Source organism: Myotis nattereri (assembly GCF_964212035.1).
Source record: "Myotis nattereri genome assembly, chromosome: 12".
Classification (NCBI taxonomy): Eukaryota; Metazoa; Chordata; class Mammalia; order Chiroptera; family Vespertilionidae; genus Myotis; species Myotis nattereri.
This window is the reverse complement of record NC_138087.1, coordinates 52508333-52579355: the sequence shown is the minus strand read 5'-3', so window position 1 is coordinate 52579355 and position 71023 is coordinate 52508333. Positions and strand designations below refer to the sequence as shown.

The following is a 71023-nucleotide window of genomic DNA, read 5'->3' as shown; positions in this document are numbered from 1 at the left end:
TTCCTTTTCAGATATCTCCAGTGAGATGAAGATGAACAGTGACATTTTTTATTCCAGTTTCACACCACATTGGATCAATCACTTTCCACAGGGTCCTCAGACTTTGGATCTTCCCAGGAGGAATTGTCTGGGCTCCTCCCTCATAGCCCTACACCTTGCTCTCTTTCCTTCTGTAGTGAACAGGCAACATAGCAACATAGGAAGATATAGGGTCTGGAGCTAGTGTGAATGGATTTCTTTTATTTTTACTTTAAAATATTTTTAGGGAGAGGGAGAGAGAGAGAGAGAGAGAGAGAGAGAGAGAGAGAGAGAGAGAGAGAGAGAGAGAACGATTTGTTGTTAGACTTATTTATACACTCGTTGGTTGTCTTATGTATGTGCCCTGACCGGAGATGACGCTCCAAGCAGCTGAGCTACCCGACCAGGGCCGAGCGAGTAGATTTAAATCCCAGCTCCATCTCTGGCTGTGTGACTTATGGCAATTATCCTTTTTGTGCCTTGGTTTCCAAAAATAACAGTTCCCCAAGGGTAATAGTGACTACAGTAGTCACACCTACCAGGTTGTGAGGAATAGTTCCTTTGTGCAAAAGATCTGGCGGGATTATTACTGCAGGCTCTGCTCTGGGAGCTGCTCCTGTTCCCTCCCAGCCGTGAGGGTTTTGTGGAAGCTTTTCTCCTCTTATGTGACTCTGCTTCCGTTGGGCCCGGCATTTAGTCCTGCAATGCCTGCTCCAGGGCAGGCTCCTGACACAGCGGAGCCAGAGGCCTTTCCTGGGATCTCTGACCTCGGGACCTGAGAAAGGAAGCCTGCAGGGCCTCTCTGGTGGGGAAGCTCTCAGATGGGAGCCCCCAGGCTACTGGCAGCCTTGTTTCCAGCCTATGGAGAGAAGCAGACATTCGAGATAGAAAGAGCCCAACATTGTTGGAACCCTTGGTCCCATTTTCCCTAAGCTCACTTGCAACCACAATAGTTTTAATACACCTCCTAAGGTACCTTAGGACCATACAGATTGTAAGGTCTCCTGTCTGTCTGTCCACCTCTCTCTGGAAAGCCAAGAACTCTTGTAAGCCCCTGCCAAAGACAAACACACACACACACACACACACACACACACACACACACACACACACAGAATCAAGGCAATTCCCAGCTTCCCGTGGCTCATTCCCTGCCTGCACTGCCTGCACACGCCTCGACTTCTCCACACACACGAAGAGACAGCTGCGCCAATGCCCAGTCCTTAGCAACTGCACTTGCTAAACAGGATGTTATCCCAGCAAGCTGTGCCCGCCCTTCTCTGAATGGCCCTTGTCCCTTTCTCACTGCCCCTATTCAGCAACTTCACAAGTACACAAGGAGCACCTGCCAAGAACCACGTCAGGCCTGGGGCCCCAGAGGGGCAGCAAACAGTTCCTGCTGTCAAGGAACCCGCAGGCTTGCGGGACCATCAGGCTGTCAAAAGGCAACTCCAAGAGACAGTGGGACGAGTGTTGAACAGATGCTATCACCAAGTGCTGCAGCAGCTCACAGGAGGCTCTGTCACTGGTTGCCTAGGACGGTCCGGCTGGCCTCCCCGCTCCAGCATCTCCTCGCCCAGGGCCACCCTGCCCACTGCTGACAGAATGCCTTCTGAACACAGCTCAGCTGCTCCTTCCTGCACAGCCTTAGCACACATTCCCGAGCCTGGCGGGATCCTAATCCAGGTAGTGATTGCCTCAACCTACTTTCTCTGTCACATTGCCCACTGTTTCCCATTCATAAACCTTACCCGCCCACTCACTTTCGTCATTCATACATTCATTCATACGTCTTCAGCGTTTTCACACCACTGTGCCACTCCTCCCCCTGTTCCTTCTGTCTCCCATCCCTGCGTGTGTCCATTGTATCCAAGGTGTGGCAACTGTGCTCATCTCTCATGTGCCTGCTCTGATCATCTGGCTGGGGTGCTGTGTAGAGAAGGATTCTGTGGCCGCAGCTGGGCTCAGTGAAAGAGAAAAGGGATCAGGTAGCAAACTCTTCCATGGACACCAAATTGAGTGTGTGTTGGATGAGTGTGTGCTTGAGGGAGGGGGGTTGAGGGGACGGGCACAGACTACACATTTGGGGTGCATTTGCAGACTTTGCTCCAGGTCTAGGTCTAATATCACTTCCTTGAACCTCCAAGTGAAATTAACCTTTTTTCTGAACTTTTATAACCTTCTCTGTACACCTCTATTAGAGCACAGGTTGCTCCTTCCTTTTTATGGATGTGTCTTTTTTTCCCTATTTGAAGGTACAGACATTTCATCCTATGGAGCATGGTACAAGGACAAAGTTGGGATCAAAGCACATGAACTGAACAGATGGAACCATGTGGAGCACCACTGCCATTCAGCAGGAGGGGTACAGCCACTGAAGAGCCTCAGGGGCCTGTCCTGTGGAGCGGGCTTTCCCTACAGGCTGCTGCCTAGGGCAGACTCGGAGGCTGGTGTTATTGTGGCCATGTCCTCACTCCCGAATCCACGTCCTGTGTTGTTACCTCTGTCTGACCTGTCATTTGCTATCTTGTGAGTCTGTGAACACTGACATCTGAGAGCTCTCTCTCTCTCTCTCTCTCTCTCTCTCTCTCTCTCTCTCTCCCTCTTTCATTCTTTCACTAAGTGAACCATCACTGATACCTCTTCGGTGGTCAGTTCTGTGTTTGCTGTTTGGGGTACAGGGAAGATGTCCTGCTGTCAACCCAATCACTGGCTGGGGAGTGTGGGATAGAGATGAGGAAAGTCTGAGACCTAAGGACTAGGAGATAAGCAGTGACCTGGGCCCTAAGAAAGAAGCAGTGGGCGTGGGAAGTGAGAACAGCAGAAGGCTCTGGGGCGGGGAGTGGATGTTGTTGACATGCCCACACACACCAATTCCCTTCCCCTCTACACTCCTCAGCACCTCATACCTGCGTCGCCTGATTGCCACCGCTGCCAGCTCTGTCCTCCCCAGTCCAGGGACTTACATAGATGGAGTCAGGGAACATTTAAACAGCTTCAATACATCGTACCACCCAGACCCCACCCACACAAACATGCAAACCTCAAAAGCCCAGCACCAGTTACCCCCCCCCCATACTTGGGGCCCTCGGGCTACCCACTGGACGCCCTTGAATCTCTTTTACTGAGTTCACACCTGGGACTCTGAGCTGCATGGGGCCCTGTTTGTTCTGTTCCCAGGTCTAGGTGACCACCGTGATGTCCCTAAATGATTATAGAAGCTCCAGAACGATTGGCAGTTTCGCTAAGGCTGCTCCACCCCTCTGTCCCTCTGGGTTTCTGGTCCCACAGCAAGCACCCCCCCTCCTCCTCCCCTCTCCCCCCTTTCACTGCACAGACATGTTTGGGCTGCAGGCCCAGCTGCAGAGCTGTATAGCCCCGTTGGCAGGAGACGGGCTGGCTCCAAAGAGCTGGCCGAGGGGAATACAGCAGATCACATTTCTTCAGCTCGTGCCAAATATTATTCAGACACAGCTTTTCAGACAGACACAAATTGCTCATCCAATAAACACAGAAGGGCTAATCCCTGGACGTTTATCAGAGTGGGGAAAGACAAGAGAAAGGGACAGTCACAAGGGGCCTTTGAGAGCTGGCCTGGGGTGGCTGGCCCAAGGCCTCTCGGCACTCCTGGGGTTTTCTCCTGAGAGGGCCTGAAACCCAGCACCAGGGCTTTGGGATTTGCTTTCATCGTGACACACAAAGCCTGTGTTGGTACATGCACTTCCTGCAGTGAACAGCGAGGAGGAAATCTACATGGGCCAGGGTGCCTTTGTGGGCCCACAGGCCTCACCTCCAGTTTTCAGTCTGGGTCAGGAGACAGCTGGCTGCAGAGACGTCATAGCTTTCCCCAGCGTGCACACACACAGTGACCCCTGGTCAATCTGTGTTGGTTTGCAGAGTTCTCAGGAGACATCCCTCCTGGCCTGGGATCTCTCCCTTCTGGCTGACAGGTGTGAGGGCATGAGTGCTGAGACAGCAGGGACTAGGCCAGTGAGGGCGAACCTTTTGAGCTCGGCGTGTCAGCATTTTGAAAAACCCTAACTTAACTCTGGTGCCGTGTCACATATAGAAATGTTTTGATATTTGCAACCATAGTAAAACAAAGACTTATATGTTTGATATTTATTTTATATATTTAAATGCCATTTAACAAAGAAAAATCAACCAAAAAAATGAGTTCGCGTGTCACCTCTGACACGAGTGTCATAGGTTCGCCATCACTGGACTAGGCTGCCCATATGGCAGGGGACCAGAGACACAGGGCTCCTCCGTACACACCCGAGGGCTGGGTAAGCCACCGAGTCTTTGGCCAGCCCCTTGTTGCTAGGCCCTTCTAATGGGCTCCACAAACTTTCCCTTTGAGGGACTTGGCCCAGAAATGAGAGAAGCCAGGCCCTGCTCTGAGGCCCAACCTCAGGGCCCAGGGAGAGGAAGACCCGGTAAGGCCTCTGGAGACAGCCTGGCCCCCCATTGCCTAGGCCAGCCTCTGCCCTAGGCTCTGTGCCACCCGGGGACTCTGAAGGCTGCCCGGTGGAGAGGGCACCCCACTGTTGAGAGCAGGCAATGGCTGGCTCAGGGTAAGGGCATGAAAATGATTGCTGACTTTTATATAGCCAGGCACTGTTCTCACAACACCGTGGAGTCACTATAGTAATTAAATCGGTTCCATCCAATTAGTGAATGGGAGGCTTCAGAATCTGTGCTCTTAACCTGACTCTGCCCTATTTGCCCACAGGCCGATGAGAGATGCCTTGGTTTTAGACATTCCAATTGTGGGGGAATCCTTAGGAGGGTCTGGAACCCCCAGACCTGGAATGCCACCTTCGCAGCACAATGCTAAGGCAGGCTCCCATTGAGGACCCGGGGCTCTATAATAAGGGTGACTAACTTTCCCAGTGTTTTCAGAACTGAGAGGATTCTTGGGATGTGGTACTTTCCGTTTTTAAAACTGAGACGGTCCTGGGCAAACAGGGATAAGTTGCTCATCCTACCTGTAACCAAAGGGCTGGGCAAGAACAAGTGCCCTGGACTTCAGGACTTCAGGACCCACCTGCGGGCCACCCTCCTCCTCACACCTCTCAGGACAGAGCCTCACAGACTGGCGTGCTGATTGGGAAGAGGGCAAAGTACCAACCAGCCGGCAGCAGCTCTTCCCAGACGTTGGGAGAGGCAGACGGTAATGTCAGGTGGCAATAGCGCAGCGACACTGTGGTCCCTGAGCTTAGTGGGAACAGGGTGCCTTCTGGTGTGACCAATCCGAACACAACAGGAAGACTAAGGAGAATTCTCAGGCCAGGACTGGCAGGCAGGTAAGGACGCATGAACCTGGTGACCTCACAGGAGGCCAGAGGCAGGGCCTAACCCACTCTGACGACAGGGAGGAAGTTTCTTTTCTGGTTCTTGAAACTTAATTCCTGCCAGGAATGGCCTCACTTCTACCCACCTGCCGTCTGGATTCACACCGACTGCATTCCTAGCCCAGCAGCCCTAACCCGTTTTCCTCCCCGACCTGCTCACCACTTGTGTCTTTTTGTTAGTCTCTTCGGTTGGGAAGATCTGAAACTCAGTGAAGCAGCACCCGCACGATTTCAATATAAGGAGCTTGGGTTCTGAAGCACCGAATCCAAGGGCAGAAGTGTTGCTGGGCCTTGGGAGGGGCAGGCCTGGGGCCAAGAAGCCTCAGGATCACAGGCAACGATTGCTTTCTTCATTTCCAGCCCCACTTCCCTCTGGTCTGTTCCATTCCTTCAGACTTTTTGCATCTCTGTGTATTGGCAGAAGACGGGATGTTTACGTAATTTCAATTCCAGCCACACCCAGGGACTGACGGATTGTCTTGAATCTCAAATCCAAATTCTCTCTCTCTCCATCTCCCTTCCTCTCTCATATTTTAAAAACCCCAAATATTAAAATAAATAAATAGATAAAACCTGGACCCTAGGAAGTTTGTCAAACATACTTGACAAGAAAAGATTATATATCATTATGAAACAGTATTGAATTATTCATTTATCCAGAGTAATCATAGAAGATATCAAAGACAAATATAGGTTACTTATTGTTAGCTTAGCAAAACTTTAGTTCTTAGGATTGAAAAGACTGTTTTCGTAAGTAATCAAGGACTTGGTTAAGACAATATAAATCACAGAGCTATTTTAATAATGCGTAGACTCTTTGCTTTCTAGGCAGAAAACTTTTCATAATAGCTTATCTAGAGTAGAACAATAAATACAGGAAAAACTGTCTTCAACAGAGCAAAAAAGAACTAAAGTCTAATTCTGTATTGGCTTACTTTTGATATTTAAATTCATTTACTTAAATTTATTCCAGTCTGATTCAGCTTAACAACCAATCGATGTGTCTCTTTCACATTGATGCTTCTCTCTCTCCCTCTCCCCTCCTCTCTTCCACTCTAAAAAAATCAATGGAGTCTAGCTGGTTTGGCTCAGTGAATAGAGCACTGGCCTGCGGACTAAAGGGTCCCAGGTTTGATTCCGGTCAAGGGCACATGCCTGGGGTTGCGGGCTCGATCCTTAGTAGGGGGCATGCAGGAGGCAGCCAATCAATGATTCTCTCTCATCATTGATGTTTCTTTTTTTTCTTTTTTAATAATTAGCTTTATTAATTTTGAATTCGAGCACATATCTTTTTTAATATTTTTTAAAATATATTTTATTGATTTTTTACAGAGAGGAAGGGAAAGGAATAGAGAGTTAGAAACATCAATCAGCTGCCTCCTGCACACTCCCTACTGGGGATGTGCCTGCAACCAAGATACATGCCCTTGACCAGAATCGAACCTGGGACCCTTCAGTCCAAAGGCCAATGCTCTATCCACTGAGCCAAACCGATTAGGGCTCATCATTGATGTTTCTATCTCTCTCTCCCTCTCCCTTCCTCTCCGAAATCAATAAAAATGTATTTTAAAAAAAATCAATGGAAAATATATCCTCGCGTGAGGATTAACAACAACAAAAAAGTACGTAATCAGCATTCTTTAGATGGCAAATTTATGAATACATTTCACAACCTTTGGAAACATAAGCTCTTTCATTGGCAAATATATTTACAATTTTTTTAAGAAACATGCATTTTAATATAAAGTATATGACATATTCATTAACGGATCCAAATTTATCTTCCCGTTTCTCTGTAATAAGAAGTCAAAAGTAGATAAATTTAGACCACTCTAACAATATTTTAGTATATTTCATGTTACTTGAGATATCTAGATATTCAATAAAAAGAATTTGTGAAACTATGTTTAACATATAATTATTATTGAAAGGTTTTGTCTTTTAAAAAAATGTTGTATTGTCCTGGCTGGGTAGCTTAGTTGGTTAGAGCTTCATCTCTGATATACCAAGGTTAAGGGTTCATTCCAGGTTAGAGCTGTGGACGAAAGGGGCCACAGGCTAACCTGTCAAGCTCAGGGAAGGCCTGCATGGTGGTCTTGCAAACTCAGAGACCTAAAGTAACCACAAAGGATGGTCTGAAATTAAACTTTAACTAAAAGCAGTTATGGTGGGCAGTTACGTCCTAGGCCGGTATCTTCATTGACAAGGTCAACCTTTACCTTCACTGAGCCCATCTGTCTTTTTGCATTTATGATAACACATCCTTGAAATGTCTGGGTAACTCCCCTTTTTACGGACCCCTTGGGGCACAACCAATGTGCCTGCGTGCCATGACAGATACCACAAGTTCCTTCATTGTTATTGTTATCATGTTAATTGTGGACTGTTAACTATCCTGCACCTGCACCCGCTTAAGTATGTGTCTGTCACTTATTTTTCTGTGTCTGTCATTTTGCTTTTAATCCAATCCTAGAGTCCCCCCCACCCCGCCCCCGCCTCCCACCTTTGCTTTCTTCTGCCTCTCTAGTGTATCACCAAAGGATTTCATGTAACCCACCTACGTCCCCTCCTTTGATTCCAATGTATAAAAATAGATGAAAGACCACCATTCTCTGGAGCACTATCCCAATCCATTGAGATACTACTTCCCAGCAATTGTTGACAGTTGGCTCAAATAAACTCACAAAAATTCTTTACAGGTTTGAATGCTTTTACGTTAACAGGGGACATACAAGGATCAACAAATGGCTCAGCCGGTGTCACTCAGTGATTGAGTGTCGGCCCATAAACCAAGAGGTCGCTGGTTTGATTCCTGGTCAGGGCACATGCCCAGGTTGCGGGCTCCATCCCTAGAAGGGGGCGTGTGGCAGGCAGCCGATTGATGATATTTCTCAATCATTGGTGTTTCTATCTCTCTATCCCTCTCCCTTCCTCTCTTTCTAAAAATCAATAAAAACATTTTTTTAAAAAGAATCAACCTATGAGTGCCTAAATAAGTGAAACAACAAATCAATGTTTCTCCCTTCCTCTCTCTCTAAAAATAAAAAAAGTTTTTATTTATATCTATTTATTAGTTAACTCTGAGATATTACAGTCAATGATTATCCAAGATATTTTCTTAAGAAATATTTACGAGATAACATGAACTTATATCTGTAAATTAGTTTCGTTCTTTGTTTTGCTTAATCTTCTGTGATTTTTATTATGCCATAAAAGTTGATAAGAGAGCATTTGAGATCTTGCTTCTTGGCATTTGTCCTCAGTTTGGCTCAAATAAACTCTTATAAAAAAATCAAAAAAGAAAGAAAAGAGAACAGCAATCAAGATTAGTTTCTTTATATATTCAATATATATAAGTATTTAATTATTTTAAGGCATTTAAATATTACAAATTAGGAATACTATCTGGAGGTAGAAAATACCATATACATACTAATAAAGCATACAGATCAATACAAACATGTCACAAACAGATCAAAACATAAACAGAATGACTAATAGTTGTATGGAAGGCACAATTTTTCTCATTTGCCCTTTACAATTTAAAAAAAAATTTTTTTTTTATTGATATCAGACAGAAGGGAAGGGGAAGAGAGAGAGAAACATCAATGATGAGAGAGAATCATTGATTGGCTGTCTCCTGCACACCCCTTACTGGGGATCAAGCCCGCAACCCAGGCATATGCCCTTGACCAGAATCAAACCCCGGACCCATGAGTCCACAGGCCAACGCTCTATCCTCTGAGCCAAACCGGCTAGTGCTGCCCTTTACAATGTTTAAGTAGGCTGGGGAAAAGGGGATGGGGAGGGTGGGGTGTCCAGGCATGAGAGATTTCAGCCACTTTTGTTTTGTAAGTGATCCTTTCCCAACTATTTTCCCTTAGGCTTCCCAGCCTCAGGTAGTTGTGGGCTGTGTTGGCATTTCCAATTACCCAGCAGGAAAATCATATGAGACTTTCAAAATATTCCTATCAGACTTTGAAAAATTAACTTCCAATTCTGCCAAATTTCTGATCAATTATTAAACCCTTCAAATCTTATTCAAATATACCATTTTTTAAATCATCTTATATCTCAATAACCTTTTTTTTTTTAAATATATTTTATTGATTTTTTACAGAGAGGAAGGGAGAGAGATAGAGAGTTAGAAACATCGATGAGAGAGAAACATCGATCAGCCGCCTCCTGCACATCTCCCACAGGGGATATGCCCGCAACCCAGGTACATGCCCTTGACCAGAATCGAACCTGGGACCCTTCAGTCCGCAGGCCGACGCTCTATCCACTGAGCCAAACCGGTTTCGGCTCTCAATAACCTTTTTAAAATTTCCACCTTGTTGGGAAATTTCTGCTGGCCAGTGGTCTGATGTCCATGGTCTCTTGTCTGTAGCAGCCTGGGGAGCTAGCGTGTTCCAGCCATGGAAAGTCTGTTTAGAAAGTCGCAGAGGTAGAAGAAATGGGCTCAAGAAACAAGTTACCGAAGCGAAAGAAGGGCCCTGGGAGCTCAGGAGAAAGAGAGAGGGAAGGAAGAAGGGTTTGGGAGCAAGGGGGTGGGGAGAGGTGCTGGCAGCTCCTTCGAGAGAGCTGCCCAGGAATGGATTCTTAAAGATATCAAGGAACCAAAACCGGTTTGGCTCAGTGGATAGAGCGTCGGCCTGCGGACTGAAAGGTTCCAGGTTTGATTCCGGTCAAGAGCATGTACCTGGGTTGCAGGCATATCCCTAGTAGGAGATGTGCAGGAGGCAGCTGATCGATGTTTCTCTCTCATCGATGTTTCTAACTCTCTATCTCTCTCCCTTCCTCTCTGTAAAAAATCAATAAAATATATTTAAAAAAAAAAAAGATATCAAGGAAGTGGAGATTTCTCAGAACAAGTCAGAGCCAGGACAATCAAATTTCCTTTCTTGACAGGTTCCTGAACTGACAGATCACAGAGCTGCACTCGTTGGCAAATTGGGCCTTCAGCCAGACCTTTAACAATCTCCTCCTCCTCCTCCTCCTCCTCCTCCTCCTCCTCCTCCTCCTTTTACTTTTCCATTGATTTTTAGGGAGAGTGGAAGAGAGAGGGAAAGACAGAGAGAAACATTGATGTGAGAGAAACACATCATTTGGTTGCCTCCTGCATGCCCCACACTGCGGATGGAGCCTGCAACTGGTCATATGCTATGACTGGGAATCGAACTGTGACCTCCTGGTTCATACGTTGACCCTCAACCACTGAGCCGTAGTTTGGATATTTCTTATGTTGACATAGTAAACATTTCAGGCAAGATGGTCTGTTGCGCTACTCAACACTGCCATTGTAGCATGAAAACAAACTGACAATAGGTAAACCTATATGCATGGCTGAGTTCTAATAAAATTTCTTTACAAAACAGGTGGTGGGCTGGATTTGACCTATGGAACCTATTTGCCAAGCCCTGCAATGGGTCATTGAAACAGAATTTGATACCTGGAAGTGGGGTGCTTCCAAAAACCTAAAACACAGCATTGACTTTGGAAGCAGAAACCTTGTAGAGTCCTGAATAGTAGCAAGGAGATTGCAAGTGCAATAAGAAAATTGTTACTGGAAAATTGTTAGAGACCTAAATACATACAGGCAACACGCAGTTAGTAAGGATGATACAAAATGTACCCAATGAACTTGTGGTCTTGCTCTGGAGCAGTGATTGCTAACCAGTGTTCTGTGGATTTTCACACTGTCAATGCTGTTTGGACTCCTCCTACCTATTGGCTTTTGGATCGAATTGCTCAGAGAGTAAGAGGAAGAAGATAATTTGTTTTATGTTTTATAGTTCCCTGGAACCTGAGGAACCACACCTAGGCCTGATTCACCATATGTGCTGCCAAAGCGAGCACATAGGCCTGATTCAAATGATGAGATAGATTCTGGACCTGGAGCCTGAGGCAGAAGTCCTAATGGGATGTCCCTTTGGGGAGTCTTTGGAGGAGATGAATGTATGTTACACGTGGAAGGAATATAGATAATTTGTGACCACTGGCCTACTACTGTGGATTACAAAAGATGCCTGCCAACCCCTTCTCCCAAGGAGAGGTGGAGTCTATTTCTGCTCCCCTTGAACCTGGACTTCCCTATAACTAAAATGCCCACATAAGTGATGGTTAGGACCGGGCCTTAAGGAATTTACGTTGTTGTTGAAATGCCCCTTCTTGGGATACACCCTCCAGTTTGTGAGAAAACCCAAGCAACCATGTGGATGGGTTTTTGTGGAGAGATCCAGGTGAAGAAGAACCAAGGCCCCTGATCCACGACCCCTTCTGACCCAGCCCCCAGCCAGCACCAGCTGCCAACCATGTGAGGCCACTTGGGAATTTCCAGCTGTGCCAGTGCCCCAGCTGACACCACGTGGAGCAGAACAGCCCAGGAAACAATTGTGATAAAGTGTTAGTTTTAAGACATTAAGTTTTGGGGTTATGTGTTATTCAGCCATAGACAACTGAAATAATTGTCTACCAAGTGCCAGGCACTATTCTATGACCTTCTGACCCACTAGGGCAGTGGTCGGCAAACTGCGGCTCGCGAGCCACATGCGGCTCTCTGGCCCCTTGAGTGAGGCTCTTCCACAAAATACCACGTGTGGGCGCGCATGTACAGTGCGATTGAAACTTTGTGGCCCATGCGCAGAAGTCGGTATTTTGTGGAAGAGCCACACTCAAGGAGCCAAAGAGCCGCATGTGGCTTGCGAGCCGCAGTCTGCCGACCACTGCACTAGGGTTAAACAGAAATGTAAATTGACAGGTGCAGACGAGGGTACTGTGTAAGGACAGAGGAAATGCTACTACCCAGTTGAAGGCAGTCTGCAGAGAGAAGCAGAGGGCTGTGTGAGTCTGGGCAGATCTGGGCAAATCCAGATCCCAACTTTTGGCCAGTCAGCACAGCACCTTCCTCCTCCAAGCACCTCCCCGAATGGATTGTTTCACCTGACAGAGGTGAGAGTGGGAAGAGCTGGAGAAGGTTGCCTGGGGTCTGCCTGGCTCTCTAAATCTAGTGCACGTTGGACAGCTGCACAATGTTGTCCTGACGGTTTCTGACCTTCTGGAGCTTTCTGACGCAAGGAATGTACTGATTCTAGGTACCTCTAGGCAAGAGGTGGTGAGGCTGGTGTTCATGCCTCAGTGGACTCTGCATGTTCCTGAGGGATGGAGCAAGTGTCTGTCCCTTTCCTCACTTCCTGGCCACAGAAAGAGACAAGTCTGTGACCCTTACCTCCTCTCAAACCCATCTCCTGGCCAGTACCTAGACGCATGGAAGAAACATCTCCATTTTCCCCTCCCCTCATTTTTCTGATGGGGGCCAGTCTGACCCATCCTCACTCATTGGCCAGGCATTTTCCTCTAATACATAGGCTGTTAGGGTCAGCTTCATCCTCACCAACTTCCTGGTGAACAACTCTTGACGTTGGTGTTCTAAAATAACAATAGTTCTTCCCTTCTCCCCTCCCCCCATTAGCAAGACAATCATAAACATTCATTTAACAGGTATTTTTACCAATATTCATTCTGTGCCAACTATGTGCCTGGTTCAGTTCTAGGAACTGAGGATACAGTGTGAACAAGGAAGTTCCTGCACCCACAGAGCTGATCTTCTGAGGGAGAGGAGCAGCAATAAATAAACATCTAATGTTGGGTGGTGATATCTGCTCTAAAAGAAAATCAAGCTGTTTAAGCGGATTTGGGGGCGGGGGGGGGGGGGAGACTATTCCCCAAGGTGGTCTAAGAAGACCTCTTGAGTGATCTGAATGGCATATGGGGGAAGAGTACTTCAGGCTAAGTGAACAGCCAAAGGCCTTGAGGCAAGAAGAGATGGGGCAAGTTCAAGGAATAGCAACTAGGCAAGTGTGGCTAAAGCAGGTAGAGAGTGAGAAAGGTGGGGAAGAGAAATAAGAACCAGAACTTTCTTCTGAATAAAATGGCATGATGTGATTTATGCTGGCAAAGATCTTCCTGGATACTGTTTGGAGAACAGACTGGGGAGGGGCATGGAGGAGACAGAAGCAGGGTGATCAGTTAGGAGGCTGCTATATAACCCAGGCCAAGATGATGGTGGTAGCTTGGTTTGGAATGGTTAAAACAGAGTTAGTAAGTGACAAAGTCTTATGACTTGGAGGTGGCACTGATAAGACTTGCTGAGGGCTTGGAAATGGCATCTATATATATAAAAGCCTAAGCGACTGTCCAACCATTTGACCGTTCAAACATTCAACCAGTAGCTATGATGTGCACTGACCACCAGGGGGCAGACGCTCAATGCACAGTCATGGAAATATGGAACAGACTGATGAATCTCAGAGGGAGAGAGGGATGGGGGAGGGTGGGAAGAGATTAACCAAAGATCTTATATGCATACTAGAGGCCCGGTGCACAGATTCATGCATTGGTGGGGTCCCTTGGCCTGGCCTGTGGGGATCGGGTCAAAACCAGCAGTCCGACATCAACCTGAGGGGTCCCAGATTGCAAAGGGTGCAGGCCAGGCCGAGAAACCCCATCAGTGCACAATTCTGTGCACCGGGCCTCTAGTTTAAGAGTAAGAGAGACACACTGATGACACCTTTTAGGTTTGGGGCGTGGGGAACTGGGTGAACAATGGTACCATTCTCTGAGGTAGGTAAGAGTGGGAGTGGAGTGTAGGTAGTAAGTTGTTGGGGGCAAGATGTGCTGAGTTTGAGATGCCAGTATGATAGGCAGTTGCGTATTAGTCTGGGGGTGGGGGTCTTGGCTAGAGACAGAAACTTTGTAGTCATCGGCATGCAGACATTATAAATCAGCCCTAAGGAGTATAGACAGAAAAGAGCATCATGGACATGGCCTGGGGCCTTCCACAAGGGGAGGAGGAGGAGAAGCCCATCAAAGAGAAGGAGTGCCAGTGAAGTGAGGAAGACCAGGAAAGTCAGGTGTTCCCATAGCCAAGTGAAGAAAGTGGATTCTGTGGGATCACAATGGAAGGTCAACTCCTGAGCGTTGTTTTTTTCCATCTGTGCAATGGAGGCAGTCATAGTTCCTTGACAGGGCAGCTGGAATTAAATGAGATAAATTGTGTAAAGCGGTTAGGCTTGTGTTTGACTGGCATATAACAAACTTTCAATCTGTTATTCCCAGCACTGCAGAGTGGCTATCAGAGCCCTCAGCTCCTCCATCCACATAAATGATAGCCCCTCCATGGGTCCTTCTCAGAGCTGAGGTTTCCCTGCTCACTTAGGCACTAGGTGGGCCTGAGGAGTGGCCTCTGGGTCAGATTTGAACCCACAAAATCTCCAGCCCTTACTTGCAAATGAACAAGGACTAAACATGTGTTGTTTTGTTTTTTTTTTAATATCTTTATTGATTTCAGAGAGGAAGGGAGAGGAAAAGAGAGATAGAAACATCAATGATGAGAGAGAATCATTGATTGGCTGACTCCTGCACGTCCCCTAATGGGGATCGAGCCCGCAACCCAGGCATGTGCCCTTGACCGGAATTGAACCTGGGACCCTTCAGTCTGCAGGCTGACGCTCTATCCACTGAGCCAAACCAGCTAGGGCAACATGTGGTGTTTTTTTTTTGTTTGTTTGTTTTTTTAAGTTTTGGAGCCAGAATTCTGCACCTGCCTCTCAACAGCTGTGGGAGCTTAACCTTCCTGAGCCTTGAACTCATTATCTGTAAAATGGGGGCAATCCCTACTTCAAACGATGGGGTCCAGACCTGTGTAGATTGTAAATAAAGCCGGCTGCTCTCCTCCTGCTTGCCGGCGTGGGATTGACCGAGGCTCCTTGCTTTGCTCCCAAAGCGTGTATCCCCCGCAACACTAAACCGCGGTGGGCAGGCCTCTTGAGTCCCGTAGTCTGGGCCATTCAAGAGAAGCGAACTCGTCCACTTCTTTTCCGCAGGGCTGCGGGGGGGGGGGGGGGGGAGCCCCATCTTCAAGCTGGGTCTCCCAGCCGCAGCCTCGCGGGCCTAACCGAGAGGGTTCAGGTCGCCCCAGAGAAATCCTCTGCAGCTGCCCCACCTCCCGCCCTGCACCTCTCTCCCAGGCTCCGCACCCCTCTCCCAGACCCGCACCCCTCTCTCAGGCCCCGCACCCCTCCCCAGGCCCCGCACCCCTCTCCCAGGCCCCGCACCCCTCTCCAAAGGCCCCGCACCACTCTCCCAGGCCCGCACCCCTCTCCCAGGCCCGCACCCCTCAACCCCTCTCCCAGACCCCGCACCCCTCTCCCATGCCCGCACCCCTCTCCCAGGCCCCGCACCTCTCTCCCAGGCCCCGCACCCCTCTCCCAGACCCCGCACCCCTCTCCCAGGCCCGCACCCCTCTCCCAGGCCCCGCACCCCTCTCCCAGGCCCGCACCCCTCTCCCAGGCCCCGCACCCCTCTCCCAGGCCCCGCACCCCTCTCCCAGACCCCGCACCCCCCTCCCAGGCCCCGAACCTCTCTCCCAGGCCCCGCACCCCTCTCCCAGGCCCGCACCCCTCTCCCAGGCCCCGCACCCCTCTCCCCGGCCCCGCACCCCTCTCCCCGGCCCCGCACCCCTCTCCCCGGCCCCGCACCCCTCTCCCAGGCCCCGCACCCCTCTCCCAGGCCCCGCACCTCTCTCCCAGGCCCCGCACCCCTCTCCCAGGCCCCGCACCCCTCTCCCAGGCCCCGCACCCCTCTCCCAGGCCCCGCACCCCTCTCCCAGGCCCCGCACCCCTCTCCCAGACCCGCACCCCTCTCCCCGACCCCGCACCCCTCTCCCCGACCCCGCACCCCTCTCCCAGGCCCCGCACCCCTCTCCCAGGCCCCGCACCCCTCTCCCAGGCCCCGCACCCCTCTCCCAGGCCCCGCACCTCTCTCCCAGGCCCCGCACCCCTCTCCCAGGCCCGCACCCCTCTCCCAGGCCCCGCACCCCTCTCCCAGACCCGCACCCCTCTCCCCGACCCCGCACCCCTCTCCCAGGCCCCGCACCCCTCTCCCAGGCCCCGCACCTCTCTCCCAGGCCCCGCACCCCTCTCCCAGACCCCGCACCCCCCTCCCAGGCCCCGAACCTCTCTCCCAGGCCCCGCACCCCTCTCCCAGGCCCGCACCCCTCTCCCAGGCCCCGCACCCCTCTCCCAGACCCGCACCCCTCTCCCCGACCCCGCACCCCTCTCCCAGGCCCCGCACCCCTCTCCCAGGCCCCGCACCCCTCTCCCAGACCCCGCACCCCTCTCCCCGACCCCGCACCCCTCTCCCAGGCCCCGCACCCCTCTCCCAGGCCCCGCACCTCTCTCCCAGGCCCCGCACCTCTCTCCCAGGCCCCGCACCTCTCTCCCAGGCCCCGCACCCCTCTCCCAGACCCCGCACCCCCCTCCCAGGCCCCGAACCTCTCTCCCAGGCCCCGCACCCCTCTCCCAGGCCCGCACCCCTCTCCCAGGCCCCGCACCCCTCTCCCAGACCCGCACCCCTCTCCCCGACCCCGCACCCCTCTCCCAGGCCCCGCACCCCTCTCCCAGGCCCCGCACCCCTCTCCCAGACCCGCACCCCTCTCCCCGACCCCGCACCCCTCTCCCAGGCCCCGCACCCCTCTCCCAGGCCCCGCACCTCTCTCCCAGGCCCCGCACCTCTCTCCCAGATCCCGCAGGTCCACCGGCCGGAACGCCGCCGCGGTCCCCAATCCCCCAAAACAGCAACCCGCTTGCTCTCTTCTCCACCCTCTTCTTTGCCCCCACGCCGGAGGCACGCCCACATCCGAGCCCGGACACCCCAGGAAGTGGCGGCGGCTCCCAAGGGCGGGTCGGAGGAGAAGGCGCGGCTGCGCCCCCAGCTCGGGAGGCCGGCGCTCGGGGCTGTCACGGGAGCCCCAACCTCGCCTGGCGCGCCGGGGGTGCCCGCCGCCTGGCCCAGCAGCCCTGCCCCCCGCCCCCCGTTCGGCCCCGCCCTCCACCCGCGCCCCCGAGACCCCGCCCCGCGCTCACCCTGAACACTCCGCTCCGGCCCCGCCCCGCCCCGGCGGCCCCGCCCCGCCCCGCCCCCGCCCGCGCCCCGGGCGCCCTGCTCCGCGCTCGGCGGCCGGGCCGGCGCGAGTCTCGGCGGCCGCTGTGTGCTCGCGGCGCTCGCTCCGGCCTCGGTCCGCCCCTCCCCCGGCCCCGTGGCCTGGCAGCGCCTGGCCGGCGGCCCGCGGGCGGGCCGCCCTACCCGTCGGAGCCCACCCGCCCCTTAAAGCGGCGGCGGGAAGATGAGGTTCCGGGAGCCGCTCCTGGGCGGCAGCGCCGCGATGCCGGGCGCGTCCCTGCAGCGGGCCTGCCGCCTGCTCGTGGCCGTCTGCGCGCTGCACCTCGGCGTCACGCTCGTCTATTACCTAAGCGGCCGCGACCTGAGCCGCCTGCCCTACCTGGTCGGCGTCCCCCCGCCGCTCCAAGCCGGCTCGAACGGCGCCGCCGCCATCGGGCAGCCCTCCGGGGAGCCGCGGGGGCCGCCGCCGCCCGGGGACGCCACTGCCCCGCCGCGTCGGGGTAGCGATGCCAGCCCCGACGCGGCTTCTTTCCTTGGCCTCGCCAGCAACCGGACTTCGGCCCCAGCGTCCTCCATCACAGCACGGCCGCTGCCCGCCTGCCCCGAGGAGTCCCCGCTGCTCGGTAAGGACTCGGGTGGGCGCCAGCCCGAGGACCGGGGCTCCCCCGGATTTCCCCGACAAGCCCTCCCCCCCCCCCCAGCCTGTCCCGGACGTGCGCCCGCGCCCTCCTCCAGGACAGCCCGCCTGCCTGTTCCGGATCAGTCCCTAATCCCAAAAGCGGTTCCGGGCTGGATGGGGTGAGAGGTTGGGAGGGGCGTCCCTTTGGGTTCAAGTTGGAAGCCGGGGCGGGGGCCGGCTGGGGAAGCCGCAGGGCCCTCTGGCCCTGGAACCAGAGAGAAGGCTTGGAGACGTCCCTGCTCTGGCCCAAGCCTCAGGGAGTTTGGGATGTTGAGTGCTTAGGGCTCGGGACAGCCGTCGCCCTGCTGACTCTGGTTGGGACCACAAGGCGGCTCAGAGTCACCCACTCCAGTTTGGGGGACAGGGAGCTGATCTGCCAGTTCACTTGTCTTCCTCAGAACCACTCTCAGCTAGTGGCTTAACCTCTTTTCCTGAGCATTCAGGCAAGTGACTTCTCCCTAAACTTCTGGTTTCTCGCCTGTTTAATGGGAATAATAAATGGTACCTATTCTTGGAAGTCATTTTGGAAGATTAGCTAAAGCAGTGTAAACAAAGGTTTGTATTCAGGAGGGTAAACCCGCAGTAAATTGTCATCGTTGTGTTCAGGACCCTTCTCGCCGGCTTCTTGCCCTTGTAGGTTCCCCAAACCTCCATGAGGGAGGTCCTTCCAGGGGCGGGTGGTGTTTGTGGGAATGTAAATGTGAGCCTGGAGGCTGGAGGGCTGACGGATAACCAGTTAGCACCCAGTTGTCCCTCCCAGGAGCAGCCTGGAGTCGAAGTGATCTCGCCCAGAAGTTGCGAACCTTAATCACCAGCCTCTCTTTCAACTAGACTGGGAGCTTGGGCGGATGGGATCCAGTTCCCTGTGTCAGGAGGAGGCTGAGCCTCCTCTGGGACTTTTCTTGACCTGTATGCACAGGCAGTCAAGCCCCACTCGGCCACAGGTTTGCTTCCAAGATGACCAGACAGGTGGCTGCTCATTTCTCATGCCAGGGTTGAGAGAATGCTGCTCCCTGTGAGGGGCCCTGGCAGGCAGGCAGGCATCCTGCCAATAGGAACTCTTACACTTTTCCGCAGAGTCCTGGCAGAGCAGGCCTCTTACATGCTCTTGCTCAACTTCTCCGATAATTACTTCAACATTTTTATATCCAGTTTGGGAGGAAGCTCTAGCAGTTGGTCGGACATGAATTGTGGTCATGGGGGGGGGGGGGGCGCGGGGGACTTTTCTTAAAGCAGAAAATGGAATTCTTTTGGACTTGACGATGGTCTCTGGGAAGCAGACGGGTCCCGTAGAATGAAGTCGAACCTTTGCCCCACCGCTAAGTGCCTGAGATACGGTTCCTCCCAGTCTCATGTATAAAGTGAGGTTGTGGATGTTTAACTCACCAGGTTATTTTTAGAACGAGACGAGATTGTGTATGTTAAGTATGTGACAACTAGGACTTGGGACTTGAAGTTTTATTTCTCAGACTCCCATGCAGAGTTTGAGAAAAAGAAGGAAGAGTGGGTTCCCTTACTCCAGAGCGGCCAGTGTCCCCCATCACAGCACTGTCGCTCGGTCCTTTTGTTTTTGTAATAGTTGCCTGGCCTTTGAGCAGAAAGAAAGAGAAATTAATTAAAATGAAAGTACCCCGAAGTTCATTTGATTGATGTTTGAAGTGTCCGGATGAATCACAGAGGCTGTGGTAGCGCACCCTGCATTGTTTTAGGATAGTGTTCCTAGTCACCAGAGCGGTTACTGGCGTCTCTGAGTGAACTCCGAATTGGTGGCTCGAAGGGACTTTCTGAGAGACAAGCTTTGGGAGGGCGAGGAGAGAGGCCCTGGGTGTTCTCCAGCTTGGCCGTCATTGTGTGGCAGCCATGAAAGTGAAGGCGGAGGGTTTTTCTCCATTTTAATTGAGCCCTAAGGTTTGCGTGGTTGGGTGCAGCTCTCAGAGGGGAAGTTCCTGGCTGGGAGGTTCCTTAAGAGAGCTGAAAGTCTTCCTTGGGAGAGTGTGTGTGTGTGTTGCGGGGTGGGATGGCCCATCTGTTCAGCTGGGCAGGTGTCTGCCAAAGCCCTTGTGGGGTGGTTTTGAGGTTGGTGGGAGAAAGCATCCGTGGGGTTTAGAGCTGTGGCCTTTTCACTACTTGCAGTTCCTTTCTACAATGTGGCTCTCCTTTCTGGTGTCCAGGGGTCTGGAGCAGATGCTTCGATCCCTCCCGCCGGGTAGGTGGTGGGTAACCGCCATGCCCTTCCATGGGGGAGCCATGCTTGGCTGCTGATGGGTCACTATTAGATCTGTTGTGGGTTGTCAGAGCTTTGAGATTGACTTCAGATAGACTTGGTTTGAATCCCGTCTCCGTCTACACTCTGTGTAACGTAGGGTAGGGTATAGCATTTGGAGCCATAGTAGGCCCTGGCCCTGGCCCCCCCATGAGCTAGTGTGAGGCTCCTGAGTTCTCCCAGGGTGATGGGGCCTGTGGGTGGTATCCTCCCCGCCCACCCGAGGGTGGAGCAGCATACACTCCACTGAACTGTGGTGGTGAGGCCCCTTTCCTGGCTGCCTGGGTGTTTGCCTTCAATGTAGTCAGCCTGGGAGGAGCAGTGACCTTGCATTGTTATCTCTGCTCAGGTTTGGCGGCAGCTCAATGTGACGACTGGCGCTGGCACTGGCATCCCAGAGAGGGGCTGGGTAGGGAGGGGGCAGTACCTCAGGTTGGACTGGTTAGGGGAGGTAGGGCTGACCTGAGGACTCCACTGGGGCCTGGGGCTTTTGGCACAGTCCCCTCAAGGGTACATGGGGGCAGTGGGTGGTGGTGAGTAGGAGACTACTTAAACCCCAGAGGCCCCTCTTGCCCAGCTGTGCCATGAGGAAGACGCTGATCTACAGGTGGGCACCAGAAAGTCATGGGCACCTGGACCAGCAAATAGCAGCTGCAGGTAGCCAGGGCTCTGGGAGCCATTTATTCATAAACCAGTTTCCCTGGCTTTTGTGGGGGCTGTCAGCCGGCCTCTGCCTCAGTTTGTGCCCACGGGAAGACAACGCATTTGCTGAATCTCTGCAGAGCTCTCAGCTCTCAGGTGTTTTTCTACCAGCGTGCCGTCCTCGCCCCCCCCCCCCCCCCCCCATGAGCACACATGGGGACGCAAGCCCAGGACAGTGTGTACTTTGAGGACATCTGTCTTGGCCTCTGCTCGGGAAAGGGCTCTCTCCCCACTTTGGGGTTGAGTCTTGGGACCTCATCACCTTCCAGTTTGGGGTGGAGCCTCATCCTAAGGGTTAGGGGACGCACAAGGAGCCTCTCTTGTGTGCAGATCGTCAAGCTTTGGGAGGTTATGTAACGAGTTTTGTAAACCAGTATTGTCCTGTTGCTTTTCTAGGAAAATATTTATTGACGTACACACAGACATGCCTTCTAGTCCAACAAGCTGAGATTGAGAAATACCCGCCGTGGCTGTCTGGCTTTCTGATGGGGGCAGGCCCGATCCCCGCCTGCTGTCATTCCTCCCAGACTCTGAGCAAGTGTGGGAGCCTTCCCCTGATGAGCCCGGTGGAAACTCCTTGGGGCACAGGGATCGAGAGCCAAATGTCGGATTGGACGGGAACTGCAGTGTCTCGGAAACATGGCGTCCCAGGACGGGACTCTCTAGTCCCCCGGCCCCCAGCCCTCATTGTGCTTGAGGGGAGCGGCTTGCTGGGGCTGGAACCCAGTCTCCTGCTTCCCCGCCCAGGGCTCTTTCCTTTTCCTTAATTTACTTTTTATTTCGAGAGTGTGTTTATTAAAGCTGGGGACAGTGACACAGAGGAAGGGTGGGAGGCTTAGGGTGGAAGAAGCAACAGGAGAGAGAGCCTGCGGGGTCCTCTGCTTTGGCTCTCCAGAAGCATCCTAAAGACACGTGCCATGCTGGGCTGCTGTTAGTCACTGGAAAGTCAGAGAAAAGGGGGCCTTGGAGACAGATTCACGGGGTAGGCCTGGGAGGAGCTGCTGCTCCCCAGTGCTCTTGTTTGGACCCTTAGCGTTTAGGAGAGAAAAGTAAAGATACACCCTGAGAGGGAAGAAAGGCGTGGGCGTGCTCCCGAGAGAGCCTGCCTACCCCGTGCTCTTCCTTGAGGTTAATGCTCAGTAGGTACCTAGTGCAGAGGCTCAGGGCAGCCTGGTGTGGCATGGAGATCCTGGGAAGATCTTGTGAGCTGTGTTTTTGGGTCCCTTGGTGAGATTTTACACGATGGCAGCTTGCCTGGATGTCCTTGATGGCTAAAGCATCTGGTAACTTCATTCATTAAATTCCAACAATATGCCTGACCTGTGCTGGGCACCAAAGCTAGAAAGAGGAAGATGACAGTCTTTAGGAACTCACAGTTTAGGCAGAGGAGGCACAATTAACTGTGCTGATGTGTGTGTGTGTGTGTGTGTGTGTGTTTAGTCTCTCCCTTGCCTTAGCCACCCTCCTTTCCTTCTTTTCTTCCTTATTTCTTTCTCTTATTCAGACTTCCAGAGTTGGTATCAAAGTTCTTCAGTCCTGGTTTTATTTGATTGTGTGAAAAAATGTTCCTCTAATTTCTGAAGCCTCATATTAGCTCTGCTGGGTCATCTTTAACTTGCTGCTTTATAATGACTGTGATGAGACATTAGCAGCCATACATATGGCTGGGTGTTACGGTCTTTGGGTAACAAGCAGGGTAGGAATGCCCAGCCTGGGATTGGCTAATGTATGGGTTGTGAATGGCCAGACAGTTAATGCCAAGGCAGCCCCAACTTTTCCATTGGATTCTGTCCTAGGGGCCTTCCAGACTTTGGGGGCTCAGCTGGGTTCTGGGTGTGTGTGTGGGGGGAGGGGGATGAGCCCGATCATCCTGTGGTCAAGTCAAACCTGGTGATTTCTCCAGCCGCTTACCCAGTGGCTCCTACCCGTTGTTCCATGCACATTCGCAAGACGCAGAGACTGGAATTCTGCTTGAATCCACATCCACCTGGAAATTCCAGTTTTTCTTACCCCTTTAAGCACCAATACAGCTGTCTTTTCAGACAAATGGTCCCCCCTTTCTGCCTAAATCCCTTGAGGCCTGGCACTGTGGCTGTTTTCAGCTCTGACGCTGCCCAGTGTGGTCTTGGGACAGTGAGGTCACTGTGAAGCCTCGCCAGGCAGACCCTGGCTCCTGCGGGAGTGAACGAGGCGTGGGATGGGCTTCTGTGGCCACCACAGGGCCCCTCCTGCCCCTTCACTTGCTGGGGGGTCCTGGGAACCAGACCGCGGCTGTGCTTGTAAAGGCCTCAGTGGCAGGGGCCTCTCTGTTTACCGGGGCCCACGCCGGTCACCAGCTTGGGGAGAGATCTCAAATCCTGTTCTAAAGGTCAGAGGTCTTCAGGCTGGAAGGTTGTGGTGGCTTGGGGGTCGGGGACAGGGTCTGGCAGGGAGCTGGTTGTAGGCGAACGTGGCCTAAAGGGATTTGTCCTTAGACGGCAGAAGGGCTGACTCACACCCTCAGTGTTTCAGGTTCTGCTTTCCAGCCTGGCCTCAGCCACGAGGGCCAGTGGCTATATCACTGGCTCTTGCCGAGTTGTTTGGCAGTGATTTTAATCTCTGGTCTGGGTGTGTGGGGTAGCTGCTTCTTGATCCCCAGCCGCCTCTCCAAAGCCCCTCACCAAGCCCAGAGAGGAGGAGGAGGATTGAGGCTAGGGCTGTAGTTGTTGCTTGTTCCTGGTTTTTGTTTTGTTTTGTTTTTGTTCTTTTTTAGGAGCCGATAATCTCTTTGTGTGAGATTTTACACAAAAAAAAATCTCACTACTTTTTCTGTAAAAGGTAATGCAGGCTCATTGAAAATAATTCGAAAAGTTAGGAGGTAAAAAAGCATGCCTGTATTCCTGTCACCCAGACAAAATACGTTGGCATGTTGTCTGCTAGTCCTTTTTCCTTGTACATATTTAAGAATATAGATGCTATCTTTATTAGAAGGACAGACAGATTAGTATAGATAGAGAGAGCTCGGTGCCTAGTATTTTTCATTTGCGATCCTATCACAAGCTTGGTTCTACACCTTTAAAAGTCACAAAGGCCATATTATTCTGTCAGCTGAATATGTATAACTTTCATCATTCAACAGCTGTTGAACACATACACACAGTTTTGTTTTTTGTTTTTTTGTGGGGTTTTTTTTTGGTGATCTTGTGAGGCTTGTGCACAAAACTTTATGTACTTTTTTGGATTGTTTCCGTAGTAGAGTTTTCTTAAAAAAAGGAAATAAAGGAGTGAGCGCTTTTTGAGAAGGGCTAGGTTTTTAAACCAGTTTTACTAAAGGGTAGGCCCAACGAAAATTACATGTTTGCTTATTGCAGGCAGATGAGTATTGTCTATTGCTGAATGAAAGATGTGTCTAGAATTCTGATTAAAAAGGAAACCAGGTGCAGGAAGTGCTTGGGGCAGGGGCAGAGGGCCAGGGTGCAGGCCAGGCACTTAGGATAAAGCTGAGCAGAAGTCAGCTGTCAATAGAAGTAGGGGGGCGAGGGCGGGGAGACTCGGGGGTTGATTCCCCATGAGTCAGCTTTCTAAGTAACTTTTCCATGTGTCTCCTTGGCTAGGCTAGGCTTATGGGGCCTGGGGCTATGGTGCTGGGTGAAGAACCAGCTAGCTAACCCCGTGCTGTTGGCATGACCGACTTGCCTGTTTCCATAGAAGGTGTGGGAACAAGCTCGCAAATCAGACTCTGAAATACACAGCCGGCTCTCCCACTGCCAGGAGGTCCTGAGATCTGGGGAGGGGTCATGCAGTCAGAAACCTGTAGGTTTCCAGGAATCCTTTCTGTGGGGGAAAAGCCTCAGAGACCAGGAGAGTCTGGCATGAAGTAGGTGCTGGTTCAGGCGGGTTAGAGCAGTTAAGGTCAGTGTACCAGACTCTTCCCAAGGTGTCTGTTTTGAGGTTATTCCACGTCGAGTGTCTTCACTGGAGCTAAATTCTCCTCTTCTGAGGGACACTCTGGGTTTGGGAATATGCCAGGGGTCGTTTGGCACAGAGCCTGCGGATCAGGGGGAGGCTGCAGTGAGGGAAGGGGCAAGGTTATGTCATACCAGCGTGACCAGTACTGTATGAGATCTGGCTGCTTCCTGCCCCACCACTTGGGTCATAGGGAGGGGCCCTGGCAAGGGGTTCAGTCATTGCCTGGCTTGATGACAGGATACATTCTAAAAAATGCCTTAAAATTTTTCTTTAAAAAGTTTCTTCCTGTTTTGCATAACGTCCTTTTGCCTTTGGCATCCTGAAACTGCAGAGCCGTTCGTTGTTGGCGTTCTAGGAGCCACCAACTTAAAAAAACAGGAAAGGACTCCGAGGTAAAGGTACACTAAGGAAACTGGTATTTGCATTGTCGGAGGTATTAGGTAGTTCCTGGCATTCAAATGAGCTTTTCAGGCAGCTTGGGTAGGGTCTCCGCCTGTCCAGTAGGTAGATTTGAGTCCTCACCCCAGAATTACGAGGGGCCCCAAGGAAGAGGCTGAGTGGGGACTCATTTGTTCATTCAGCAAACTTGTATTGGTAACTATACTCTATGAAGCATGGGAGTTGGATGTAAACAAGAGCTGACCCCATTCTCTGGGATCCCCTCAGCAGTGGACGGACTCTGGCAATACCGTGGGTTAGAGAGCGGAGAGGAAATGTGGTGCTCCCAGGGCCAGAGTCAAAATGTGGGGCCTCTCTCCCTGCCTCAGGCTGTTTGAACAGTCTCCCTGGTTGGGAGGGGCAGGATTCTACTGCTGAACACAGCCTGTAATTTCCTGGAGTTGCTGCGCAGTGAGAAGACGTCATAGCTGAAGCCTGGCTGTTGCATTCAGTTACCCGCAGGGTAGGAGAAGACAGGAAGTAGAGGCAGAGTGAACAAAAGATGATAAAAGAGAGAGCTGGTGTAGTTGGGACCATGCTGGGCAAGGGAAGGCTGAGGATAGCTTAGACCAGCGGTTCTCAAACTGTGGGTCGCGACTCCTTTGGCGGTCGAACGACCCTTTCACAGGGGTCGCCTAAGACCATCCTGCATATCAGATATTTACATTACGATCCATAACAGTAGCAACATTACAGTTATGAAGTAGCAACGAAAATAATTTTATGGTTGGGTCACAACAGGAGGAACTGTATTTAAAGGGCCAGAAGGTTGAGAACCACTGGCTTAGCCTGAGGGACGGAAGGAAGGAAGGTGACAGGAAGGGGAGGTACAGAAGGAGGGGTTTCATGGTCTGCAGAGGGTAAGAGCAAGCCTTGAATGCCACTGGAGTGAGGACTCTGAGTTCTGGTTCTTCTAACTTGTTAAGTCATTTTGGGCAAGTCCCAGTTTCTCTTCCTCCTCCAGTCTAGGTTGTTGTGGGGAGAAATCCTGGTTATATCTGCAACATGAAAGGCTTCTGGCACCCACTACCCATTTCAAGAGCTCTTGTAGTGAGGCTTCTGGTCTCTGACTAATAGGCATAAAGATTTTGGTTGTCGGATGACCTCTAAAATGTCACGGGGAAGGTTTCTTTCTGTCACTCTGGCTAGCCATGTGATATGGGAAAGATACTGTCCTCTCTGCTCTCACCGGTAGATGTGAAGTTTAGGTAATAGGCATAAAAGGGCCTGAAACAGTGCCTGACGTAGAATAAGCTCTCAATCTATGTTATCCGTTATTGGTAGTACTGATAGTTCTTATTTGCGAAGATTTTGGCGTTTGCTTTGTAGGATTTCTTCCTTTCTTTTTTTTTTAAATTGAAATGTCATTATATTAAATGTTTAAAAATGTAATTCTTCTGTCTACCATTGTAACAAAACATTGCCTAACACTGTAGCAAAACTCCATTTACCTTCCGGAATGGATACCTATTTTACTCTGTTGCAATTGTAGTGTGAAACTATTTTGCATTCTATTTTCATTCAGCTGTTACGTTGTTTATAATTATCCTAATTATCTGACATAGCAGCTCTCTGTATTCTTATAGATGTTCTCTTAGCATTCAACATTCCGGATTTCACCATCACAGATAATCTTGCACATTTTTGCTGTGTGCCACTCATTGCTTCAGTTGAATTATTTCCTTGGGATAAGTAGCTAAAGAGGAAATTCTAGGCCAGAGGATATGGCTACTTTGTTTTCCAGGCCCTGAATTGTAAATTCCTGGGCCAGGGATATTGGCTTTTAAGGAGTGTGGATTCCGGGAGTCAGGTCTGTCTGGAGTCTCACACTTACACTCCCAGCCCTTGGGCCTTGTATGTGTGTTAAGGTCCCTGTGTAGGGCCTGCGGACACTCTGGACTTGAAGCTTTTTCTTTAAGCCGTTGCCTCTGGTTCCTGCTGAGGTTTCTCAGTATGCAAAAAGCCTTACTGGTGGCTCTTTCAATTGCCTTTGCCAACTAGTTCATTTATACAAGACAAGAACTTTTCATTTTTCCTTTATTTATGGAGCCAAACCTATAGAATGAGGGCAGAGCTATTTAAAAGTCTGACTTTAGCCAAAACCGGTTTGGCTCAGTGGATAGAGCATCGGTCTGCGGACTGAAGGGTCCCAGGTTCGATTCCGGTCAAGGGCGTGTACCTTGGTTGCGGGCATATCCCCAGTGGGAGATGTGCAGGAGGCAGCCGATCGCTGTTTCTCTCTCATTGATGTTTCTAACTCTCTATCTCTCTCCCTTCCTCTCTGTAAAATAATCAATAAAATATATTTAAAAAAAAAATAAAAGTCTGATTTTAAAATGGTGTTGATCTAAAACTTTGCAGATTGATGGCTAGAAATACTGCATTCAGCCATCCACAGAAACTATGTTAGGTTCTGATGGGCTAGCCGGGATGGCTGACCATTTAACCCAAATGGATGAACTCTGACCTGACAGCCCTGGTTTATGGAATCCAGGAAGGGGCCCAAGCAAAGAAAGATTTTTTTGGCGGGGGGGGGGGGGGGGGGGGGGAGGGAGGTGGTGTGTTAAAGTGATCAATAGTCCAAGGTCTGCAAATATGAATTGCCAGTTCTGTCCCTGTAGCCACCCCCCATGCACATGCCCTTTTCATAGATAAGACAGGAGCCTGCTGACTTGCATAAATGGTAGAATGACTTTAGAACTAGTGATTTTGTTACAGGAGAGGAGAGGAGCTTGTCTTCCCTGGCTGCTTGTGAGAGTGGGGTTCTTGGGGGTACTGCTGGGGGAAGCATTTCCAGAGGCTCCCAGTGGAGGATGTGATATGGTAGAAAGCTTTATTTCTGTGGAATTACACCCCTGGGTTTCCAAAGTCCCATTTCCTTTAGTCCAGTCATTAGAAGTGTAGCAGGGGTTTCAGTAGAGCAAAAATCAGAGCCAGTATCCAGAGTTTCCTTTCCATGGTGGAGCCAGGTCCAGCCCCGCATCAGGCCAGCTTGTGTTTCCCTGCTGTAGTCCATTGCCTGTGGGGTCCACATGGCCGTGGGTGGATGCAAGAGAAACAAGAGAGCACGCCCTAAGCAACAAGAGTCCAAGAGAGTGAAATTCTTTGTTTAGGGGATTACATATTCCCAAATGTTGTTCTGCATCTGTCTTCCCTTTGTTGGACACCCCCTCCAGTGATCTTCAGGGACTGGCCTGGTATTCCTGGTGAAGTTGCCCAAATGACATGCTTATAATGTCTGGCTTCCATTTTTGCTCCTTTCCTACTAATAACTAGCTAATTACAATGGTATCAGTTTCAGTGACCAAAGGTTTACAAATCCAGCAGACAGGGTGGATTCAACCTGGGACAGCTGCTCCCTTCATCTTGTAGCCACTCCTTATGTCCTGTCTTCTGCATTCCGCAGCAGTCAGCTGTGATTTATTAACACGGTGCTTTCTCTGGGTCCAGTTGGAATCAGGCCAGAGCTGCTGTCCAGCACATTGTTCCTGGGGACCCAGGGCAAGACTTTCTTCCTCTGTAAAATGGGGAGATACTGGGTTGATAAAGGATTGAATGAGATGAGGTTTGTGGCAATATCAGTACTCTGTATTTTGATCAGTGCCTCACCCATCCATCCAGAAGACATCCATTCAACACAGTGGGCTGCAGAGTATAATTTCCTCCAAATGCAGTTTTTTGGGGTGTGTGTGTGTGTGTGTGTGTGTGTGTGTGTGTGATCTGCCCTAGGGCAGAGTTAACAGGGAGAAGGAAAGGTGAGGCTGTAACCACAGGTTAGGGACAGGATTTAGCAGGGAACCAGGGTTTAGTGGAGACTGTGGCCTGGCTTATACATGAACATACCTGCCCCAGGCTACAGGGAGAAGGCCTCCCAATTTGCTGAACCCACAGTGCTGGGAACTTGGAGTATGTGTTGCCATGTGTCAGTTGGGCCAGGATTCTGTGGTGACCCATAGTCTTCCCTTCTCTGGGTGGCTGTTGTTTATCAGTGTCTTGGGGAGATACCGTCATAGGTTACAGATAGCTGAGTGGTAAGGCAGGGGAGCTGGAAGGAGCATTGGATATTTGGTGGAATCTCAGGAAGTGAGAAGGGATGTTAAAAAATGAGACTGGATGTAAATGGGCTTAACCTGGGGTGCCCAGTGGCCTGTGTATTGTTAGAAAAACTTAGGCCTGGGCTGTAGGCAGCCTGTCTTTGCTTAGGAGCTGGTATTGGAAGTCAGGATGGCAAGCCTTTCACTCCAGCTCTGGGGCCAACCTACAGAGTAATCTGAGAGAAATCTTCTCACTAAGGCCTCGGTTTACCCATCCATAACATGAGATGAGGGGTTGACTGGGATGCTCTCTGGAGTCCCCGCCTGCCTGGGAATTCTGATGTAGCCATGCACTCTACATGGCAGGACGGTAGAGTGCTGTCCCCTTGAGGGCCGGTCATGTAGAACTGGGGTGATTCTCAAGGGTGCTGGGAGCCAGAAGTGAGTCTTTCTGGACAAATCCACACCCACCTGATCCTCCAGCAATTTCAGTGTCTAGGCACAGAATCAAAACTTGGGATGAATGAATAAGTTGGTCGGTTTGAAAACCCAGTCAGTGGGAGCCACTGTGAGTCTAGGGCCCTGGGCTCCAGCAACGACCAGCCAGCCACTCTCATAGTAGACTTGCTAATGCAGCACTGGCCAGGCACAGGGAAAGTTCTTCATACGCATTACTTTCACTCACTCTCACAGCAGCTCTTTTTCTTGCCTGATTGTCTTGGTGAGAACTTTTAGCACAATGATGAAGAGATGTGATAAGAGAGGACATCCTTTTCTTGTTCTTGATCTTAGGGGAAAAACATTCAGTCTTTCGCTATTAAGTATAATGATAGCAGTGGGATTTTCATAGCAGTGTGGGTACCCCCTGTTCCTCTTTATCAGGTGAAGAAAGATTGTAGTTGAGTGTTTTTTATCATGAATAGGTGATGTGTTTTGTCAAATGCTTTTCTGTGGGCCGACCACTGAACCACACCAGCAGAGATGATTAATTTTTTTAAAAAAAGATAAGTTAATCTTGAATTCTTGGGTAAGTTTTACTTGGTCATGGTGTATAATCCTTTTTATATGTTGGATTCAGTTAACTAGTTTTTTTGTTAAGGGTTATTTATGAGATATTGATCTGTATGGTTTTTTTTTTTCCAGCTTTATTGAGGTATAATTGACAGAAAAATTATCTGTAGTCTTCTTTCTCATGATGTCTCTATGTGATTTTGGTACCAAGGTAATACTAACTCCTAAATGAGGAGGGAAATATTCTCCCGTCACTTTTAGGGAGAGTGTGTGAAGGATTTTGATTCTTTAACTGTCTAGTAGAATTCACTAGTGAGGCCATCTGGGCCTGGGCTTTTCTTTGTTGGAAGCTTTTTGTTTGCCAATTCAATTTTTTTTACTTGTTATGGGTCTATTCAAATTTTCTACTTATTCTTGAGTCCATTTGGTAGTTTGTGTCTTTCTAAAACTTTGTCCACTTAACCTAAGTCATTTAATATGTTGGCATACATTTGTTCATAATATGCCCTTAAATTCCTTTTTATTTCTATAAGGTTGGTAGGGATGTTCCCTCTTTCATTCCTGATTTTGAGTTTTTTGGGGTTTTTTTTTTAATCCCTTTCTGGTCAGTCCATGCCTTTTTTTTTTTTTTTTTTTTTTTTCAAAGAACCAACTTTTGGTTCATTGATTTCCCCCTTCCCTGTTGTTCCTCCATTCTCCTTTTTCACTAATTTCTGCTCTCATCTTTATTTTGTTCCTTCTGCTTGCTTTCGACTTAGTTTGCTCTTCGTTTTCCAGTGTTTCAAGGTGGGAGATCAGGTTATGATTTGAAGTCTGTAGATCATGCATTTGTACCATTTTGATAGATACTGTCAAATTGCCCTCCAATTTGTGCTCATCAGCTGTGAATGAGAAGCGCCTGTTTCCCACATGCATGCCGGCACTGGGTGCTAGCAGTCTTTTTACGTTTGTCAATATGATGATCAAATATGGTATCTTGTTTGAATTTGTTTCTCTAATTAGTGATGATGTTGAGCAAACTGTCATGTGTTTGTTGGCTATTTGTATTTCTTTTGTAAATTACTTGTTCATATTTTTCTATTTTAAAAATATGTTTGCAGGAGTTTTTAATACTATGACTATTATTCCTTTAGTATATATTGTTTGCAAATATGGTCTCTACATCTGTCACCTGTCTTTTTTGTTTGTTTGTTTGTTTAATCTTCACCTGAGGATATTTTTATTAATTTTAGAAAGAGGAAGGGGTAGAGAGGATGGGGAGGGGGAGAGAGCCTCCTCTATGCACCCCTGTCTGGGGATTGAACCTACAACCTGTTTGGTGTATAGGATTACACTCAACCAACTGAGCCACCCAGCCAGGCACATGTCTTTTTTACTTTATCTCTGGTAGCTTTGACCATACAGCCAAGTTTTGAATTTTTATGTATTTAAGTTTGTGTTTTTCTGTATTACTTTAGGTTTTTTCCCCCCCCACTTAGGAGGGTCTATATCATTCCAAGATTATAAAATTTTTCTTCTGTATTCTTTTCTAAGCTGGTTCTTTAACATTTAATACTTGTCTCTGACAGTAAAAGATGAGCAGAATCGCTGTTCAACCCTTATGTTTTGTAGGAAGGTTATGTCATGCCCCCCAAACCGCTTGAGGTCCCAAGCTCTTCTTCCAAGTCTGTCGCTGTTGCTGGTGTTCAGAGTAGAAAAGTGGAATTTTAGTCTCTTGTGATTGTAGAGCTGTAATAACCCTGTTGGCTTTGAAGTTCTAGGGAGTCGGTGAGAAGGCACAGTAATATTTATTGATATTAGTGTCAAGTACTGTGATAAATATGTGTATGTGTTATCTCATTTACCACCTGAAAAGAACACATTGTTTTATACCTACTCCGTAGAGAAGGAAATTGGAGGGAGCTGGCTACATTTAAAGTGGTCCTGATACCCCAGAGGTATTGCCGGGAGTGCATGGTTGGCAGACTGCCCAGATGGCCCGTAGAGAAGCAGGCTCTCTACAGCCCAAAGCCTGGTTCTGGATGGAGAGAGAAGAGGATGTGCGTGACACCAGCATTACTGGTCCAGAAATCCAGTCAGGGCTCCAGAATATCGGAGGAGCAACTTACTCAGTAATAAAACTCCCAGGAGGCTTACTTACCTGCTGGACCGCTAAACTTCTGATTTACTGGCAAGGTTAGAACTGTTGTCAAGTGCCTTAGAGTTCTCTGGCTGCAGCACTAGGCGGGAAGGCGGGTCGTCCACAGCCAGTGAGTCAGAAGTCAGAGCAGGGAAGTGAGTCCTCCAATGGGGGGTGGTGTCAGGCTGTTGTGGCTGATGAATCTGACCCCACAGGATCGCAGACCTGCTCGGGGACTTTGGTCTGTCCAGAGGTCAGGGCTCCTTTCTCCCCTGAACAGCGCTGGGAGGATACATCCGGCGCCGTCCTCCTCCGCTCCCCTGCTCGTTCCCTTTGTGCTTTCCTCCTGCTTTCCTTTCTTTCCGTCCAGCCGTCACACTGTTTCATGCCCGTTATCATCATGGACTGACTCCCTTTTATGCTCCTTCCCCTTCCACTTCTCCACCCCTCCTCCGGCAACCGTTCTAATGTGTGACTGTTTAATGTGTGAATGTTTTTGTTCTTGCCAAATGGGAGCTGCTGTTTTACATATATTCATTTTTTTAAAAAATATTTTTTTATTGATTTCAGAGAGGAAGAGAGAGGGAGAGAGAAATAGAAACATCAGTGATGAGAATCATTGATCAGCTGCCTCCTTCATTGTCCCCCACTGGGGATCGAGCCTGCAACCCAGGCCTATGCCCTGACCGGGAATCGAACCGTGACCTCCTGGTTCATAGGTCGAAGCTCAACCACTGAGCCACGCCAGCCGGGCTATATTCATTTTTTAATTTTATTTTTTAGATGAGCATATAGTAAAAAAAAGTTTTTTGGTGTATAGGTCTGTATAATACAAGTATATATTTGTGTGGCCACCACAACAATCAGGATACAGAACTTTTCTATCACTGCAAAAGTCCCCCGTATAGTCCCATTCTCCTCCAGCCCTTCACCCCTGGCAACCCCTGCCTGATCTGTTCTCCATTACTATTATTTTGTCTTTTTGAGAATGTCATATAAACAGGTCATACAGTATATGTACATGTATTTTTAACTTATGTAAAGAGTATTCTTTTGTAGCTCATTCTGATTCTAATTTATTTCACCCAGCTGTTTAAAAATATTTTTAATTTATGTATTTTAAGAGTGGGAGGAAGGGAGAAAGAGGGAAACGTCATTGTGAAAGAGATGCATTGCTCAGTTGCCTCCGGTACACACCCCAGCTGATCGAACCCGCCACCTTCTGGTGCATAGAACGATGTTCCAACCAACTGAGTCATACCGGCCCGGTTCCTCTTGCTCAGTCCCTAGTTCTTTTTCGTAGAGAATGGTATTTAGAAACCAAGAACTGGGCTCCAGATGCACACCCTTGTTTTTTTAAGGTCCATTCACACCGCTGTGTGTGCACCCCGTGTCCATGGTGTTCATCCCAGTTTTCCTCCTCCCTTCCTTCATGATAGACTCCCACGCTAATTCACAAATACCGCTGTAAGGAACAGCCACCCAGCCAGGGCGAGTAGAGGCACAGGGATTTGAACCCAGGTTTGTGACCTTTTCCTACCACGCTGCTTCCTGTGGAAATTGCATTTGCTTCCTGTAGAACTGTGTGTTGAATTTCTACATCTTTTCTAAAAAATAAACAAAGAAAGTGCAGAGCGAAGTGTTCTCCCCCAGCATCCTGGGGAGGAGAAAGTAATCAAGAGGAATGGAAGTAAATGTGGCTTCTGCCATCGTGGGCCTGGAGTTCTCAAGTGGCAGGCCCTGGGCTTACCTGTAGGTGACTGTCTCCAGGCCGAGTGTGGAGGCCTCAGAGGACGCGGGGTGGGGGGACTGCCTCAGTAGGGAGGGGAAAGTCTTAAAATAAAAAACACCAGATTGTTGCCCAGCCGGCGTGGCTCAGTGGTTGAGTGTCGATCTATGAACCAAAAGGTCATGGTTTGATTCCCGGTCAGGACACGTACCCAGGTTGTGAGCTCGATCCCTAGTGTGGAGTGTGCAGGAAGCTGCCCATCAATGGTTCTCTCTCTCTCCTTCTCCCTTCCTCTCTGAAATCAATAAAAATATTTTTTTTTTAAATGCCAGACTGTTATTCTAATCCTTTCTGAGAAGTTCAAATCATTTCTTCCAGAAGTGCTCAAGTTCTAAGAGGAGAGGGGTGCCACAAGCCCTTCCTGGGCTCACAGAATTTCCAGGCAGGTTGGCCTCCTGAGCCTTTCCTGGTAGTGATAACTGATAACCGTGGGCAGGCACGCAGTTTCCAGCAGAGAGGTGGAGGGAGGGAGAAGGGCTGGGTGAGGAGGAAATCTGTTTTTGGGCCAGGACCAAGCAGAGCAGAAATTCCTCCTGGGACAGTTTTCCCCGGTGGACAAACACTGGGAGGCCTGTGTACTGAGCTTTGAAAGCCTGTGATCCCCAACACTGCTTCTTGACCTCAGGGCCTTGTATTTCTGTGGTTGCACTTCAGGTGAAAACCGTTTTGCGGGGAGGTAGAAGAGGGAAAGGGGGGCATAAATGACGATGGAGAGAGACTTGACTTTGGATGGTGAGCACATAATACAGTATAAAGATGATGTCTTACAGAATTGTACACTTGAAACCTATCTATATATATAAAAGCCCATGCAACCTTGACAACCGGACAACCAGTTGGTAGCTGTGATGCGCACTGACCATCAGGGGGCAGACGCTTAATGCAGGAACTGCCTTCTGGTGGTCAGTGTGTTCCCACAGCCCATCTCCTGCAGCTGGCCACTCCCCTCCCCCCGGCTGGCCGGCCAACCTCCCACAGTCCCTCCCCCCTGCCAGCCGGCCCCAATTGGCCCGGATTGAGACGGCAAGATGGCCCTGATCGGCCCTGATCGCTGGCCAGGCCGAGGACCCCACCCATGCATGAATTCGTGCACCGGGCCTCTAGTATAATTATACTAACCAATGTCACTCCAGTACATTCAATAAAATTTTTAAAAAGAAAAAGAAAAGAAAAAACCTCTTTGGGTCGCTCTAGGACAGAAGTGTACTGTCATGCTCCCAGTTCTGGGATCTCCAGAGGCTTCTCAGCATTCTCTCCTTGATTCCTCTGCTTTAGAAGTCAGGAATTGTGACCTTGTGTGGTACAGAAATGTGCTTGAGGAGGGTTAGGTCAGTGATGTCAAATAAGATTCATTTTTATGCCACCTGGGATCAGTTGGTAGCTCCTGGAGCCCTAGGTTGAGAAGGATTCTGAGACAGAATCCCCATGGGCACAGTGTAGGGAGAGTAGAGGGGCCTGTGTACCTTGATTTGCTGTCCACTCTGTAGATGCATCCACGAACATGAGAACCCTAAAAGATTAATAAGGGGAAGATAAGGATGGCTTTTGTTGTTGTTGTTGGAGGAGCGGGGTGGAGGGTGGGGGGCAATCCAAGAATGTCCTTGAGGAAATCTGTCAATCTCTGGCCTTCAGTTTCAAACTCTCATGTGTAACGTGGGGCTGAAACATAATTCTCAAAGTCCTTCCAGCCCTGGTCTGCCAGGATTCTTCCATGTTCAAGTTCAGCGATGGCAAACCTATGACGCGCGTGTCAGAGGTGACACGCGAACTCATTTTTTTGGTTGATTTTTCTTTGTTAAATGGCATTTAAATATATAAAATAAATATCAAACATATAAGTCTTTGTTTTACTATGGTTGCAAATATCAAAAAATTTCTATATGTGACACGGCACCAGAGTTAAGTTAGGGTTTTTCAAAATGCTGACACGCCGAGCTCAAAAGGTTCGCCATCACTGTTCTAGCTCAAAGAGGATCCAGATCCTTGAAAGTGATGGAACCTGACCATGGCTTTGCACCCTTAGGTGAGGCCTTGATACCATTGGTGACAGGATCCTGGACTGAGTGACCACATAAGGTTTTTCTGATGATCTCACAATCCACACCAGACTTTGAACTTTGGGATTATTCTCTTAAGGAACAAGTGGTATTTAGTGAAGTGCCTGTTTGATGTGGTAGTGTGAGGTTCAGCTAAGGAAATGCAACATTTTCATTAGGCTGTCCACTGCCACAAAGTTTTGAATTATAGGCCTAGAACCTGCAGGAAACTTATTTTAACACTAGAGGCCCGGTGCACGAAATTTGTGCATGGGGGGGGGGCGGGTGTCCCTCAGCCCGGCCTGCACCCTCTCACAGTCCAGGACCCCTCACTCCTTATCTCGCTGCTCCTTACGGGCTTGGCTCACTGCTCCTTAGTGCTGCCGCGGAGGTGGGAGAGGCTCCCACCACTGCCACTGCACTTGCCAGCCGTGAGCCTGGCTTCTGGCTGAGTGGTGCTCCCTGTGGGAGTGCACTGACCACCAGGGGACAACTCTTGTGTTGAGCATCTGCCCCCGGTGATCAGTGTGAGCCATAGTGACCTGTCATTCAGCTGTTGGGTCGATTTGCATATTAGGCTTTTATTATATAGGATTGAGGGGATGCGCCCATCAATCACAGATCAGGTGCTATGCCTGGAACCAAAGGCATCTTACGAACCCAGAATGGGGAGTGTTTTTGCCCTTGGTTGCCTTGGTTGTACATGTGTATTAGGATACTCTGCATTCTCAAACATTAAAGGCAAAATGGTTCCCTGCTCTGTTAGCTCTGCTTCTTAACTTGTAGTTGAACTTGTGCTGTGTGGATAAACACGTTTGTGCATGCTGCTCTGCCAGTAACTGTCCCAAGTATAAAAAGGAATGGCATGGCATACAACCCCTGCCCTCACAGAGATGAGGGAGCAAAGCAGGGAGCTCTCATCCTGCAGGGCTCAATGTGGTGTCAAGGGTATTTTGGGCATCTGGAGCAGGGGCTGATTGGTCTGAGGAGCTTGAGGAACTCTAGTGGTTCAGCGAACGTGAAAGTGAGGCAAGGAGTCTACGCTGGGCTGGCTCTCGATTAGCAGGGCTTGCTGTGCCGAGCAAGGGAGCAGTGGAATTTGTCAGAGTTGAGCTCACACATTGAAGTTATTGAGTGACTTACACGCAAGGCCATGACCCGGACTCCCAACTGGGAAGCCCACGTGGCAGGGCTGTAGCTGGGGGAGCCGAGGACAGGCTCACATCTGCTCGTCTGCTGACGTAACCCTGCCTCCCAGCTCCCAGAGCCAAGAAAACACACAAGCCAGCCCAGCGGGGCCGAGGGCCTGTGGTAGCATACGCCGTGCGCCTCACAGCAAGGGAGCCTTGGCTTAGCATGAGGACTGTCATGAAGCCTTCAGCCCTTGGTTTCTTCCCCTCGCCTCTCCCTGAGGCCTCCAGCCGTGGCTCTGAGGCCCGGCCCCAGGTCTGCAAGGGTCTGGGCAGAGCTGGTCGCTGCCCCCCTGGAGTCTGAGCTCTATGAATTTTCTCACTGGGACTGAGCCAGGGGTGCAGCAGAGGACAGCTCCTGTGGGCGGCAGGAGATGTGCCGGACATTACCGGAGGCCTCCTGGCTGGCACTGGACCCAAGGTCTGGGGCTGCCACTGACTGCCAAGTGCTATCCACTCTCAGAGGTGAGATCTGCGGGATTCTCAGAGCTGTGGAGGCTTCACAGAGAGAAGGTGGGGAAAGAATTGCCAGATTGGGCAGGGAAGGCAGGATCCGGGGGTCAGTGTGCCTTCAGTGTGTTAGAGACGATGGGGGTTGTGAGAAGGGTGCAAAGAGTGAGAAGAGGCTGTTCAGTGATACAGCTCCACATGAGCCCTTGGAGGAGCCAGTGGGAGTGGAGTCTTCTGGAGCAGGTTGAGTTCTGGTCCCTGCAATTTACAAAGGGGAAGCCAGTATCCTGAGTGCAGACCTACTTGCCCAAAGATAGGTCATCCAGCAAGTCACTGATGGAGCTACGCCAGGGCCCAGGCGTCCTCTCCCCTCTCCGGGAAACCACAGGACCACCTTTCTGGAACTCCTGAAGGGGCAAAACTAAGACCAGCCTGCAGGTGTCTGCTTTAGGGGGCTGGGCAGACCAAGTGTGGATTCCTGTCTTCTGGGCTGGTTTCCGAAAGTGTGAGTAAGGTGGTAGGTGACAGTCCAGATGCACTTGGGTTCCTGAAAATGGGGTTATGTTTAGTAGCATCTTGAGAAGGAAAGGTGCAAAGGCTTTGCAGATGTTGTGGGGCCCTCTGAAGTGAGAAGAGCCCGGTGACAGATCTTTTTCATGTTTTTCACAAGTGCAGTGTGCAGCAGGGCCTCCCAGAAGGCTTTGCCCGGGGCCGGGGAGTCAAGCAGTTGAGGCCTCTGGACCCCGTTGGGAAGGGCTGCCTCTATGACCTGTGAGTTGTAGGAGACCCTGAGGACCCTCCTTGCCTGCAAGCCCCAAGACTTGTGAAGATGGGAGGTTCCTCTCCCCATTGCCCAGCTTGCCCAGACAGAGTCACCTAGGCTCTGCCCTAGCTGGTTGGCTCAGTGGATAGAGCACTGGCCCGCAGACTGAAGGGTCCCGAGTTCGTTTCTAGTGAGGGGCATGTACCTGGGTTGTGGGAGGCAACCAGTCCATGTGTCTCTCTCACATCAGTGTTTCTCTCCCTCTCTCTCTCTCTCTCTCTCTCTCTCTCTCTCTCTCTCTCTCTCTCTCTCTCTCTTCTCCTCCTTCCATTCTCTCTAAAAAGCAATGGAAAAGTATCCTTGGGTGAGGATTAACAAAAAAAAAAAAAAACAGGACCAGAATCACCTAGACGCGTGGTCGGCAAACTGCGGCTCACGAACCACATGCGGCTCTTTGGCCCCTTGAGTGTGGCTCTTCCTAAGCCTTAGGAGTACCCTAATTAAGTTAATAACAATGTACCTACCTATATAGTTTAAGTTTAAAAAATTTGGCTCTCAAAAGAAATTTCAGTCGTTGTACTGTTGATATTTGGCTCTGCTGACTAATGAGTTTGCCGACCACTGACCTAGGCTCCTTGTTAATTATTCACCTAGGTCCTTCCCAAGATCTCCCCAGTTCAGGCTCTCTAGGGGAAGGGCCTGAGAGTCCATATTTTTTACAGATTGCCTCAGGTGATCCTGATGATAGGTTTGGGGAAAACTGGTCCAGGCACCCCCTTACTTAGTCCTAAAGTATAAAGCCAATACTCCCCTGAGGGCACCCTAGGATATGGAAGCTGGGTCAGCCAACAGCCCAGTGAGGGACTGATCTGTGAGGCCCCCGCCCCTCCAGAGAGGGAGGTACATGGCCCAGGAGGCAACAGGGCTTTGGAACCCTGAGGGTCCCCTTCCTCACCCCCCGGGGATCTGCTCTCTGAGCTCTGTGGTAATGAAGAAAGGGAAAGGACAAGGCAAGATTAGGCAAGATTGGGACTTTGCTTTTAAGATTCTGGCCTGTCTCTCCATGCAAAGTTTGCCATTAGAGGAAAGAGGGAAGGGCATTTCTGGCAAAGAGAAAGTGCAGTCATAGGCCTGGTTTATAAGAATGGGAAGGGAGGTAGAGCTGAGACTGAAGGGCCTTACTGCCAAGCCTTGCCTGGTCCAAGGCAACACGTCCTTAGAACCATGGGAGGTTTTTAGTGGGAAGGTAATGATCAGAGCTGTGTCTCAAGAAAATGAATGGGAACAGGTCCGGCGGTGATGGAGCTGGGTCAGCACTGGAGGGAGGGAACGCGAGTGGTGTACTGGAGGTGCGGGGGAGGGGAGAAGGAGAGGAGATGGCGAGTTCGCACCTGTGAACAGGCAGGAGGAGCAAGAGTCACAGCTTGCTTTTCTCCGGTTGTCTCATTTCAGGAGGGTAGTGATCTCTGGGGACGGGTGCTCAGAGAGCCACATACTATTGATAAACAAAGTGGCAGAGGGTGCACACTGGTTCTCACTGGCATGTTTCAGATGAGCTTGCTCTGAGTTTGTGGTCAGCGTTCTCACCTCTGTTCCTTTGTGCTTATGACTAGTTTGCTTCACAGGGGAAGCTGGTTACACTAGAGCAGGGGTCCTCAAACTACGGCCCGCGCGGGCCACATGCGGCCCGCCGAAAACATTTATCTGGCCCGCCGGATGTTTTTGCAGCCGCTGCCTGTCCTGCTTAGCAGCCGACTCGTCCCAGGCCCGCAGTGCGCATGTGTGGAATGTCTGAGGGACAGTGAACTGGCCCCCTGTTTAAAAAGTTTGAGGACCTCTGCACTAGAGTATCAGTTCTCAAACTGTGTCCCCCGGTAAAATGATTCTGTGGCCCAGTACATTTGGGAGATGGTGAGTTAAATAAAGTGAAGAAGGTTTTTTGATTGCACACCTTCTCAGAGCCTTTGGTGTACGTCCAGACTTTCCAGAGCAGGATTTAGTGGGTAGGGCTCCTGCCCTCATTTAACCAGGGAACATGTTCTTCTGTTAAGCATCCTGCTAGGATTAGTGTTTCGTGGAACCTCTTTGAGAAAGTTTGTCCTACAGAGAATACTGGGGGCCTGGGTTCAAGTCATGACTCAGTCCCCAATTCCCTATGTGTCCCTGGGCCAGTCACCTTTCTTCTGCCCTCACTGTCCGTGCTGCGTGAGGGACAGTTCCCAGCAGCCCTCCGGTAGCGCCACCTGTTTGTGTTCAGGAGACACGAGCTGCCATGCCTGTATCTGGATCTTGGCCTTGGCCTTTCCCTCTGCTCCTAACTTACCACTAACTACAAACCCACCATCCATACACATCGCATCCGATTTTCACCTGAGCCAAAGAGCTCTCCTACTAACTTATTTCTCTTATCTGGAGCCACGTTCTTCTAGGCCAGAACCTTTGCGGTCATCCCTGACTGGATTCCCTCCCTTCTACTAAGCATTCTTCTTTGATGTTCTTTCCAGCTGTTTTCTTCTCCCTTGCCCCTCAGTCTCCTCTGGGGTCTCCTTTCCTCCAGTCCTTCCCGTCAAGTTTGTTTCATCTGTGCATCGACCCATGAGACATGGGTTACTCATGCCACTCGTTGTTACCTTCTGCTTTCTCAACACTGACCTCTACACACACACACACACACACACACACACACACAACACACAACACATACACACACACAACACATGCACACACACACAACACATACACACACACAACACATACACACACACATACACACAACACACACACAACACACACAACACATACACACACACAACACATACACACACACAACACATACACACACAACACATACACACACACACAACACATACACACAACACACACACAACACACACACACAACACATACACACACAACACACACACACAACACATACACACACAACACACACACACAACACACACACACACACACCACACACACACAACACATACACACACACACAACACACACACACACAACACATACACACACAACACACACACAACACATACACACACACAACACACACACACAACACACACACAACACATACACACACACACAACACATACACACACACACACACACACACACACACGTTTCCTCAACTAGGCTAAGTTCAGAGAGAACCTGTCCAAAGCCACACTGACTGGGAGGTGGCAGAGCCAGGTCTCAACCTCGGGATTTCTGAGAAAGTGCTTCCTCCTCCCTGCTCTCTGATCCGCGCGGCAGCCTGCCTGGAGGTCCGGGCAGAAATGGCCCCGCTTCCACTTTACAGTTGAGAAACACGGAGTCCGAAGGGAGTGTGGCCTGCATAGGCGAGTGCTTCTCAGGGTGGCCCGCCGTCCAGGTTTGCCTGGGACTACGAGTTTCCTGGGATGGTTGGTCACTCTTGTGCTGGGCACGGTACCTAGTGCTGGGCATGAATGCCTTTTCCATGGCCGCACTGCCTCTCGGGAAGAGCTGTCTCCTGCGGCCTGGCCACCTGGCACCCCCTGTGAAGCAGCGAGTCCCACAGCCTGCTAACTTATCCGTCCTCCACCCCTTTAGTCGGCCCCATGCTGATCGAGTTCAACGTACCCGTGGACCTGACGCTTCTGGCGAAGCAGAACCCCGAGGTGAAGGTGGGTGGTCGCTACGCCCCCAAGGACTGCATCTCTCCTCACAAGGTGGCCATCATTATTCCATTCCGCAACCGGCAGGAGCACCTCAAGTACTGGCTGTATTACTTGCACCCAATCCTGCAGCGTCAGCAGTTGGACTACGGCATCTATGTTATCAATCAGGTGAGGTGTCTGGGAAGGGGGAGCCAGGGAGGAAGTATGTGTGTGTGTGCGCGCACTCTAAATATGAGAGTAAAGAGGTGGGCAAGGAAAGGATATAATTTCCTTGGTATCTGATTTTTACAGCTCGATCACTATCACCCTCTTTATTTCCATTAGTGTAAATAGGCCAAATGCCATACAGTGGGCTTGCTTGTTGCTGTAACTCTTTAGGCAAGGAAATTGCTGGGATGCTTTGTTTGTGTGTTTGGGGTTTTTTTGGAAGTCCCCTTCCAACAAAATGGAGAGAAAAATAACAACTCTTATTCTCTCCAAATAAAGCAATGACTATTTTCTGTCTCTGGGTAGCTGTGTGTTTTCCTTTTAAAAAATAGAAATACCCATTTGGAGTCAGACCTTTAGTTAACTTCAGATTTACCCAGTTGAACTGCTGTTTCTGAGGTACTCACAAGAGACAATGCTTTTAGTTCAGGCCTGAATGCCAGGCCCCAGCAAAAGTTGGGGGAAGTTTTATTTGTGGTCCCCTGAAGATAATGTGGCCTGGACTGAGTCTGAGAAAAGAGCTTCTCTCTGTGTCTCTGATCCATGTGTGTATTGAGCTTAAAGAAGCTGTTGGAGGCATGTCAGCCTGCAGCACCATGACCTGGAGAAATCAGATTAATCATCGAGGCAGTTTTGTGTGTGTTTTTTTCTTTTCTTTTAAAAAATATTTTTATTGATTTCAGAAAGGGAGAGAGAGAGAGATAGAAACATCAATGATGAGAGTGAATCATGGACCAGCTGCCTCCTGCACACCCCACACTGGGGAGTGAGCCCGTAATCTGGGCATGTGCCCTGACTGGGAATCGAACCGTGACCTCCTGGTTCATAGGTTGACGCTCAACCACTGAGCCACACCGGCTGAGCAAGAACACAGACATGTTAAAGGAAGAAGGAAGGATAGAAGTATAACTTTGGTATATCAAGTTTATTTTGAAGACTTAATTCACCTCTTTAGACTGTAACCTTCTAGGTGCAATAACACATCTAAGTTATCTGTATACCAAATTTCATTGACATTCATCTGAAGAGACAGAGTATGCCCATTTCCTAAAGGCCGAATGTCCATTTCAAGATAAATTCTGAATCTGCTTGAGGTAGTAAGTTGACAGCTTCTATCAAAGTTGAGGGACTGTGTGGCTCCCCTTGGACCAGAAGGGAAGCTGAAACCAGCAGTGTGTCCTCAAGCATTTCTGAGGCCCACTGTGCATAGTCCTGGACCAGTTGCTGCAGAGAGATTCTAAAGAAGTGTAAGGCCCCAGTTCCGCCTGTCCCAAAGCTTCCATTCCCCCTTCTGGCAAGTGGACCCTTCCAGAAACCATTTGTTAACAATCCCAAATAGCACGTGATTGGATGGTGGCTCCCAAATGCTCTGGAAGCTCAGGAAGGAGAGCAATGGTCTGGAAGAACCAGGATAAAAACTGGGTTCTAAAGGCTGGAGGGAGACATGGTCATCTTAGCTGGGGCCAGAGAATGGGGACTCTAAGGGAGAAAGCAGCCTTGCATGTTCATGGAGAGCGAGATGACTGTTGGGTAGGAAGGCAGCAGAGGTTCCAGGGCCCGATGTTGGAGCTGAGTCTGTCAGGCAGGAAGGAGCAGATACCTGCTTTTCAAGGGAACTGAGGCTCAAGATTGGGAGACAGGTTGTGGGCAAACCCCTCAGGGCTCTTTGAGTCCCTTGGCCAAGTGAGGCATGGACCAGGGCCCTGAGAAAATCTATCAGTGAGATAGCTGTGGGTCAGTTACCGTAGAAGAATGTTGGAGGATGTAAGCGAGAGCAAGTAAATGCCAGGCCACTTCAATCCAAGTATTTGTTTAAGAAACAAATGTGAGAGAAACATCAATCAGTTGCCTCCTGCACCCATCCCTACCGGGGATTGAACCCTCAACCTGAGCATATGCCCTGACCGGGAATCGAACCAGCAACCTTTCGGTGCACGGGAAGATGCTCAACCAACTGAGCCACACTGACCAGGGAAGCCTCTACATCTTTTACATCTTTTCCTTCTCTTCCAAGGGTTAACTTTCCTCTCCCTCTCCCTCTCCCTCTTGCTAATTGTTTTCTTCTGCTCCAGCTCCACCCTAGTTATTTCTTTGGAAAAATACAATCTGATTTTGAGATAACCAAGTCTAAAGAGAAATTTAATTTCCCCCTGCCTTTCTAGGAGAGAGAGAGAGAGACAGACAAACAGACAGACAGAGACATCTTCAGTTGCCTCTCATACGCACCCTAACTGGGAATCTAACCTGCAACCTTTTAGTGTACTGGATGATGCTACAAAGAACTGAACCACACCAGTCAGGGGAGAAACCTAAGCCTTTTGAAAGAAAGAGGCCAAGGAGAAACACTGCATCATTCCCCCTCTCTCCCCAGTTTAACCTAGAAACTTCTTGTGTTCTCTGTTTTATAGTTGTTTTAGAGGAAGAAAGGGAGTTCAGAAAGGAGTTTGTAGCATCAGCTTCAACCTTTATGTACTCTTGAGCAGAGAGGCGTCATTTGAGCCTCTCAGTGTCTTCCTGTCTCAGACACCCCACTGTCATTTTGACCATTTATCCCCAACCCCAATTAAGATTAGAGAGAAAGAAAAAAAGAAAAAAAAAATTAGAAAAAAGATAAAGAAGAAAAAAACACCAAAAGATTAGAGAAACAGAAGGCTTAAAATAGGAGGTGGCTCTGAGACATCTAGTCCAGTGGTTCTTAAGTTTTTAAGAATAGAACCTCAAAAAAAAAGAGAATAGAACCTCCACCCCCTAAGTTACCCTTCAGTCTTTGCTGGGATTTGCCTGAACCGCTGAGGCCAGATAGTGTGAAATTGTCTGCTCTGTTTCACGGATGAAGCAACTGAGGCTCAGAGAAGGGAAGTAAAAGTCACATAAGTAACTGTAGGGCTGCAGCTCAAGACCCTGTCCCGGTTCCTAGTGCCCTCATGGCACGGCAGCAACTCTCTCCTCGAGGCCACTCAGCCCCTCCCTAAGGAGCTTCTTCTCCAAGCCGGGTCTCCAGGGCTGGGAGTGAGCTCCAGCTCAGACTGCCTGGGTTCTGGCTCTGCCACTGGCCAGCTAGTGCCCTTCAGCAGGAGTTCTTAAAAAAATTTCTTTTAAACATTTTTATTGATTTCAGAGAGAAGGGGGGGGGGGGAGAGAGAGAGAGAGAGAAACATCAATGATGAGAGAGAATCACTGACTGGCTGCCTCCTGCATGCCCCTACTGGGGTTCAAGCCCACAACCTGGACATATGCCCTTGACCGGAATCAAACCTGGGACACTTCAGTCCGCAGGCCAATGCTCTATCCACTGAGCCGGCCCGGCTAGGGCGAGTATTTCAATTTGAGTTCAGCACAGTTCCTCCGTTTCCTGGTTGGTGGGAGGGCAAGGTTTTAGTACTTCCCACTCGGGCTGTGAAGCACCTGGCACCTGGTGAACCCTCAGTAACACTGGTTATTACTGCGATGACTATGACGATGATGATGACGATGACGATGATGAGTTTCTCCTCCTCACCCTCCCTTCTTCCTGCCTTTTTTCTCTAATCAGTACCGAGGTGATAAACTCTTTACTGCTCTCCCTCTTCCTGCTTCACCCCCCTCAGTCACTCAGGACCGGCATTGGAACTCTCCCTCTCATTTGCGTGGCTTCCAGGGAGTCAGAGGAGAGCAGATAAGGACATAAAGCCCAGAACCATCAGATAACAGAATCTAAGGGGATGTAGGTACCACGTCAGCCTACCATCTCCTTCAGAACGGGGTTGTGTCTCAAGCTCCACACACGGGGGTGAGCTTTCACAGGCTTTTGTGGCACCTACCCCTGTCCACATTAAGCTTATTAACCACCCCATTTTGGTTGCCTCCTATATGCACCCTTCCAGGCACCATGAGAACTTACATCTCACAATAAGGGGTGGGGGGCTTACCAGTCAACACGGAGAACAAGCATTGCTGTTGGTTCTCGGGTCTTCTGCCCAAGCACACCAGTGCCTGAGACTCCCATTAGGGTTCTGGCACAGCCAGCCTGTTGGAACTAAGGGTGCCGCTCTGAGGCACAGAAGTCCTCCCCAAGGTCCAGCACTGGAACCGTGGTGCAGAGTGGACAGCAAGGTGTCAGAGTGGGTGGGGTGCATACTGCACTTCCTCATACTTTAAGGAAACTCTAAAACCACCCAAGATAAAGGGGAGACAAGTTGCCACCTGGCACCACCAGCCCTAAACAAATACAGGATGTTTGTGGGATTAACCGCCACAGGAGTAAGTTACCACAGGTGAGGAATGCAGGCCCACCTGGCCAGGCGGATTTGTAATCACCATGGCAGCCCTCTGCCCTGGAGCCAGCACCCAGGACTGACTGGTCTCTCCATTTCCCTTTGTATATCCCCTGGCACCTCTGATCTCGCTCAGCTGCCCAAGATCTTTCTGGTTCTACCATGCCCGGCCCTTTCTTTAAGCCCTTCCCTTTCTTTAAACCCTTCAGTGCGTCCCTACTGCCCGCAAGCAAGGGTCTGCAGGGTCTGAAGCCCTGAGGTCAGCATCCAGGACCCTCTGCAGTCCAGCCCTGACCTGCCTCCAGCCACCTCCTCCTCAAGCTCCACTCACACCGTTGTGTCACAGCCATCCTGCATTCTCCATCTTCACCCAGTCACACTCTGCTCCCCTGTTGCCTTTGCTTATGCCTTCCCCCCTGTCCTGCTTGCCTGCCTTCCCTCCCCTATCTGCTCTCTTTCTGGCCACCATTTGAGGTTCCTCCCATCCCTCCCCACCCCCCATACTTATTAGCTCTGTGAAACCCCAGGTGGGGCTGACCTTTCCCTCCCTGCCCTCCCAGGCCACTTAGCACATCCTAGCGAGGGGAGGGACGAGGGGTGATTGCTGTGTGTGCGCTCACCCAGCTGGCGGCTCCTGGACTCCCAGCCCCCAGTTCTGACCGCCTCTCTCCCTGACCACCCGGCTCCGTGTGCTCGGTCAGGGTTTGGAGCACGGAGCCGTTCCCTTTGACTCCTACCCTGCACTTCCACCCACTCTCAGGACCCCTTGCTCCCTGTTCTCCTGTGAGGACTGTGCCTGGAAGTGAAGCCTCCTTTCTCAGTCAGGCCAGGGCATGATCCTTGGGAATCTGCACAGCCCCTCCCAGGCCTTTCCCCAGAGTTCTCTGCTCCTTGCTGACCAGAGCAGGCCGAGGACACAGCCCTTGGGGAAAATGGAGAGAATCCATTTCAACCCTGCAGTTCTTGATGGTCATAAAACTTTATGGTCCTTTGTACTGAACATCTTTCATGGTCTCACTTTGAATTTTTACTCTAACGACCCTCATTGTTTCTGCTGAGGGAAGGCTGGGAAGGTAAGTAGCTTGCTTGGGTCCCTGATGGCTGGGTGGTGGAGCTGGGGTTGGACAGAGATCGCATGCAGCCTAAGGAATGCCTCTCTTCCCCTCCCTGGGGAACAGCTCCACTCCCACTTGGTGATGCTGTGATTCCCACAGGTCATGGGGGGGTGGGCCTTGCCTTTGGAGCTACAGCCTCAGAACCCTCTGTGAGGCTTGCCCATGATCCTGCTCACAGGTAAATCCTGGCCGGAGAGGCTGGGGTGTGGGGGACGGTGGGGAAGGTGGTGGGGAGGCCCAGCTTTTTCAGGCTTTGAAGTTTTTCAATCTGTGCATTGTTGTGAGACGGTTCCAGGCCGCTGGTCTGGGACCCAGTGTGGGCAGGTTTGGAGAGAGCCCGGTGTACCCTCAGTGAGTGAAAGTGTCTGTCACCGTGCCTCAGCAGCTTATCCTGTCCCTGGGCCAGGCAGCGGGTTCCTAAATGAGGCCCCGGTGAATGGGGGTGAAGCAGACTCACGAGCCTGCCCCATGACTGAGGATGGCTGCCTGGGCCTGGGGCCCCCATTGGTTTGGTGTCTATCTTGACCATCTTTTACCATCCACCATCCCTGCCTTCCATTCCCTGCCCAAGCGGTCAGCCTCCAGATTGGTGTGGGCGGGAATGGGGCTCAGGAGGGCGGGGCTGATCCTGCCCTGCAGCACCCCCTGCTTTGAGCTTCCTGACCGGGGAGGGCTGTGGGAGGACTGGGCGTGTCTGTGTCCCACCACTCCCTGTGCACTGCCCCGGGTGCAGGGCCTCCTTTGCTGTGTCCCCGCTCTGTCCATGGTTCACTCCGTCCTCCTGGGAACGTGTCGCAGCACTCACAGGTACTCACACGGCTGGTGACTTGTCTCCCTGGACATCACCCTGGAAAATGCCATTTTCTCTGCTCACCCGTAACCTCAGGGCCAGGAGTGGCCACGTACAGTGATTTGCCTTTGCCCGGCTACAAGGGTGGTCAGAACGGGCTCCTTTCCCTTTGCAGCCGTGCCGCTTGCCTTTCTTCCTGACTCTCTCCCTGCTTCCACCTTTTCTCTTTTTGTCCTTCTAGTGGGGGCCCTTTTCCTTTCCTTGTTAATTCTGTTTGTAGCCAAGCCCGCTGATGGAGGAGCTTCCTTCTGGGGTCTGCTTCTTACTCTCCACCTACCTCCTCTTCTGTTCCCTCCACCTCCTAGAGAGAGGAGCGCCGACCTAACCACTGCTGTGACTGCTGCCGCCGCCGCCGCCTCGCCACCGCCGCCACCCCACCCTGGTAATGTGCACACGCCCCCAAGTCAAACCCAGCGCCCAGGCCCTATGGTCAGGGGGAAGCCGTGCAATCTGCCGGGTGCCGGCCTCGGGCCCTGTGGGCCGTGCTTGGAACTGCCAGCCTGTTGTGCAGAGGTCTGAGACGTTGCCTTCCTGAAATTAAGCCACAGTTGGGCTCATACTCCATATGTATATACTTCTGTATCCTGCTTTTCCTTAATTCCATGTCATCAGCATCTTCCCATTGTTATTTCATGGTCTTCATAATCATCACTTTCCATGCCTTCATAGTAGTTGAAGCATGCATTTCTACCATAATTAACCTAGCCATTCTTCTGTATTAGCAGGCATTTAGACCATTTCCACTTTCTCACTAGTGTGAATAGTACTGTAATGAACATCTTCGAGTCTAAAGCTTATTCTGAGTTTGTTTCTACATTTAGGTTTCTCTAGGCTCGGTTTTCAGATACAGGATTATGGGTTTTAAAAAAAAATTTAAACTTTTTATAGTTCTTAAGGTAAATGGCCAAATTGTTTTCTGAGAGAAGCCTTTATTTTCTAAAGTGTTTTTCTGCAGAAAGTCCGTGCCGCTGGCCCAGGGAGAGAGACCGACATCCTGCAATGGCTCCTGCGGAGCTGGGCTTTAAAAATTCTCTGTGTCCACCTCACCAAGAATCACCACTTCCAGTTGGGGGGGTTGGGGCACAAATCCTTCCTTGACTTGCAAAACGTGACCCTTATTTAAAATCTTCAAAGGCTTTCTGTGGCCTAAATCAAAGATAGCACCTGAGTGTTTTAGCAGAGTACCCAGCTTCCCCCTCCATCTCATGATTTGTCCACCTCCGCCTTCATGTCTTATTCTGGCTTCCGCGTTGTGTACTTCTTGTATTTCCTTAGATGCTTTCTTTCCCCCACAGCCTTTACAAATGCTGCTCTCTCTCCTAGGACTACTAAGCGTGGCTAACTTCTTTGAAGCCTTCTCCAGTCCCGTAGGACTAGGTTAGTGCCATCACCTCCACTCCATCTGTGCTTGGCGCTGTGACTCCCCTCTCCCCGCCCCCCTTCCCCGGTAGCTGTAACCACAAAGAGTTCATCGCTCAGCACCCATGGCAATTGCCTGTTTAACTTGTAACACCTCAAAAGCCGGGCCTGTTTATTTTCCTTTTTCGTATGCCTACCGCTAAACATAAAGTAGACACTCAATGAATGGCAAGAACGAGTATATCAAGCACGGCAACACAGGACCCTCTGGCCCTCTTCTGTCTCTGGGGCTGGCTTGCTCTTTCTTTTTCTTGGTAACTGCCTCATTGAGATGTAATCACATGCCATAACATTCACCTATTTAAAGTCTGTAACTCAGTAGCTTTCAGTATATTTATCTAAACCATAAAATCAAGTTTAGAGCCTTTTTATTGAGCCAAAAAGAAACCCCACACCTCTTAGCTACAAATCCCTCCATTCCCCACCGCCCTAGGCAGCCACTCATCTTTCTGTGTCTGTGGGTTTGCCTGTTCTGGACGTTTCTCATAAACAGAATCATAATAAATATGTGATCCTTTGTGACTGACTGACTTTCACCTGGCATGCTTTTAAGGTTCATCCATGTTGTAGCATGTTATCCGTACTTCATTCCTTTTTATAGCCGAATAACATTCCATTGTATGGATCTACCACTTGCGTTTATCCATTCATCTGTTGATGGGCATTTGTGTTATTTCCACTTTTTAGCAATTGTGAATAATGCTGCCGTGAACGCTGTGTAAAAGTTTGTGTGTGGACATATGTTTTCATTTCTCTTAGGAATATACCTAGGAGTGGATTGCTAGATCACATGGTAATTCTTAGTTTATCTAATTGAGGAACTGCCAGACTGCTTTCCACAGTGGCTGCACCTTTTTACATTCCTACCAGCAGTGTAGGAGGATTCCATTTCCAGTGGACACACTATTTGCTCTTTCTTATCTTTAGTGTAAATGAGGGCTCTAGAAAAAGGTTTTAATAGCCCTGGAGAACTATCTGATACTTCTTAAGACATTCCTCCCTGCCACCCAGATCTGCCAGAAGGGGCACTGGGTTTCTACATGATATGTCTGAAGGTAGCTTCTTTCTTCTTTTCTCTCCTCTGAGGAGCGTGGCCTTTAGGCCTGTGCCAGGCCTCCCACCTTGGGTCTCCCCACTCTATCCCAGGCCAGCATGCCTGACCAAGCTCAGGCTCCTGTTCTCTCTGTTCTGGCCATTGTTGGTTCTGCCTGACCAACTCTGACACCCACTATCGGGATTGTATGCCCAGTGATAAAAGGCTTCTCTGTAAACTTCGATCAAAGGGACAGCCGTCCTGTCCAACTGTGAAAATGCCATATAGTTTTTGATCTTTCTTCTTTCCTCTTGTCCTCTCCCTCTGTTAGGAGCCGGTTGCCCTAGAAGGAAGGGATAAGTATAGCTCTTTAAAAAAAAAAAAGTAATTGTTGATAGAATTAGGGATACTATAACTCTTGTCTACCAATGTAAAGAAGACTGCACATTAGCCCGGCTGGTGTTGCTTGGTGGTTGAGCATCGACCCATGAACCAAGTGGTCACTGGTTTGATCTCCAGTCAGGGCACATGCCTGGGTTGTGGGTTTGATCTCCAGTAAGGGGTGTGCAGGAGGCAGCCAATCGATTATGATTCTCTGTCATCATTGATGTTTCTGTCTCCCTATCCCTCCCTCTAAAAAAAAAATGAATAAAAACATATTTTAAAAAAGAAGAAGAAGCAGCCTGCACTTTTAAAAGCCCCGTCTTTCAGAAGGACACCTGCACCCAGTGCACCGGCTCCTCTTCACCGAGTGGGCTTCCGGGCATGTCACAGCCTCTAAAGGCCTCTCTTTCTTTCCTCTGCTGCTATCAACACTCGAGTCCTGTGAGTCACAGGTTAACTCACTGGAGGCTTAATCCTCTGAAGAAATTACTCTCCAGAGAAGCAGGATTTGGGAGGAACTGAAAGTTGATTGGGAAGGACACTCACAAACATGAGAGTTGTCTCCAGGTGGATCTCTGAGAGACATTTTTTAAAAAATGTATATTTTTATTGATTTCAGAGAGGAAGGGAGAGAGAGATAGAAACATCAGTGATGAGAGAGAATCATTGATTGGCTGCCTCCCGCACGCCCCTACTGGGGATTGAGCCCACAACCCCATCGTGTGCCCTTGACTGAAATCGAACCCTTGACCCCTTAGTCCCCAGGCTGACACTCTGTTCGCTGAGCCAGACCAGCTAGGGCAACATTTTGAAAGGTCCGACTATCCAAGGTGAAGGGGAAAACCTCTGCTGAAGTAATGATAGTATCATTTGTTGCCAGGCAGTGTGCAAAGGCCTTTAATGTATTGTCTCATTGAGTACAACCCACCTGTTGTCATCCCCATGACCATGAGGAAACCGAAGCCCAGATGCCCACAGCTAATAAGGGAAGAAGATGGCGTCCCTGGGAAAAAGGGCGCGTCTGTCACAACGCTCTGGCTTGGCCAGACTGTAGGTACTGGATAATGTTTACCTGAGTGAGTGAAGTAGCCGGGGCACTGAGTAAATGCCCGGTGAGGAGGGGCAGGATGAGGAGGGCGCCTTCCTGCCTCCTGCAGAGGAACGGCACCTGCGGTAGTGCTAGGGGTTGGGGGACTTGCCAGGGCCTGTCTTTCTTAACAAGAAAGTGAGCCATGTTATTATAGCATTTCCCCCAAAGAAGCCTGGCTCTGACATTTCTGTAATCCCCGGGGAGGAAGAGGAAGATGCACACTTTCCTCATCTGTCCCTCTGCTGCTCTGGTGTTCCTGGGGCTCACACTCGCAAAAAATACCCTGCTGTTCCCCTCCCCAGGTGAGGCCAGGTGAGGCCAGGTGAGGCCAGGCTGGGAGGAAGGATGGGAGAAGCGATTGTAGTTCAGGTCATTTTGGAAAACCGCCTGAGTGGTTTCCAGCGTGGACCACACACCAGAGGGCCTTATTCAGGGGAAGGAACTGTTGCATCCCCCATTGGCCAAGGGCAGAACCAGGGCTTCTGTTAGGGTTCTCCTCCATTGTGCTGGGGCCTGGGTGCCAGAGGGGCCTGTTTGTTCCAAATTACCAGTTTCTGGGAGAGGAAAAATACTTGGTGTCGTTTCATTTAAGCATCTGCTTAGATCAAACAGTAGTGACCAGGAGGCCAGATCCTGTGGTTCAGACATGATCACCAGGAGCACCCCCCCCCCTTCTTATAGGAGAGTGTAAGAAGAGCAGGGAGCATTGGGCGCCCCCCCCCCGCCCCCCACCCCCACCCCCCTTGGGTCTGCTGCACAGGTGTGAAAAGGCTTTGCTGAGACACTGCCCTTTCACTTGTTGGTAAAAGTGCTCAATGGGGGTGAGTTGTGTTTGGGAATATTCAGTTAACTCTTTTAGGGTCTTCGTGGAGCTGGAGGAGCAAGAAGGAAAGCACCAGGGGTGGGCCTCTCTCCCCGTCACCAGAAGGTAGAAGGTGTGGGAGGAATGCAGTAGATCTGGGTCAGAATGAAAGTGGTTACAAGATTGTGGAGATGATTAAGTGACACGGCATGCAGGTAAAACACTTACCCTTTGCCTGGTTTACCGTATCCGCCCCCGCCCTCCCCCCTCCATGAATGTGAGCAGTGTATTGTTCTAGTAATAATTATTACAACAGCTTCATAGTTTTCCTCTGCAATGTCTCAGCTCTGAACTTTTTGCCTCATGGCTTACACAGAATTAATGGAAGGCATGACGTAGGAGGTGGGCCAGTCGGAGAAACAGTGTGTGCCATTCGTGGGGCACAGCTTTCTCTTTTCACCGGGTGTGGCTAGAAAGCTTTGTCATGGGCTGAAGAAAGGCGCTCTTGTGGGAGATGTTTCTTTAATTGAGATAGTGTTCTTGTGGGTGCTTTGTCTGACGTCCTGATACTTACTTTTCTTAAGTGGTTGGTTTCCCTGAGGCTGGGCGGCCGTGGTGAGGTCTGCCCGCTCTGCACTCAGAGGTCGCCTCCCGGCACACGTTTCCAAGTCGTCTTGTGAGCCTGGGGAGAGGTTTGGGCATCCCACTTTTTTTAAAAAAAATATGTTTTACTGATTTTTTTGCAGATTGAAAGGGAGAGGGATAGAGAGTTAGAAACATCGATGAGAAAGAAACATCGATCAGCTGCCTCCTGCACGCCCCCTACTGGGGATGTGCCCGCAACCAAGGTACATGCCCTTGACCAGAATCGAACCTGGGACTCTTCAGTCCGCAGGCCGACGCTCTATCCACTGAGCCAAACCGGTTAGGGCTGGGCATCCCACTTTTGAGACTGTGTACCCACTGCAGGCCCTTATAGGATACATTTTCCCCCAAAGTAGAGGCCCTGATCTTGTTTATCCCAAGAGATATTGGGAAAGAGCATAAAGTGAGGGTTCCAGGGTGTTCGGCTCCAGTCCCAGAGGTGTCATTTGTGTGGCCTTAGTTTCTTCAAGGTGTAATGGGGAGGATTCCGGTCAGGATGAGAACATGTGCCTGGGAGGGCTTGTAAACTGCTAAATGTAAGGGTGGCATGTCGATGCTGTTACTGTCCTTACTAACCCAGGGAGTTGGTACGAGCAGAGACCCATGCTGGTGACTCTAAGGGGGCCCTTTGGTGGGAGCTTCCCAGCAAGGAATGCTTTCTGACATTGTATGTTGAAACCCATCCATCGGTCTACTCACCCATTCATCCATTCATCCACCCACCCACCTATCATCCAGCCAGCCAGCCAGCCCTTATTTATTGAGCTGATATTATATATGCCAAGCAGTGTTCAAGGCCCTGGGTGAGTAAATAGTAAACAATTCCAGCCTTCATTGAGCATGCTTTCGAGTGGGGACGGGGATTGAAATAAACAAGATAAGTAAATAAAATATGAGGTACCTTTTCACGAACAGACTTGGTGCTTTGAGACCCAGTGGTTGGCATCCTGAAGCAGGTGTTGTCTTCTCTCTCATACACCCTGTTTCTGTTGTGTGTGCCACACTGCTTCCCAGCAGACATGATGAGCACCCTGAGGGCAGAGATTGGGTTGGGTTTGCCCTATTTCTCTGGTGCCTAGTTTAGTGACAGACACCTGGTAGGCACGCAATGTGGTTATCAATCACAGTCCACCATATAAAGAGGGTAGAAGTAAAAAGTCCCACAGGTACCCATTTCCTGAATGTCTTCTCTGGAATTAATTTACATATAGTATATAAATAAGTGACACATGTTTAAATGCCTCTTCACTTAACAGTACTATTTTGAAGATCATTTCCTTTTAGAGATTTCATATTTTTAAAAATAACTCTACCCCATTAAATGGATGTACCACGATTTATTTAACCAGTTCCCTAGTGATGCTTATGTCATTGTTCGCAATCTTTTTTTAAAAAGTATATTTTTATTGATTTCAGAGAGGAAGGGAGAGGGGAGCGAGAGATAGAAACATCAATGATGAGAGAGAATCATTGATCGGCTGCCTCCTGCACACCCCCTACTAGGGATCGAGCCCACAACCCGGGCATGTGCCCTTGACCAGAATCCAAACCAGGACCCTTCAGTCCGCAGGCCGACACTATCCACTGGGCCAAACCGGCTAGGGCTGTTTGCAGTCTTTTGCTGGGATGAACACTCCATGAGGAGTAATGTTCATATGTCATTTGCACATTTGCAAGTCCTGCAGAATAATTCTGAAAAGTGGGAATACCGACTCAGGACATACCACATGGTATTAATTCACAAATGAGGGCAGAAAAAATGAGGCCCAGGAGTGGACTAATGACCACATGTCGTGGGCAAGTCACCAGCCCCTGTGTTCTGCTCAAAGTCCTTACGGCATCTGATATCACTCCTTTTGTTTCTGCGCTAGGCTGGAGAATCCACATTCAATCGCGCTAAGCTCCTCAACGTTGGCTTTCAAGAGGCCTTGAAGGACTACGGCTACAACTGCTTCGTGTTCAGCGACGTGGACCTCATCCCAATGGATGACCGCAACACCTACAGGTGCTTTTCCCAGCCACGGCACATCTCTGTGGCAATGGATAAGTTTGGATTTAGGTAAGAGCTGTTCACCAGAGTCTAGAGAAAACATGTTCCTCTCTGATATGACAACAAGGAGATGCAGTTGCTCCAGCCAGGAGAGCTCTATGCTCTGGAGAAGAGTGCCTCCTCTGAGTAATAATTCTTTCCATCCTCCCTTGCTGAGGGCATGAGGTCTGTGAGATAAATACAGGGTTGTTGTAAAGTCCTTCCTCCAGATCAAAGGTATTCAGGCCCTAAACTTGCTGTCTTGTGGGAGCGGGGGGATTTAGCTGTAAAAGTCACTCTCTGCACCCCATCTTCCCTCCCTCTCTCCCTGTTTGTGTATCGTCTTTTTGAGATGCACAGGCTTATACCCTGACCCCTCTGAATTCCGCCCTTGAAGCATGGTGGGGATCCCCTAGTTCTTGTCCACAGCCCCATGTCTGTTTTCCCAGAACCATTTAGGCCTGGGGGATGGGCAGGAGGTAAGAGACAGCAGCAGAGACAGCAAAACTAGATCTTGTCAGCTCAGCTGGTACTTCCCCTAGAAGTGGCTAAGCGTCCATTTCTGTAAAAACACTCATTATCAAAAAACTTTATTGGTGTGGCCACCTCAGGTTCAAACCCTTACGTTGCAAATGCAGACTGTACTGTGAGGAAAGCAAAAGGTGGCTGACTTGGCCCCTCAGTGCTGGTAGCTTATGACACATAGATGACCTTAGATTCACTAAAGCAGGTCCCCAGGAAGCTTGCTTGTGGATACTTGCGGTCAGAATTCAGAATTCCTGAATGGATTTGAAAATGATAATTGCTTTTTTTTTAGGTTTTGTTTTTCTTGGGTTCTATATGGTTGGCTGACTTTTCTCTTGAAATCTGAGTTAGCATTTTTCTTAATTTGTGTGATAGGTTTTGGTTTCTCTGGATTCCAGTAAGAGCCTGAGTGTGGTTTGGAACTGCACACAGGGGCGAGGAAAAAACCCCACAGCCTTTAAAGGACCCCAGAAGGCCTTCGCATGGCCTCTGGGCATGTCCTCCTTCTGATTCTTAACATTTCTCATCTGCGCTTCCTCTGTGTCCCTCAGGAGGCCACGGCTCATAACCATTGAAACACTGAAACACAAAAAGGTTTGGAGGGATGAGAGCCCAGATGCCCTGCTGCTTGAAAATGTGTCAAAATAGATTCACCATTAATTATACCTGCTGTTAAGTCAGGACATGGTAGAAATTTCCAAGAAAATGTTCAGGAATGCTATCTTTTTTTTTAATCAGAAAATTTACCTGTGTTATTGATGCATCACAATTGCTCTATATTTTACCCTATTATGTAGAAAATACTGAAAATACAAGCTATTTTGTAAAACCAAAGACAAGCATAGAGTCCAAAGATCAACTATGTTTAACACAATGAACCCTCCCCCGCGCCCTCCCCAGGGCCCCACCTGTAGTTATTGGTAAATTTTAAATATGTATTTATTTTGTGAAAATGATTTTTTTACATGCTCCCTACGTACATCTGCATTATAAACATAGCTCAGTCATTCTCAGAGACTGTTTCTTGAGGCTTGTTGTAAAAGGAAGCGCACAACCAGAAAAGGGAGAAAGCAGAAAAAGTTGAAATCGCACACAATAACTAGCATGTAAAGTACACTTAATAAAGTTGGAATTCCGTTGCAATATCAAGGACTCAAAGCAGAAATACTAATCTTATATATACTGTACATATAATGCACTGCTACATGTAGTGAGGTTATTTTTTCAAGCTGAATCAAAACCACACACTAAATAAGTGTAACAACTTATTCTGATGATGAACGCTGCACCATTCGTCAGTTAAAAACAGAAACAAAATAGGAAGCAGGCTTGGGCCATTCCTGTCATTGAGAAGCAACTTCATTTCCTAACTGAAAACAAACCGTCCTGGCCAGTGGGTGTTTGCATAATAGTGACGACTAAAACACACATCACTGTGCTTGCCTGACTGAGGGCAGTCAAACTTCGCTCCTCTCCTGGGGGATGATGGATGGCAGAAATGCTCTCTTGATTTTTTTTTAGAGGGAGAGAGCGAGACACATCCAGGTGAGAGAGAAACATCAATGGGCTGCCTCTGTCATGCCCCCTACTGGGGATCAAGCCCACAACCCAGACATGTACCCTGACCGGAATTGAACCAGCGACACTTGGGTGCATGGGATGATGCTCAACCCACTGAGCAACACCGGCCAGGGCCACAAATGCTATCTTGACTATTGGAATCAGTCAGTTTTCAAGCCAGTTTACCTTTGGAAGAATGAAAGCTGGACTGGTAGATGGGATGGGCACATGACAGCGTGGGCACAGGGAGACCCTGGAACAACCTCAGAGTCCAGGACTTCCTGGATGAGGATTTCCCGTGTAGGAGCAGATTCCTGTCTGGTGCAGAACTGGGCTCATGCTCATGTAACCGACTGATTGCCTAGATCACCACAGAAGCGACACAGTATTTTTAGAAAGGAGATTCTATTGTTTGATACCTGTGTCTTCTCTAAGATTATCTGAGTCTACTATAAAAACAAAACAAAGAAAGCCCTCATAAATCTCCAGTTAAAAAGTTTCAGAGAATAAAAATAACTTCAGGAGTGTTTATTTTGAGCAAGTTTTATTTCAAGGAAGTCAAAACCTACTAACACTGGTCCTCTGTGTGTGTGTGTGTGTGTGTGTTTTCTTTTTTTTCCCCCCAGCTTACCTTATGTTCAGTTTTTTGGAGGTGTGTCTGCTCTAAGTAAACAACAGTTTCTCACCATCAATGGATTTCCTAATAATTATTGGGGCTGGGGAGGTGAAGATGACGACATTTTTAACAGGTAATGGTCACAACTTAGATCTCCTCCTTCTCTGTCTCCCTTCACGTCTAGCTTTTCAGTCAATGCTGATTATTCTGCTGGGCCTTTGACCCTCAGGAAGGATGCATCCTCACTCAGCCCAGGGTCTTACCTGTGCCCAGCTGTAGACACTGTACGTGCTGACGATGTCTTTAGGAAAATTAGCTACTGCTATTTAAAGAAAAAAAATTAAATTTATTGATTTTTAGAGAGAAACATTGATTTCTTGTTCCACTTATTTATACATTCATTGGTTGTTTCTTGTATGTGCCCTGACTGGGGATCAAACCCACAACCTTGGCATATCGGAATGATATTCTAACCAGCTGGGCTACCCAGCCAGGGGAGCTTCTGTGATTTTTGCATTAGCCTTGGGAAATGTAGAATGAGAACCAAGTGAAGGAGTGTACTTTGATGCATACCGCGTGCCATTTTGTCCTGAAGGAGTAAACATGTGTCCTTCAGCCCTAGCTGGTTTGGCTCAGTGGATAGAGCATGGACTGTGGACTGAAGGGTTCCAGGTTCGATTCCTGTCAAGGGCACGTGCCCAGGTTACAAGCTCAATCCCCAGTAGGGGGCACGCAGGAGGCAACTGATCAGTGATTTTCTCATCATTGATGTTTCTATCTCTCCTTTCCCTTCCTCTCTGAAATCAATAAAAATATATTAAAAAACAAATAAAACAAAACAACACACGTGTCCTTCGTAAAAATGCAGCATCTCATTGTGGTCATGTTTGAGTATGAAACAAGTTTCTTTGGATGGGATTCCAAGTTCTTCACAGAATCTTGGTACTGTTTTATTTATTTAACTTTTTGGACTATTTTTAACATACACGAAAGAGGACAGAGTAGTGTGATGGTTGCTGTGTACCTACTGGCCCCGCAACCATCATTTCACAGCCAACCCCCAACACCCCACCCTTGGACTCCCTGGAAGTTGGTAAACCTTTATCATGTAGGTTGTCATTGCAGATGGTATAAATCACCTGTAAGTAGCATTTGAAACCACATTCTGCCCAGTTCTCCCCGGCAGTGGAGGCTTCGACCCTGCCAGCTACGGATTAAAAGCACCTAGTCCCTCTGGGAGCCAGTCTGAACTTGTCTCTGAGTTTGATGTCAGAATACACCCTGGTGCCTTCCTGGATTGCAGAACACTAATTGGATCAGTTAACAGAAGGTGTCTGTCAGAGCAGCACCCAAGTCATTCAGGGTTAACATTCTGTGAGAACCTGGCATAGGCCCAAGTCTTAATACAGGCCTTGACGAACACTTGAGTTTTCAAGTATGCAGATCGAGTGTCCGCTGCATGAGAGCACTGTGCCAGGTGGGCCCAATCGGGAAGACACTGAAGACATGGACATGGAGTCCAGACAGAACCAAACTTGCGCCCACAGTACCACACCTGGGCAGACACTGGGCTGATGTGACAACAGAGACCTGAGTGGTCACAAAGGTTGGGGGTAGAGGGGGCGGGAGCACAAAGTACCAACATCCTAGGCTGGAGGGACTAGAAGGGTGAGTGGTTTGTGGAGCAGTTTCTTGGAAAATAAAGGACCTAACTCTTACTCTAACACCTACTCGCTGTGTGCCAGGTCCTGGGGGCAAGGCCAGTAACCTTTAAAGTGACCCAGGAGCACTGCCTCTTAACTTCTCTATTCCTTTCCCCTAGACCAGTGGCCGTCAAACTGCGGCTCGCGAGCCACATGCGGCTCTTTGGCCCCTTGAGTGTGGCTCTTCCTAAGCCTTAGGAGTGCCCTAATTAAGTTAATAACAATGTACCTACCTATATTGTTTAAGTTTAAAAAATTTGGCTCTCAAAAGAAATTTCAGTTGTCGTACTGTTGATATTTGGCTCCGTTGACTAATGAGTTTGCCGACCACTGCCTTAGACCTACACACAGAACCTTCCATGCCGTTCTGGCTGCCCCAGTCTTATTCCCTACTCCCCCTTTTGATACTGCTTATCAGAGAGATGTCTCCCTGGCTGAAAACCTTTGGGAAACACTGCCTATTCCATCCTTTTCTGACACTGGCACGGTTCACTGTTGCTTGAAGCTTTGAGAAGGCCTCCATGACTTAGCCTTTGTCCATCTTTTCAGCCTCATCTCCAGCCACTTCCAACCCCAGACCCTTTCACCAGTCCCCGAGGCTGTGTTGCTCCTGAGGGCACCATGCTTGCTCTCCCTGCCTGCCTTTGCCTGTGCTTTCCCGGCCGCCCACACGGGTCTGGCCGGCGCCATTCATCTTCATGGCCTGGCTCTGCCTGCTGTTGCCCTGTAACGATGATTTGTCCCTTTGCTCTCTGCAGATTAGTTTTTAAAGGTATGTCTATATCTCGCCCAAACGCTGTGGTTGGGAAGTGTCGGATGATTCGCCACTCAAGAGACAAGAAAAATGAACCCAATCCTCAGAGGTGTGTTCTGTGTTTATATTCCTCCTTCCCTCTCTAGGTTGGGGCAGAAATGAGCCCTGGGGAGGGCTCCATGCGGGAGGGGGAGGGAGGGCTCGGTCCAAGGGGGGAAAGCAACAAAGTGCAAATGTTTAATGCTTTTTTTCTTAAGATTTTTGTTTTGACACCAACCTCTTGCTCTTTTTTTCCTTGTAGGTTTGACCGAATTGCACACACGAAGGAGACAATGCTGTCTGATGGTTTGAACACACTGACTTATAAGGTGTTGGACATAGAGAGAAACCCATTATATACCAAAATCACAGTGGACGTCGGGACACCGAGCTAGCATTTTGCTACCCTGATAAAGACCTAAAACTGGCCAGGGACCTGTGCTGTGTCTCTGCCAACGTGCTGGGCTGGCCCCTCGTTCTTACCCATCAGCGTGATAGCCCCTTCGCTCGTCATTTACATGCCTCTCCGGATGACCAGGACAAGTGGGGTGTTTTGCCCCCAGCTTGACTCGGCGTGTGACTTCTTAGCTCTACGAGGTGTTCGTATGTGTAGAAACTGTCAGCCTCTGGGGGTTCTCAGCATGTTCACAGTGTCACCCCAAAGAATCAGAGTGTATACAGCCCCAAATTTGGTGACTGTGGGACTCGTTCCCAGTGGTAAACTGCAAATTTGTTGTGAAATAGGTAAGAATTTTGTTTTAAATCGTGTGTTCTTATTACTTTATGCAAAATTGGAGAGTGCTGCTGAAATTGGATTGGTGTGATATTTTTTGGTTGTCATATTTTAAACAGAAAAACTGTGTCAACCATTCTCATTTTACCCCCCCCCCCCACACCTTCTTTTAGTGCTATCTATACAACTGTTCCAATCACTGTGTGTATCTCTTCTTAGCAAGAATTCTAAAACGTGAGCCTCAGACCTTTTGCCCTGCTAACGTGTGAATTCCAAGGCAACTTTAGCCATCAGAGCAAAATCCTTGGGTGTTCTCACATTCAGTGGCCTTTCTCCACATTGCCTGATTTCTGAATGTAAAACTTTTTAGGAAGAGCAGGTTGCAGTTTGTAGTATTTTAAAGACCAAATCAAATTCTGATTACTGATCTAGCTTGATTTTGTATTGATCCAGATTTTCATGGCTGTTTAGTGTTCAAACATGGCAATTGATTATTCTGAGTATGTTATGTAAACTTGAATTACCTATGTATTTTTATTGTGGTGTTTAAATGTGAGGAAGGGACTGAGCATTTTTTTAGGGGCGGGACAGGGGGCGATTCTGTATGCTGTAGTGGCCATGAGCAGGCCTCTGATTCAGCTTGCCGGCCAGGTTTTGTGAAGAGCAAAATCACCTTTGGGTCCTTTGATGAGGCAAGCCCCACCCCCCACCCCACCCCACCCCTGCCACACACATACACCTCTGCAGGAAGGCAGAATCCTTGGCCTGCCAGGCAGTGCTCCCCATCTCTTTACCCTCCCTAGGTGGGCAGGGCGGAGGGAACCTCTACCACCTCCTTGGACTGACACCAAGACCTCCCACCAGGGCGCAGGCTGTGGAGTTGTAAATGACAGCAGTCAGAACTGTTTACTGGCCCTTAGCCTGGGGAGGTGGAGGGAACCTCGGTTCTGGGGTTCTGGCCCCCTTGGATCGAAGGGCTGCCTCCCTCAGGTTTGGCCCAACACTGCCTGTCCCACCTTGCAGGACCGGTTCTCCTTCTTCCTCCCCCCTTCTGCCCTCCCCTTTTTTGTTCCTTTGCTTTTTGCCTGTTCCCTAAAACTTGCCTGTGGCACTCAGGGTCAAATACACTATTCATTCTCCAGCATGAATGTGCCTTTTAATTAGAAACATAGAAATTCAGCTGAACCCACTCACACTCCCCCAGGACCACTCTGGTGCCTAAAGCCTCCCTTTCCCCCTCAGGTCTTTAGCAGGTGCTCCCCATCCTGGGAGGCTGATCCCCAGGGCTGTCTTCTCCAAACCTGCCTCTGCTGGTAGAGGCTTCCCTGCCGGGGGTGAGATGCACGAGGCAGTTTCAACACCGGGCTAAGGGCCTGAGACTCAGCTGTTTAATCCCAGGCTTGACCTTTCTGCTGGTGGCCGCTCAGACCTCCTGGGAACCAGCCCTCAGTGTGGATGGAGGCTGAGTTGGTGTCCAGCGCCAGTCTTACCTGTGCCTTTATTGCTTTGAGCATCTCAGATGCTAACTTGGTTCTTTTTCCAGAAGCCTTTGATTAAAATTTATTTTCTACTGCACAAGCTTTGGGGCTATGCAAAGAGTATTCCTTCTGTCAATCCCCTGCTCCTTAACAGAGATGTTAATAAAATTCAGAGCAACTGCACTGAGAAGGAGTTTTGGGAAATGCAAAGAATGAAGGCCTCTCTTTGTGACCCCAGATCCCGACTTTTCCAAAGTGCCTTAAAAGAAGGAGACAAATATCTTGGGAAGTAACTTCTTTGTTACTTACTATACTCTTGAAGAAAAAAAAAAGAAAGACTTTTTTTTCTTCTTTTGTTTTTTTTTAAATATTTTCTTTCATGTTACATTGGAATATTCAAGTATGTGGTTCATTCTCAGAACCAAGGGAAATCCTGTGTCATCTGTTCCTCCTTTGCTCACCTTCTGCTGCTCTCATGGGCGCCACCTGAGCCCAAGGTTAGGCCTGTTTCCTCCCTGGGGAGTTCAGAGCAAGAGGGTTCAGGGAGCATTTCCTTTACCTGGAAGTTGTCACCATGAAGTTGTCATGTTCTGTGCCTTTGTTTCTGTCCTTCCCGTTGCTGGTGACCTGTGAAGTGGCTTTTGGAGAAGATCAGAGGGCGGAGGTGGCCCGGGAGGTTAAAGGAAATGTGGTCTGGCTCTCAGCCTGGGCAAGGTCTCTGCTGACTCAGGGCTGGCCATGGGGTGTCCCACACAGCCGGGACAGCAGCAGTCCTGTCCTGGAGACCTGTTGTGCTGTGTGTTTCGATTTCCTATGTATGCAAATGTATGTATTGACTATTGTGAGTGGGAGGGGGGAATGTCTGACTTTGATGTTCAAAACAGAACTGTATTTTTGCCTTTAAAATCCAGTAATATAACACGAATAAATGTCCTTATCTTTGTAACTGCTGGTGGTTTCTCTTCTGATTTAAAGGTTTGGACGCTGCCAGAGCTGGTGGGCAGTGGTGGGGCTACCTTCTGGGAGGATTTGAGGTCTGCCTTTGTGCCTCCCTGGTTCAGGGTGTCATGGCTGGGGCCTTGGGTAGCAGAATCCCCACACACTGCCCAGGAAGCACACAGCTGGGTTACACACACCTCCCTGGAATCAGCTGATAAGAAAAAAATTCCGAGATGTTCTAAATTAAGTTACAGTGGCCTGAGAGGAAGAAAAGGAGCTGGAACTGTTAGTCTGTTAATGGCTGCAGGCCAACTAATGAAAGACATCTCAGTCCTAGCCGGTTTGGCTCAGTGGATAGAACGTCAGGCTGTGGACAAAAGGGTCCCAGGTTCGATTCTAGTCAAGGGCACGTATCTTGGTTGCAGTCTCCTCCCCAGCCCTGGTCAGGGATCTGGTCAGGGCTTGTGCAGGAGGCAACCAATTGATGTATTTCTCTCACATCGATGTTTCTCTCTTTCTTTCCCTCCCTCTTCCACTCTCCCTAAAAATCAATGGGAAAATATCCTTGGGTGAGGATCAACAAAAATAAATAAACACAATCTTTTAAAAAAACTCATATAATAAAACCCTAATATGCAAATTGACCGAACAGCAGAACAACTGGTCACTATGACTTGCACTGACCACCAGGGGGCAGACACTCAATGCAGGAGCTGCCCCCTGGTGGTCAGTGTGCTCCCACAGGGGGAGCGCCACTCAACCAGAAGCCAGTCTCACAGCTGGCAAGTGCAGCAGTGCTAGAGGGAGCCTCTCCCACCTCCATGGCAGCACTAAGGACCCCTCAGGGGTCCCGGACTGCGAAAGAGCATAGGCCGGGCTGAGGGACACCCCCTCTCCCCCCCGCCCCCCGCCGCCCAGTGCATGAATGTCGTGCACCAGGCCTCTAGTAAACAAAGACATCCCACATTCCTGTTTTGCCTGTTGGGATTTTGGATTAATTTCCAGGTGGCTATATCCACAGATCATTTTAGCTAGACACCTTCTGACTCCAGGAGTTCCCACTTGTTTGCATGTGGGCTTTCTGGACCGCTGCCCACAGCCACTCCACTGGTGCAGGCACTTCTTTATTCGACTCTGCTGCCCAGAGCTGGCCCCGCTTCACCTTCTCCCACCCCTTTGCCTGTAGCTCATGTAAATCCTTTCAGACTACTTCTTTCTTCTTCTTCCCCTGACTCGATGTATTAAACCGGTTGTAGAACTCTGGGATGACGGACATACTACCTTTCCTGTCTGGCCATGCTGCTGGTGGTTTAGACTCTATGCCCCAAGACCAGTCGTTTGGTTAGCATTTTTGGCTCAATAAAACCTTATATTTAAAAAAAGACTTCAGTCATGGAAGTTAAATATAGCCATTTCCTCATCCGAACCTCATTTTCTTATCTGTATAATGGGAAAAATAACACATAGATACATTTTGAGGCTTAAAAGATAGGAAGTATCTACAACAATGATGGACACCTACTAGGATACAATGGCAGAGGAGGTTTGAGTTCAAAGTCTAATGGGAGGAAGGAGGGAGCACAGACGTTTTCAAAGAGTCAAGTAAGCGAATGGAGCCCGGCCGGTGTGGCTCAGTGGTTGAGCATCCACCTATGAACCAGGACGTCACAGTTCGATTCCTGGTTGGCACATGCCCGGGTTCCTGGCTCGATCCTAGTGTGGGGTGTGCAGGAGGCAGCCCATCAATGATTCTCTCTCATCACTGATGTTTCTCTCTTCCTCTCTTAAATCCCTAAATACATATTTTTAAAAATAAAAATTTTTTTAAAAAAACATGACGAACACCTTACAGGTGCTCATTACGTAGTAGCTAGCCCCACCTCAAAGAAGAATTTTTCCTGGCACTTCTCTGGCCACATTCCTGCTATTTTCAACAAATGCCAGAATAGTTCTGAGTAGTTGTCAGAGCCACTTAGTACACATGGTGTTCACAGTGTCACTTGCTATGGCCCCAAGTAAGGCTCTTGTCAGCCCCAGGAAATTTTACTAAAAGGCCTTAGTTGTGACCCAAGGTTGTGGGGCATTAAGCACCCAGCAGCCTCCTACTGCTGCTTGGATGGAATTGGCACCTGGAAGGAATGGTCCTGAGGGAAGCAGTGTGCAGGCGCCATTGCCCCTGCTGTCTGTGCTGAGGTAGCTCCAGGCCCTGCTGGGACGGAGCTGAAAAGTGTCAACCCCTTGTAGTTCCCTCTTGGACCTTCTGGCTGTCCCTACCCATCCCTGCGACGGCGGAAGGATGCCTTGTGGCCCCAGGCCTGAGCAGAGGTGGCCGGGGCTCAGATCTGACCGAGCAGGAGACTCTGGTCCTCTGGACAAAGTGCTGCCTCACAGGGCTTTGCAAGGCCTGGTGTGCCTATGAGGGGCAGGAGTGCCTCTTGCTAGCTCTGTGACCTTGAGCAGATGACTTCGACTCTCTGTGCCTCGGTTTGTTCATCTGTCTAAAGGGGGTAGCAATACCTATTTTCCTAGAGTTGTTACAAAGAACAAGCCAGTTACTACTTATAAAGCACTAAGAACATGCCTGGCTCATACTGATCATTATGTGTTCCAAATGTTTGTTACTTTTTTTTAAATGCACGTGGACACACCTGCTGACGTACATACAGACTGCTGTACACACATTACCAACATACACACATGTCAGATACAGTGGAACTCTTTACTCTTTCTCCTCTAGGGCACATGCCTGGGGCTTGCCTATGTGGTGGTTGGGTAAGTAACCATTCCTCTTCTGGAGACACCCAGGACCTTACCACTGGTGTGTCCCTACCCCTTCCCCACCTCACCTCACCTAAGCAAAGGTGTTTGGAATGACTGCCTTGGGGAGGGAGGGGTCTGGCACCCCCACTCACCCCCTGGGCTCCAAGAGGCCAGGAAAAGAAGGAGGTAGGAGGAAGAGGGTCAAGGACAGGTTCCTGGGGTTGGCCATTCCTTGGGAAGTGGTCTGTCTCTAGTCTCCCACTTTACACGGGACCCAGACCAAGTAGGAGCCAGGCAGAGCCCAGTAGTTGTGAGTGTGGATTGGTGAGCATCAGGTCCTCCCCCCGCCCCATGAAGTAGCTCTTTTCCATGTGAGAAGGTGACCTGGATGCCAAATCAGTGACCCACAGATGTCCTTTGGAGGCAGGGCTGTGTGCCCAGGTAGGTGGGTGCCTATGGAGGTATGTGAGTGAAACCCACCCCAGGCAGGTGACAGGGGAGCTGGGGAGGGTGGGGGAGAGGTCAAGGAAATGTGAAGATGACCAAGTCCCCACCACGCTCCCAGGCATCCATTCTCTTATTTCTTCCAGGAGGTGCGAGTTCAGACTTTCCTTGGAACCAATTTCTTCTTAGAACTGGAACTTCTTACCCCATTAGAAAGGAAATGAAGTTTGTCTGGCCGAGCTAGTCATGCCAGACAAGCCTCATTTCCTCCTGGCAGAGTCCCCAGGCAGGGAGCGTGGCTGCTGCTTTTGTCTAGACTCTGGGACCTATACCCAGGCTGTGAGGCAGAGGGACCTGCAGGGCATGGTTGCCAGGGGAAGTTACAGGATCAATAGACCAGAAACCAGAGGTACGTGGCTCTCCAAGGACATCTGCACTGGAGCAAGACGTGTGCCAGGTCACCAGGCAGGGGGCCCGGGAAGACAGCCAGGAAGAAGCCATACAGTGATCATAACCTCGGCTCTTCTGCCTTCCCACGCACCATGTGCGTCTGGCTGGGCAGCTCGACTCCCCAGGCGGAGCCTCAGGTTGCTCTTCTGTTTTGTGGCGGACTCTCAGAAGCTATGCCTGGCCTCCCCATAGTTTTTGCGCAGTAGGAAGTGCCCTGGTCTTAGTAAACATAGCAGGATCTCCCTGCCTGCACGCTCCCCTCCCATAGCGAAAACTGTTAAAGCTTTAGCTGGGGTGGGGAGGGGGTTGCAGGGGAGCGTGTGGTTTCTGATGCCATCTCCCTCTTCTGCCTGAGGCCCCTCCAGGCACAGGGCAGACTACTCTCTCCTGCTCACTCTTAGGTTTTCAAAACTCAGGCTTCCTGGTCATCCCACAGGCCCTGAGGGGGCAGCACAGGAGTGGTGGTAGGATGCCTGAGCCTCTGCTCAGCTCTGCGATTGAAGGTGGTGTAGGTTCCTTTCCAGTGACCATCTTCCCTGTGACCAACGGACTTGGAATATCCTGCCCTTAAGAAGGCTCCCGTGGAAATGCAGTTCAAGCCCTGACTGGTTGGGCTCAGTGGATAGAGCGTTAGCCTGCGGTCTGAAGGGTCCCAGGTTCGATTCCGGTCAAGGGCATGTACCTTGATTGCGGGCACATCCCCAGTGGGGAGTGTGCAGGAGGCAGCTGATCGATGTTTCTCTCTCGTTGATGTTTCTAACTCTCTATCCCTCTCCCTTCCTCTCTGTAAAAAATCAATAATATATATATATATATATATATATATATATATATATATATATATTTTAAAAAAGGAAATGCAATTATAAAACCACACTGAGATACCACTTCATACCCATCAGGATGGCTATTAACAAAAATAAATAAATAAATAAAGTGTTGCTGAGGATGTGGGAAAATTGGAACCCCTGTGCGCTGCTGGTGGGAATATAAAGTGGTGCAGCCCCTGTGGACAATGGTGTGGTAATCCCTCAGAAAATTAAACATAGAACTACCATATGATCCAGCAATTCCACCTCTGGGTATGCTAGTATACCCAAAAGAAATGAAAGCAAGGACTTGAATAGATCATTGTACACCCATGATCACAGCAGCATTATTCACAATAGCCAAAAGGTGGAAGGGACCCAAGTGTTTATTGATGAATAAATGAATAAATAAAATGTGGTATATTCTTAGAATATCATGCAGTCTTAAAAAGGAAATTCTGACACATACTGCAACATGGATGAGCCTCAAAGTCATGAAGTGATATAAGCCAGTTACAAACAGACAAATATTGTTTAACTCTGTTTATATGAGGCACCTAAAGTAGTCAAACTCGTGGAGACAGAGAATGGAGTGATGATTGCCAGGGGCTGGAGGGGAGAGTGGAGTCAAGGCAGGAGGGAGAGCTGGTGTTCAGTGAGCACAGAGCTTTAGTTGGAGAAGATGACGGAAGTTCTGGAGACGGATGGTGGGGCGGCTGTACAACAAAATGAATGTACTAAGTGTCAAAGAACTGTAAGCTTTTAAAATGGCAAAAACAATCGATTTTACGTTATAGAATACAGACTGAATGTGTTCCCCCCAAATTCACACGCTGAAACCTAATTCCCAATGTGGTGGTATTTAGAGGTGGGGCCTCTGGGAGGGGATTAGGTCATGAAGGCAGAGCCTGACAAACATGACTCCAGAGAGCTCCTTCACCCTTCTGCCACTGATGTTAGAGAGAGAAGGCGCAAGCGATGACCCCTTCACCTGATATCCAATATACCATCACCTTGATCTTGGACTTCCCAGCCTCCAGAACTCTGAGAATAAGTTTCTGTTGTTTATAAGCCATCCAGCCTAGGGTACTTTTATGACAGCAGCCTGAAAAGACGAAGTAGCGTATTTAATCATGATTTTAAAAAAGGAGGCTCCCTGTGGCCACGTTGACCTCGCCCTACTCTAGAGGCGGCTGAGTATGGTGGTGTGAGTCCAGCACCCACCTGGAGACTTTGAGAATGAGATGGGCTGGTGGTGGGGCGTGCCACCTAAGGAGGCACAAATCGTGGGCACTGAGCTTGGTTGCTGAATCCAGCTTGGCACTCTGCCCCAGATGACTGGCTTTTCAGTTGCTACCTTTTCCCAAAACAAACATCCCTCTCTAAGGAAGCTTGATGTGGCAAAACTAGACAATTATCTCTTGCTACAACTATCCCTTAGCTCTGGGCGGGGCAGGGGGTAGGAGGAGGGGAGGTTGGAGAGAGTGAGGCCTGTACTCAGGCAGGATCTCAACCCTGGAGGCAAGGAGGTGCTGATTCCCAGAGTGCCCATTTGGGCATTTACTGTTGGCAGAATACAGGAGTTGAGCTGGAGGCTTTCTAAAGGAAGCAATGACAGGCTGGGGCCAGATTACACCTGGAGATGAAAACAATCACTCCGACAGGTTCTGTCTAGATGGGAGGGAGGCCCCAGGTGTCCGCACAGTGAGCCCGCATTCTGGACGTGGAGGGCAGGAGGGACACTTGGGGAGATGTCCCTATGACTTGGTGTCGGTGACAGTGGGACAACCTCCACCCACATCCTGCTACATTGGCACTGTTAGAGGAGGTAGGTAGGTAGATATGAGCAGGGCAGAGAAAGGACAAACTGACCAAAACCCATGTTTAAATAAACAAGGGAAAGGGAGAATAGAAAACTAAAATAGCCATCAAAGTTAGACAAAAACAGGGAAAAAGAAATGCAGTAAAA

The 71023-nt window shown here is 49.6% G+C and overlaps 1 protein-coding gene across 1 annotated transcript; it reads left to right on the top strand.

Annotated features, from left to right (window-relative positions):
• Nucleotides 1–17388: 17388 nt before the first annotated feature.
• Nucleotides 17389–64589, top strand: B4GALT1 (beta-1,4-galactosyltransferase 1). The gene is made up of 6 exons (XM_081103265.1): nucleotides 17389–17959; nucleotides 42350–42585; nucleotides 56087–56274; nucleotides 58956–59078; nucleotides 61407–61511; nucleotides 61704–64589. The coding sequence occupies exons 1-6, from the start codon at nucleotides 17560–17562 to the stop codon at nucleotides 61834–61836; spliced, it is 1185 nt and encodes a 394-aa protein (XP_080959391.1). The 5' UTR covers nucleotides 17389–17559; the 3' UTR covers nucleotides 61837–64589.
• Nucleotides 64590–71023: the final 6434 nt, after the last annotated feature.

Excerpts from the sequence above, each read along its gene's own strand:
- B4GALT1 (XM_081103265.1), top strand. The coding sequence starts at position 17,560 with ATGAGGTTCCGGGAGCCGCTCCTGGGCGGCAGCGCCGCGATGCCGGGC. Across the intron at positions 42,586-56,086 it reads GCATCTATGTTATCAATCAG|GCTGGAGAATCCACATTCAA; the intron begins GTGAGGTGTCTG and ends TTTCTGCGCTAG. Across the intron at positions 61,512-61,703 it reads AATGAACCCAATCCTCAGAG|GTTTGACCGAATTGCACACA; the intron begins GTGTGTTCTGTG and ends TTTTCCTTGTAG.